We start from the raw sequence: 72,089 nt of genomic DNA, 5'->3' as shown, positions 1-72,089 counted from the left end.
TGGAAATATTTAAGCTGAATGGACGGTCTTCAGAATATCAAAGATTAGAGAGAGAGGATAGTTGTCCTTTTTTGTGATTCTGTTAAACACCGTAAACTCAAGGCATGGCCTCAATTCCGAGGCGTCTTTTTATGGTATAAGGAACAACAATGCACCTGCTGAGAATTTGGATTCAGTTATGAGGCTCTTAGCTACATTTTCCTGGAGATATTTCTGTAAAGGCTCTTTTTCGGCAGGGGACAGAATAAATATCTGGTTGAAGGGCACAATCTTCAGGCCTATGGGATGGAAGTGTATTTTCTTGTTCATTAGAGAACACCTGCTCAAATGAGTGGTACCTGACAGAAATCAAACATAACAGAGATACTGTGGCCAAGGCCTTCACTATAGGTATCATTTCTATCTTTAATCTCTGTTGTTATAAACAGTTGTGCTAGACTTCAAGGATGAGAGAGATGGAAATAAGGGTCACGTGCTCAAGATGGCATAATAGTCCTTTGGCAGGAAAATCAGGACATATCTGTGGTGGCCAGCGCTTATACCACTGTCTGTGTGCTCACTACAGTGGCCATGGTTCGAAGTCAGCAATTGGATGTCATCACACCTTTTTAATTAATATTCAGCCATTACCAAGATTTGCAGTTGGTCACATCTATTATTTCTTGGAAGATGTGCTCATCTTTCAGCCCAGTGAGGGAAGGAGTCTTAAAATGACAGGTTTTTAAAAGCAATGTTCTATGTTCAAGTAAGGCCTATTGTCTGAAGAGCATCCTGGGGATTTGCCTGGGGTGAGGGTCAGCAGCTTGGAGGATAGTACCAGTGCCAACAGAAAGACAGGACCAGGGAGGGGATTTATGGACTTTACCTTGTAGGAGTCATGTTCTCTTCTTTGTAGAAGTGAAGGCATTTTGTCAGCTTTACATTTGTCATTCCAGGAAGCAATTTATGAACAGTTTACTTAATTATCCAAGAAGACTTTTCCAGAAGGCCGCCAGTGCCTCTTCTGTGAGCTTATTTGCCTGGAGCCAAAAATGGATGAAATGAAAAGATGATTTACTTTCAAGCCCTGTAAACATGACCACAGGGCTTCTTTACAGATGGTTTTCAGGTGTCCTGTGTGTGTTTACGTTCTTGATACAGAATACAATGTATGTATATATTTATTTATAAAAGAAACACAAATAAAACATAAACAGTTGGAGACCCAGTGCTCCAAGCCCAATGATAATGTATGAGCCATCCAATTTACGTAGGGGTTATGTATAACCAACCATGGTATGCCCAGGATAACCTAAAAAACACCACCAAGTCCCTACTATTGGGTGACCTTAACCTTGGCCTCAATGAACCAAAGGACAAACAAGCTAAATCTTTGGCCAAAGCTCTTTTAGACTTGGGATTCGTACAACAAGTATCTAGCCCCACTCATTCCAATGGACACACCCTAGACTGGGCAGCAAACTATAATTGCAACGCTGACATCAGTTCTAACACCCCCTGTCCTTGGACGGACCACCACCTCATCCACTTCTCCATACCTACCACTTTCATAACCACTACACCAATCACTCCTTCTCCACCTGCCTTTGCTAGAAGCACATGTAAACTAAGAACAATATCCTGCCCTTCCTAGAGAACTATGCCTTCAAGCCTCTCCTCTCCAAGCACCCTACTGTCCTATCAGATCTGTACAATCAGAGAATGAAAGAAGCAATAGATGCTATTGCCCCTCTTGAAAAAAGGAAAGCAAAAAGAAAATGAGATGCCAATTCCTGGTTCACAGAGGAACTTAAAGAACTACGTTCCCTCAGACACATTGCACTCAGGAATTGGCAATCCAGTCCAGAGGATACCACCCTACTGGCCTATAGGAAACATGCTGCCCAATACAAAAAAGCATTACAGCAGCCAACTCTGCCTCTTACAATTCCAGAATCACAAATGCCAAATCTGAAGCAAAAGAACTATTTGCCATTTTTAAGGAGCTAGACACCAGCACCCAAGATCTCATGAAAGATGAATCCTGGTGCTCGAGCATCCAGTCTGCCATGCTAAAAAAAATAAGGAGAAGATCAAATCTCAAGTCGCTACCCTACCCAAATCTGACATGCCAACTCTATCACCTGGTAATCCCCACTCCACACTCTTCACCTTCAGAGACGTGTCTGAAGCAGAGGTACTAGCCATCCTAAAAAACTTAAAACCCTCTAATTGTAAGGGTGATATTTGCCCGGCTAAGCTCATCAAAGAATGCGCTGACACCCTAACACCCTTCTTGACAGCATTTATAAATGCCTCTTTCACATCTAGTTCTGTCCCATCATGCCTGAAGGAGGCATGGGTTTGCCCTCTCCTAAAGAAACCATCCTTAGACCCAGTGTCATCGATCAAATACAGATCCATTACCACTGTGCCCTTTCTCTAGAAAATTCTGGACAAAGTGGCATACAACCAGATCCAACACTTCCTAGAATCAAATAATGTCTTTGGAAAGAGGCAATCAGGTTTCCGCCCTGGTCATGGGACCGAAATGGCCCTTCTGGACCATAAGAACCAACTAGGTGAAGTAGCGGATGCAGGAAAGCCTGCACTTCACCTTCTCGACTTGTCAGCAGCATTTGACTTGGTGGATCATTCAACACTCTGCAGACAACTCATTAACTCTGCCCACTTCTCCCAGGAAGCTACTGCCTGGGTTACCTCCTTCCTAGAAGGGAGAGCCATGAAGGTATTCTCAGAGCAGGCATGCGCTGATCCTACCAACATATATTGAGGCATCCAACAGGGCTCATGCACATCCCTGACAATACCCACGTGCCCCTTCATCTCCCTGGCTCTTATGAAACAGATGCTGAAGCACTATATAAAATCTACACCACCATTCAAGCCTGGATGGCAGCCAATGGTTTATGCCTCAATGCAGGTCAAGATAGTCAATAGACATTTATTTGCTAGGTAACAAGCAACTGTCTCATCGGTGCCAAAAGGCTTTGCCTGTTACCTAGCAAATAGGTGGAAAACAGGCTGAACTACAGCCCCCCTCTCACTGTGCACACAGCTGTGGCCATTTACTTTGAAGAAATAGGCAGAAGGAGGGCAGCTGTGTGCACCTCGAGACAAGGGTCAGCAGCTCATCCTTGTCAGAGCACTTCCGGGCTTATTTATTTATTTATTTATTTATTTATTTGCATTTATAAAGCGCACACGCTGCCCTCGGGCATAGTGGCGCTGTTAGGAATACTTAGTTACATAAGTGCAAGAGTTCAGAAAATGGTAGCATAAAACATGAGAGCCAGCCCCACCTTGAATGGGTGGCAACAACAGGTAATGCGGGTGACAAAATCGGTGGCATAAAACATGAGAGCCAACCCCATCTTGAAGGGTGGCAACCACAGGTAATGCGGGTGACAAAATCGGTGGCATAAGACATGAGAGCCAACCCCGTCTTGAAGGGTGGCAACAACAGGTCATGCAGGTGACAAAGTCGGTGGCATAAGACATGAGAGCCAACCCCGTCTTGAAGGGTGGCAACAACAGGTAATGCAGGTGACAAAATCGGTGGCATAAGACATGAGGGCCAGCCCAGTCTTGAAGGGTGGCAGCAACAGGTAATGCAAGTGACTAATTAGGTGGCATAAGACATGAGAGCCAACCCATCTTGAAGGGTGGCAGCAGCAGGTAATGCGGGTGACAGAATCGGTGGCATAAGACATGAGAGCGAACCCAGTCTTGAGGGGTGGCAGCAACAGGTAATGCAAGTGACTAATTAGGTGGCATAAGACATGAGAGCCAACCCATCTTGAAGGGTGGCAGCAGCAGGTAATGCGGGTGACAGAATCGGTGGCATAAGACATGAGAGCGAACCCAGTCTTGAGGGGTGGCAGCAACAGGTAATGCAGGTGACTAATTATGTATGCTGGTAATGCTGGAGGCAAACGCTACACAGGCGACCAAGGGGGGTCTGGGGGAGACACACGCTACACAGGTGACCAAGGGGGGGCAGGGGGAGACACACGCTACACAGGCGACCAGGGGGGGCTGGGGGAGACACACGCTACACAGGCTACCAAGGGGGGTGGCTGGGGGAGACACACGCTACACAGGCGACCAAGGGGGGGGCAGGGGAGACAGGGCCTTAGGAGTGGGCCTTGGAGGGAGGGCCGGCCAAGCCTGCCGGCTTTCCCATAGGCCAGGTCATAGAAAGCATAGCCCAATCAGGGCAAAGTAGCAGCAGAGAGCAGCCCAAGCACTCCAGTGCCTGCGGGTCGGCCATCTTGGAATGGCGATGCGGGACCCCAAGATCATCAGGAAAAGCACAAAAGGTGCTTTAAATCCAGCAACAAATATTCCTTAACAGCACGGATCCGCTGCACAGAGCAGGCTTCAGGCATTGGTAGAATATGGAGGACATTATAGTTAAAATCACGCACGAGCGCAGATTTAGTTTCTGTAAGCCATGTGACTTACCTTGCATCCAGATGGTATTCAGCGCAGCATTCCATCTCCCGATAGGCAGTGGGAGTGAGGGAGTGAGGCAGGGGCTCCAGCGCCCTGCAGCTTCACCCGATGTGTAGATAAGTGCTCTGGCCGTGGATGGTGACCAGGGCCAGGCGTGGACCTTGGAGGGAGGGCCGGCCAAGCCTGCCGGCTTTCCCATAGGCCAGGTCATAGAAAGCATAGCCCAATCAGGGCAAAGTAGCAGCAGAGAGCAGCCCAAGCACTCCAGTGCCTGCGGGTCGGCCATCTTGGAATGGCGATGCGGGACCCCAAGATCATCAGGAAAAGCACAAAAGGTGCTTTAAATCCAGCAACAAATATTCCTTAACAGCACGGATCCGCTGCACAGAGCAGGCTTCAGGCATTGGTAGAATACGGAGGACATTATAGTTAAAATCACGCACAAGCGCAGATTTAGTTTCTGTAAGCCATGTGGCATACCTTGCATCTAGATGGTATTCGGCGCAGCGTTCCATCTCCCGATGGCAGTGGGAGTGAGGGAGTGAGGCAGGGGCTCCAGCGCCCTGCTGCTTCACCCGATGTGTAGATAAGTGCTCTGGCCGTGGATGTTGACCAGGGCCAGGGGTGGGCCTTGGAGGGAGGGCCGGCCAAGCCTGCCGGCTTTCCCATAGGCCAGGTCATAGAAAGCATAGCCCAATCAGGGCAAAGTATGTCATGACCGCAGCCTCCAAAGAGTCAGGTTTAGCCCAACTGCCTCGGAAGCTGGGTCACAACTTCATTTCCAGGCACCCATCGGCTCCCATAGGGGCCTTATGGACCTTGTCCTGGCGCCAGTGGCGCCAGGCTCATAAGGGGACTCAGTCCCGGCACAGGACGTGCCGGGCTCATGATGTAAGGAATGGTGCTTGGGTGGACCTACCTGCTGCAGACCATGCTGCTCACTCACCTGCAGGATGAAATCCTCATCCATCCATGGCTGGAACTACTTTACCTCTGGGTGTGGCCAGCACCACTCCCTGGGACTGGATACTGGAACTATTCTGGAAGCAGGGACTTCTTACCTGGGCGAGGCTGCTGTGGAAGGAGACACCTAAGCACTCCAGTAAGCTATTTAAACCACGCCCGATCAGAGCAACGTGCTTCGCGTTATTCTGCAATAGCAGCAGGACGCTCACCGTGTCAGCTCCAGAGAATCTTCAACTTCTGCATCTGGGGAAGAGAAATCCGCAATCTTACCTTCCGAAATACCATCTTCGTCTTCAGCAGCATCTGAAAAGGGAAAAGAACACCAGGTTAGCACGAGATAAAAACCAGCGCAGCACTTACCCAGTCCATCGGTGCATCTCAAGCCACGGGCTGCAGCTTTCCATTTTTTCCGGCACCCTGTGGAAGCAAAGACATTGGTTAGTAAACCTCCGTGAAACTTTCCTTACCTGCGCTGCATTCTTCTCGCCTCCGCCGACGCTGCTACTCGCATCTGCAAAACAAAAGGACATCATTAAGAAATACAAAACTCCATCTATACGCACGTGTTTTGGGCAGCGCTCATCTTTCTCACTCCTCGGTGCATTCCTCGTCATCCATTTTTCTACCCAGCTGCTTCTGCGACCTGAAAAAGGAACAGAGACATTAAGAAGTGCTTTTAACTTCGAATTGACATTTTCTACTTACTTGCCTGCAATACCCTCGCCATTCCATCGCTCTCCGGACCTCCATATTCAAGCAACCGCCGTTCGTGCTGCTAACAACGGCCTAGCTCCAAATCTTCATCCTCTGCAACCAAGAGGCTGGACAATTAACCAGTGAAGTAACTGGCTTTGGCGCCCCTGCACTGACGCAGGATGGAGAGCTCCGCTTTCACCTACATAAGGTGAGCACATTTAGCCTACGAACTACTTGGGAGTACCAGGAAGGGGAGGCAGCTTACCCAGTCAGGCTTATATATTCATATTAACCCCTTGCTCTCATAATTGCAGACACCTCACCCTTCAGATCAAGATCTCCGTGAGGAAAGGGCCTTTCCAGGGTGGCATTCGAGGCCTGCGCGTGACCCTAGAAGACTCCGAGAACCCCCAGCCCAGACCTGCGCCTCCGAGGGATTCAGGTGAGCGTTACAGAACGCGAAGCCTACCGCAATTTTCCCACCCAGGCGCAATGGAAACTTCGGACACAGATCAACTGGCTCAATTGCTTGGGGAACTAAGGGCAGAAGTACACGCATCTCGCCAAGAAACAAACGCTTTACGAAGGGAGTTGATCATTGCCAAGGAACGGACGGATGATCTGGCCAGACAGTTGCTACAGGCTCAAGCGGGACAGACGCCACTGCCTCCCTATGGAGGGGTCGGCACTCCTACAACCTCAAGTAATCCGGTGCAAATTAATCTGCCAGGGAATGTGCCTTTGGCCCCGCCCGAACGTTTTTCCAGTGATCCAAAGCGATATGCAGTATTCATCAATCAATGCCGCTTGCACTTTCTGTGTAGACCCGCCGCATTCCCAACGGACCAAGCCAAGGTAGCGTTTGTACTTTCCTATCTTAGCGGTAGTGCTGCAGATTGGTCCATTCCTCTCGTGACACAGGATGACCCGCTCCTCTATAACTTTCAAGACTTTCAGACCAGTATGGAAAAGTTGTTCGCAAGACATTCACAGGGGCAGGCCTTGGACAATGAACTCCTGTCACTCAGACAAGGTAATCAGGATCTCCTGGCTTACATAGCATCCTTTAATAGACTGGTGGTTGAGACCAGGTGGCCTGAAGATAAGAGAATCACGCTCTTCTACAGAGGTCTACGTGGGGAACTTAAAGACGTTTTAGCACAGGTGGTTAATCCGCCGCAAGACTGTTCAGATTATATCGACCTAGTAGTCCAATTAGATCATCGGCTACAGAACAGGAAGACCGATCGATCCAGATTTGAAACCCGGGTACTTTCAAGACCTCAGAGCTCCGCTAAAGGGAATGACTCCGTGGAACCAATGCAAATAGGAGTAGTAAAAGGACCATTAACTCAGAAAGAACGGGAAAGAAGAAGGCAATTACAGCTGTGCCTATACTGTGGGAATTCTGGACATTTCCTTCGTGATTGCTCAGTGAAACCGGTCAAGAAGACCGTAGGAGTTTCTGATAAAAATGCTGAGAAACTGGAATCGGGAAACGACCTCGCCCGACAAGCGTAGAGGTCCGCTTGCCGAGCGTTAAAACCAGTTCCTTGACCTCGCATTTGGTAATGCCTATGGTCCTCATAAGTCCCAATAGACCAGATCGCATGCATGCTATCAAAGTATACATTGATAGCGGAGCAATCGGTAATTATGTGGACCAAGACTTGGCTATCAGGATGGATCTTCCCCTACGTCCCAAGATGGTAAAGGACGTAATCACTACAGTGGATGGTACTGAAATAGCTTCCGGACCAGTTTCTCATACCACCATGGAGGTAACGTTGTTATGTCAAGACGGACATCGGGAGAAGATCGTGTTTGATGTAATCAAGGCCCCGCAGTTTCAGGCGATTCTGGGAATGCCTTGGTTGGAAAAGCACAATCCTCAGATAGACTGGCGAGCCAAGGTAATCCGGTTTCCAGAATGCGCTTCAACCTGTTATCCTCAGCCCGAAATCAAGCTAGCAGCCATCACTTCTGAGGACCCCCGATTACCTCTGGAGTACCAAGAGTTCAGCAACGTCTTTCAGAAAGATCAAGCCAACACCCTGCCTCCGCATCGGTCATACGACTGCCAGATAGACCTAATACCTGGGTCCACCCCTCCGTGCAGTAGAATATATGCCCTCACTGAACCAGAAAACCTCCATCTCAGGCAATACTTGGACCAGTACTTGGCTAACGGATTCATCCGCCCCTCGAAATCCCCGGCTTCCTCAGCTTTGTTCTTCGTCCCGAAAAAGGAAGGTGACCTAAGAACTTGTATCGATTATCGCGCCCTGAACCAGATTACAGTCAAAAACTGATACCCGTTGCCCTTGATTCCTGAATTATTGGACCAGGTAAAAGGCGCCTGCATATACACAAAGTTAGACCTCAGAGGAGCTTACCATTTGGTACGCATTAAGGAGGGCGACGAATGGAAGACGGCCTTTCGCACTAAATATGGATTATTTGAGTATCAAGTAATGCCCTTCGGACTATGTAACGCACCGGCCGCTTTCCAGTTTTTCATGAATGATGTCCTCAGAGAACTTATTGATGTGTGCGTAGTCGTTTATATTGACGACATCCTGGTATACTCAGCCTCAGAAACTGATCATCGTAGACACGTCACAGCGGTTTTACAGAGACTTCGCCAACACCGCTTGTTTGCTAAACTGGAGAAATGCACCTTTCACGCAAAGGAAGTGGAATTTTTAGGGTTCATCTTGTCACCCAACGGAGTTCACATGGACTCAAGAAAAGTGGATGCTATCACCAAATGGCCTTCCCCAACTTCCGTGAAAGGTGTACAGAGCATGCTGGGCTTCGCTAATTTTTACCGAAGGTTCATTCCTGAATTCTCTCGGGTAGTCCAACCTATCACGGCTCTTCTGAAAAAGAATAAAAAATTCCAGTGGACTCCAGAAGCCGAACAAGCCTTCCAAGAATTAAAAGCCAAATTTATCTCTGCTCCAGTCTTAAGGCATCCCCGTCCAGAACTTCCATACATCGTCGAGACAGACGCTTCCAGTCTTGCAATGGGGGCGGTGCTGTCACAAAGAGACCCTGAAACGCACCAGTTACACCCTGTAGCCTTCTGGTCTCGCAAATTTTCGGCTCCTGAGATCAACTACACAATTACGGACAAAGAACTCTTGGCAATTAAGTCCGCCTTTAAGGCCTGGCGGCATTATCTTTTGGGAGCCCGGCACACAGTAACTGTAATCACGGATCACCGTAACCTCCAGTACCTGAAGTCAGCTAAAGCTCAATCTTCGAGGCAACTACGCTGGGCTCTATTCTTCGCAGAATTCGATTTTGTAATCACATATCGACCAGGCGTCAGGAACGGAAAAGCAGACGCCCTTTCCCGGATAGGGGTAGACGAACTTACAGCTAATCCAGAGCCGGTGCCAATAATTCCTGAACAAAAGATACTATGAGCAATCAACACACTATCCCTCGAAGAGATTAAAGCAAGGGTCAATCAACTCATAACTCCCGAAGATTCATCGAATTGGCAATTGAAAGGAAAGGATTTTACAATAGATCAGAACCTATTGTATTTCCAAGGAAGACTATTCTTACCCTGCGTTGACTTACAAAAACAGGTCATCACCTGCTACCATGATTCTCTAATGGAAGGACATCCTGGAGTTGCCAAAACCTCAGAGAAAATTAAAAGGCATTTTTGGTGGCCATCTTGGAGGAAAGATGTTAAAAAGTTTGTGGCTTCTTGTGGTATCTGCGCACAAAACAAGAGTCAGAAGGAAAAGCCAGCAGGATTACTACGTCCAATAGACATTCCACCAGGCCCTTGGCACACGCTCTCGATGGATTTTATCACGGATTTACCCCCTTGCTCCGGATACAACACAATTCTAGTGATCGTGGACCTTTTTTCAAAAATGGCTCATTTTATCCCCCTGAAGGGTTTACCTACAGCTTCCATTCTAGCCCGAGAATTTCTTGAAAACATTGTCCGGTTGCACGGTTTCCCTTCAGTACTAATCTCTGACGGAGGGAGCCAATTTATTTCCCATTTTTGGCGGAGTTGTTGTCGTTTAGCACAAATAGATTTACGACTTTCCACCAGCCATCACCCTCAAACTGACGGGCAGACTGAGAGAACTAACCAAACTTTAGAACAATATCTGCGCTGCATGTTGCATCAATCCGAGGTTACTTGGAAGGATGTCCTTTGGATTGCTGAATACGCTTACAATAATTCAATCCATTCTGGGACGGGAAAAACCCCTTTTTTCCTGCTGTATGGAAGTCATCCTCGAACCTCAAATCTGGACCCACCTCAAGCTCTCGGAACACCTGCTGTTGACCATCTGCATTTGACAATAACTCAAGCATTTAAAGAAGCCACAGCTCATCTTCAACGAGCTAAAGAATCATACAAAAAAGGAGCAGACCAACATCGAAAAGAGGCTCCTCAATATCAAAAAGGAGATCAAGTCTGGCTGTCCACTAAACATTTATCTTTAAAAGGGCCACGCACCTTCAACCCAAGATATTTAGGACCCTACTCGATCACGGCCGTGATTAACCCAGTGGCTGTCAAACTAGAATTACCTACTCGAATGAAGATACATCCTGTCTTCCATGTTTCTCTCCTGAAACCTGTGCAACCCGGAACCCGTTTGACTAAACCTCCTGAGCCAATCCAAGTTGACGGAGAATCCGAATTTGAAATTCGAGACATCTTGGACTCCAAAATGTCCAAATCAAAACTATACTACTTGATTGATTGGAAGGGATATGGACCCCAGGAGAGATCTTGGGAACCCTCAGAATATGTACATGCACCTCGTCTAGTCCGAAAATTTCCTCGGGCTTTTCCCAACAAGCCAAAACCTCCGGAAAAGACAAGCTTGGGAGGGGCCTTGAGGGGGGGTGCTGTCATGACCGCAGCCTCCAAGGAGTCAGGTTTAGCCCAACTGCCTCGGAAGCTGGGTCACAACTTAATTTCCAGGCACCCATCGGCTCCCATAGGGGCCTTATGGACCTTGTCCTGGCGCCAGTGGCGCCAGGCTCATAAGGGGACTCAGTCCCGGCACAGGGCGTGCCGGGCTCATGATGTAAGGAATGGTGCTTGGGTGGACCTACCTGCTGCAGACCATGCTGCTCACTCACCTGCAGGATGAAATCCTCATCCATCCATGGCTGGAACTACTTTACCTCTGGGTGTGGCCAGCACCACTCCCTGGGACTGGATACTGGAACTATTCTGGAAGCAGGGACTTCTTACCTGGGCGAGGCTGCTGTGGAAGGAGACACCTAAGCACTCCAGTAAGCTATTTAAACCACGCCCGATCAGAGCAACGTGCTTCGCGTTATTCTGCAATAGCAGCAGGACGCTCACCGTGTCAGCTCCAGAGAATCTTCAACTTCTGCATCTGGGGAAGAGAAATCCGCAATCTTACCTTCCGAAATACCATCTTCGTCTTCAGCAGCATCTGAAAAGGGAAAAGAACACCAGGTTAGCACGAGATAAAAACCAGCGCAGCACTTACCCAGTCCATCGGTGCATCTCAAGCCACGGGCTGCAGCTTTCCATTTTTTCCGGCACCCTGTGGAAGCAAAGACATTGGTTAGTAAACCTCCGTGAAACTTTCCTTACCTGCGCTGCATTCTTCTCGCCTCCGCCGACGCTGCTACTCGCATCTGCAAAACAAAAGGACATCATTAAGAAATACAAAACTCCATCTATACGCACGTGTTTTGGGCAGCGCTCATCTTTCTCACTCCTCGGTGCATTCCTCGACATCCATTTTTCTACCCAGCTGCTTCTGCGACCTGAAAAAGGAACAGAGACATTAAGAAGTGCTTTTAACTTCGAATTGACATTTTCTACTTACTTGCCTGCAATACCTTCGCCATTCCATCGCTCTCCGGACCTCCATATTCAAGCAACCGCCGTTCGTGCTGCTAACAACGGCCTAGCTCCAAATCTTCATCCTCTGCAACCAAGAGGCTGGACAATTAACCAGTGAAGTAACTGGCTTCGGCGCCCCTGCACTGACGCAGGATGGAGAGCTCCGCTTTCACCTACATAAGGTGAGCACATTTAGCCTACGAACTACTTGGGAGTACCAGGAAGGGGAGGCAGCTTACCCAGTCAGGCTTATATATCCATATTAACCCCTTGCTCTCATAATTGCAGACACCTCACCCTTCAGATCAAGATCTCCGTGAGGAAAGGGCCTTTCCAGGGTGGCATTCGAGGCCTGCGCGTGACCCTAGAAGACTCCGAGAACCCCCAGCCCAGACCTGCGCCTCCGAGGGATTCAGGTGAGCGTTACAAGTAGCAGCAGAGAGCAGCCCAAGCACTCCAGTGCCTGAGGGTCGGCCATCTTGGAATGGCGATGCAGGACCCCAAGATCATCAGGAAAAGCACAAAAGGTGCTTTAAATCCAGCAACAAATATTCCTTAACAGCACGGATCCGCTGCACAGAGCAGGCTTCAGGCATTGGTAGAATATGGAGGACATTATAGTTAAAATCACGCACGAGCGCAGATTTAGTTTCTGTAAGCCATGTGGCTTACCTTGCATCCAGATGGTATTCGGAGCAGCATTCCATCTCCCGATGGCAGTGGGAGTGAGGGAGTGAGGCAGGGGCTCCAGCGCCCTGCTGCTTCACCCGATGTGTAGATAAGTGCTCTGGCCGTGGATGGTGACCAGGGCCAGGAGTGGGCCTTGGAGGGAGGGCCGGCCAAGCCTGCCGGCTTTCCCATAGGCCAGGTCATAGAAAGCATAGCCCATTCAGGGCAAAGTAGCAGCAGAGAGCAGCCCAAGCACTCCAGTGCCTGGAGGGTCGGCCATCTTGGAATGGCGATGCGGGACCCCAAGAGAGGCTTACGTGTCAGCGACTGGGAAGCCTCAGGCACTTTACCAAGTGCTTGCAATCGACGGGCCAGATCAACCATGACTGTTTTGAAAAATGCTACAAAATGTGTTTATGAAAATTTGCCAACAAAGCCTACATTAACTACTAGTTATACAGGTTCTTAAAGTTGATATTGGCTGTTAAAAAGTTATAAAAATAAACATTTTCTTCTATTCAAAGTTAGCTTCGATTGGCTAGTAAAATGTATGCAATGCGTCATAAATGATGTCAGCTGGCAAATTTTTAAAGTATTGGGCTGTAAATGTTTACCTGAATTGGGGCAAGTGAGCTTGAACCTACTCAAAGTTTGGGGGGTTCTTCCACACAAGGTTCTTTAAATAAATGAACTGAATATTATTATTATTATTATTTTTATTATTAATAGTGCATTTTAAAGGTAAGTTGTTGAGTGAAATTTGATATACAAGCCATACAATTTACAAGCAACTGTGACATATTGCAATACTTCAGATGGTAGGCCATGAACAGTGTACAGTTGGCACTCACAGCTTAAAATAAGTGAAACACCTATACATTATTATGCCAGAAAAATGATATAGTGTTAAGAACCAAGTAGAGGGGTGGCTCTGCGGGTAACAGGTGATGAATACTGAAAGATGTAATGATTGTATCTTTGTTTTGCAATCTCCCTTTTCCTTTTTTCTTTATTTTTAAACTCTTTTTAAACTTGACTTTTTAGCGAATATGGTTTGTATATATATAGTTGATATGGTTATTCACTGATTTGTTTAACTTTGTGTAAGGTTGAGTATGAACAACCAGTAGCCCGATAAATAAATAAATAAATACATAAATAAATAAATAGCCGGCAGTGGTATGATTTTATATTTTATATGTCATTTGTAATGATACTGAACACAGGTGTTTCTAGGCGCCGGAACATTTTCTGAGTGCAAGTTCAAACCAAGGTCAAGGGGGGTTAGTGAACCAGCAAGTGAAGCAAATCAGAATACTAGTGTCGTCCAAGCCAATTGTAGTGGGGTTTACTCTCGATACATTTTTTTTTAAAACTTTGGTTTTTATTAGCATTTTGTTAATGTACAAACAAAGAAAAACTAAATAACTCCTTCCCCGCCTCCCCTCTAATCCCCCCACCCCAACAGGAACCCTTCCCCCTTTCCCCGTGTCCAGTCTGGCGCATTCCACTCGGGAGGCTCTGGTTAATCTTTCAGTATTTCATGCATAGAAGATGATGCGATTAGAGACCATATCTCCGTTTGGCTGAAGGCCACCATTCCCCCGGGTCGTGGGTCCCCAGGATGATGGTCACACATGAAAAGGCTAGTCCCGCCCTGTTACGGCCGGAATCTTGGCTCAGAGTCAGTGCACGTCCCAACCCCACGACTGTTGCACTCCATACCAGTTTGCCAGGAATGAGCTAGTGTCGTTATTTACCATGGCTTTTAGTTTGTCCATCAAGAACATGTTTTTCACCTTTCTCAGCCAGTCCTCCTTGGAGGGGGCCTCCGGGCTCTGCCACCGCTGGGTGAGAGCTACTCTGCCCGCCCTCAGCATGGTTTCCCACATCCTTGGGTATCGGTATAGTTCTGAGTCCTCCGGGGGAGACCCAGCAACATCGTTAGGGGATTTAGCGGTAGAAGTTCCTCCGTTACTTCCGCTATCCAGCCCCTCACTGCCTCCTAGTAGGCCCGGACTTTCGGGCAATGCCACCACATGTGGCCCCTGGAGCCTGTCTGCCCGCATCCCCTCGGGCACCTTGGCAACACTCCCGTGAACATCTTCGAGAGTTTTACCGGGTCCCTGTGCCACCCCTGTAGGATCTTAAAGTTGTGTCCCATGTCTGAGGTAAATAAGTTCCCATGGAATGCTATTTTGAATATTCTGGCCCAGGCGTCCTCTGAGATCTCTTCTCCTGCCAGGTCATTCCAAAACGTGCGGAAGCTCCTCCTGCCCTGTAGATTATAAGTATTCAGGATTTTGTACATACTGGATACTGCACCCTTTCTTGAGGTCGCCGAGTCGAGGAGCTTCTCAAAGGGGGTCAATTGTCTCCTCAGGTCCGTGCCCCATGATTGGTCACAGAGGATGCCCTTAAGACGGAGATACTCAAAAATTGAGAGAGACTCTCTCCCGAGAGCATCCCTCATGTCCTCGTAGGTTAAGAATTCACCCTCTCTGAACATCTGCCCGGCCCATTCCATGCCCGTGTCTGACCAGGCCTGGGAGTGTCGAAATCCTTTGCTATCCAGTTTGAGGGGGTGGCCTCAGAGAGAGGTCATCGGGGAAGGCCATGTAGTAAGGTAAGAAGTCCGCTGGCCCTCCCTCCAGATATCCCAGAGGAGTCCCAGGGTCGGGTGAGTTTTCAGGTGTTTAGGGATTGACTAGCGCGGGGCCCACAACAGGTCGCGGACCTTTAGAGGGTGGGCATCCATATCTTCCAAGTATGACCAGTACGTTCCCAGACCTTCTTTCATGTGCTCCAGGAGGACACGCAGCTGGGCGGCGCAGAAGTAAAGGTGAAAATCCGGCAACCCAAAGCCCCCCTCTTCCCTCGGCAGGGTCAGGATGGCCCTCCCCGTCCTTGGTGTCCTCCCCTGCCATACAAAGTCTTGAACCGTCTTCTGTAGGGCTCTAAAAGTGTGTTCTGGAACGCTGGTTGGGAGCGCCGTGAATAGGTACAGGAGCCGTGGTAATACGTTCATCTTTACTGCAGTCATGCGGCCATACCACGAAAGGATCATTTTCCCCCATCTCCTCAAGTCTGATGTGATCGCTGCCATTATGGGGTCGTAGTTTGAGCTGCTCAGTTTTGATAAGTCCCTGGTGAGAACCACGCGCAGGTAGCGTAAAGCGTCCTTCCCCACTGCGATCCCATGAAACCATTCCAGGGGGTCTAGCTCAGGATCCAGTGATCTCATTGGGAGCATGACAGATTTTGGAGTGTTAATTTTCAGGCCCGAAAAGCGCCCAAACGCGGCCACCAGGGCCAAGAATGGGGGAGTGAAGAGCCCAGGTTCACTAGGTAGGCTAAAATGTCATCCGCGAACAGGGAAAGCTTAAATTCAACCTCACCCCTTCTAATTCCCTTGAAGTTCAGGTGGGCTCCGATTGCTATGGCCAATGCCTCCATCGTAAGTACATATAACAGGGGAGAGAGTGGACAGCCCTGTCTCGTCCCTCTGGTGAGGGGGAATGGATCGGACAGCTTCCCATTCACCTGGACCCCAGCCGTGGGGGCTCTGTAGAGGGATGATACCCAACTCAACATGTGTGCTCCGAAGCCCATTCTCTGGAGGAGGAGTTCCATATATCTCCACTCGATGTGCTCCAGGAGGACACGCAGCTGGGCGGCGCAGAAGTAAAGGTGAAAATCCGGCAACCCAAAGCCCCCCTCTTCCCTCGGCAGGGTCAGGATGGCCCTCCCCGTCCTTGGTGTCCTCCCCTGCCATACAAAGTCTTGAACCGTCTTCTGTAGGGCTCTAAAAGTGTGTTCTGGAACGCTGGTTGGGAGCGCCGTGAATAGGTACAGGAGCCGTGGTAATACGTTCATCTTTACTGCAGTCATGCGGCCATACCACGAAAGGATCATTTTCCCCCATCTCCTCAAGTCTGATGTGATCGCTGCCATTATGGGGTCGTAGTTTGAGCTGCTCAGTTTCGATAAGTCCCTGGTGAGAACCACGCGCAGGTAGCGTAAAGCGTCCTTCCCCACTGCGATCCCATGAAACCATTCCAGGGGGTCTAGCTCAGGATCCAGTGATCTCATTGGGAGCATGACAGATTTTGGAGTGTTAATTTTCAGGCCCGAAAAGCGCCCAAACGCGGCCACCAGGGCCAAGAATGGGGGAGTGAAGAGCCCAGGTTCACTAGGTAGGCTAAAATGTCATCCGCGAACAGGGAAAGCTTAAATTCAACCTCACCCCTTCTAATTCCCTTGAAGTTCGGGTGGGCTCCGATTGCTATGGCCAATGCCTCCATCGTAAGTACATATAACAGGGGAGAGAGTGGACAGCCCTGTCTCGTCCCTCTGGTGAGGGGGAATGGATCGGACAGCTTCCCATTCACCTGGACCCCAGCCGTGGGGGCTCTGTAGAGGGATGATACCCAACTCAACATGTGTGCTCCGAAGCCCATTCTCTGGAGGAGGAGTTCCATATATCTCCACTCGACCCTGTCGAAGGCTTTCTCTGAGTCTAGGGAGAGGGCGCATGCATCGAGCTCTGTTTTTTGGGCAAAATGAAGCAGATCTATCGTTTTGCAAATATTATCTGACCCTTGCCTTCCCCTAATGAAGCCCACCTGGTCCCCGTGTACAAGCTTCGGCATTATCCCCTCCATCCACCTCCCCACCACCTTGGCCAGGATCTTCACATCAATGTTTAACAACGATATGGGGCGGTAAGAGGAGCATTCCGCGGGGTCCTTCCCTTCCTTGGGCAAAACTGCTGTTTTGGCCCCCATCATAGTTTTGGGGAGGATGCTCCCTTCCAGCACGGCATTGAAAACCCTTACTAGGTATGGGGCCAGGGAGGAACGGAATCTTTTGTAAAAGTAGACGGTAAAGCCATCATCCCCGGGGGAGGGTCCGACCTTCATCCCACTAATCACCTTGTCCACCTCATCCTCGGTTACCGGGCTCTCCAACCCCTCAGCCATATCCCTCGACAGGGACGGAATCTGGATGGAATTCAAGAAGGCCTCTATCTGGGTATCGTCCCCGTCATACTCTGAGGAGTATAGTGTCTTGTAATACTGGCAAAAGGCCTCTCCAATGTAGGTAGAATCGCAGCCGAGGGTCCCCTGGGCGTCCCTCACCTCCTTCACTCTTCTACTCCTCTGGACCTCCCTCAGCTTCCAGGCTAGGATCTTATCCGCCTTGTCCCCTTTCTCGTAGTATTTTTGCTTAACCATCTGGAGACTCCTCTCCGTTTTGTGTAGGAGGAGGTCCTTTAGCTGGAGCCTGTAGTCCTCGGGCTATTTTTTCCCGCCGGGCTTTCTCCTGTGCCTCTCTCTTCATTTTCTTCTGTGATCCTAGCTTTATGAGAACACCTCGTAGGGTTGCCTTGAAGGCGTCCCAAAGTGTGTGCATGCCCACCTCCCCGTTGTTGTTGAGCTCAAAGAACTCTGTAATGGCATCCAAGACTTCCTGGGCATGAGCCTCATCTTTTAATAGGGCGTCATTTCATTTCCAGCGACCTCTGCGTTCGCTACACCAACCCACCGATAGGGCGACTCGGACCAGGTTGTGGTCCGACCAGGGGACTGGGTCTGTCCTGTATCCTGAAACATACGGACGGAGGATCTCATCCACAAAGATGTAGTCTATTCTAGAGAATGATTTATGGATGGTAGAGTAATAAGTAAAGGAAGGAACCTCTATTCTGGGTGTCGGGATAGTATCAACCAAACCCAAATCATCGTTCACTCTCCGGAAGTTATGCGCCATGGCTTCGTCCGCAGGTCTGAGGTTCTGGGGACCTATCTACTTTCTGTCAACAGTTGGATCTAGCACCATATTAAAATCCCCCCCTACCACCACCGGGCCGTGTACGAACAGCTTGAGCCTGTCCCTTACTTCTTCCCAGAATTGGGCCTGACCTTTGTTCGGGCCATACACTACACCCAGGGTTAGGGGAGAGCCCTGTAAGGAGCCCCGAACCAACAGGGAGCGGTCCTCGGGGTCTTTCAGGATGGCTTCTTTCTCGAAGCCAACGTCCCTTGCTACCAGTATGGCCACCCCTCTTTTTTTTACCTTGTGGGAGGCGTGGAAGACTTCTCCGATCCCCCCCCTCGCATTTTGGGATCTTTCCCTCGCGCCCAGTGTGTCTCTTGTAGGAAAAGCAGGTCCAGTTTCGCCCTCCTAAATTCCCGACAAATCAGAGACCTTTTTTCGTGGGGGTGTTCAGCCCCCACACGTTCAGGGTACCCACTCCCAGGGCCGGTCAACAAACCCCAACTAGGTCGTAGCCCCCCAAACCCCTCCCCGGCGTCTAGCCGGTAAATTCTGCCATTTCTGGCACTTCGGCCGGACCACCAGCCTGCCCTCCTTGGCCAGGCGATCCTTGCAATGCTCCTTGCTGTGAGCCCCCCCCCGGTTAAGACCCCTTGGTAGGATCCGTTTTACGTCGCTCACCAAGGGATCTCTTGTTCCGGAGTGGCCTCCAGGTTAACCCCTGACTATCCCTCGGGGTCATGCCACTCTCCATCCTTTGCTGGAGAGGGTGTGTTCATCTTTCTGCATTTCCTTGCACCCATTCTCTTTTTTCTTCCACCCAATGGGCCCGAGCCATCTGCATTTCCTAGAGCCGGGCCAGTGGGACCCCTACGAGGGGTTGGTTCCGACACATAATCCCGGATGGCCTCCTTAATGTCCTCCTCTGTGATCAACATCGATCGTTGGCCCAGGTATTCAAAGGCTAGAGAAAAGGGGTAGCCCCATCTGTAGCGCACCCCTTTTTCCTTCAACAGCTGGGTGAGGGGCAGCACATCCTGCGTTTGGCCAACGTACATGTGGAGAGGTCCTGAAAAATGGATAAGTGGAAATTATTGTATGTAATCTCCTGAGCTTTTCTGGCGGCTTCCAGCACCCTTGTCTTTTCCGAGTAGTAGTGGAACCGGACCAAGATAGATCGGGGCCCCCCAGCCCGTCCCCCCGCTCTGTGGACCCGGTCAAAGGTGAGCTCTGTGGTAATTTCCTCTTCAAAGAGGAGGGCAATAATGTCTCGCACCACTCTGATGACCTCCCTTTCCGTTTCCCCCTCCGCCTCGGGGACCCCGAGGAATCTAAGGTTGTTCCTCCGCTCTCTATTTTCGAAATCATCCATTTGTCTCGATCTCTCCTCTTCCCTCTTCTCTAGGGCTGATAGCCTCAAGTTCATCTCTACCTCTTATGTTGCTGAGGAGGACTGGTTGGTCTCCACTTGGAGGAGTCTGTCTTCGACTTTGCCCACCCTTTGGTCCATTTTCTCAAATTTCTGCGCAATGTCGGAGCGCATATCCCTGATCTCTTGTATGATTGAGGCAAAGCCTCTTTCCATGGTCCGCATCGAAGGTTCAGAGGCTTCCGAGCGGGCCATTTCTCTGTCGTGGGACGGACTGGCGGCACGGAGACTTGTTTCTTGGAAACTGAAGCGTTGCAGGCTCCTCTGCCAATTCATTAGGTGCCCCCCTTTCCGGTAGTTGTACCCCGGTGCTGAGGGGGACCCGGGATCGACCGGCGGGCCAGCAGGTGCCTCACTTATGGGGACCCCCTCGGGGGGGAGGATGGGCTGGAACTCCCCGCCCTCCGCTTTGGTAATCCGTTGCTGCTCCTGGGGGTCCGCTGATGGGCGGGCACATGCCCCGCCTCCCTCTGGTGGGGGCCTCGCACCCAGCGCGGGATTCCCCGGGTTCTGCGGTGTCCAATTGGTTGTTCGGGGGGGGAGCACTCTCCACCCACCTCCGTGATCCTTCGTCGATCTATGGGGGGGACGTCACCAGGCGGGCACATGCCCCGCCTCCCTCTGGTGGAGGCCTCGCACACGGCACGGTAGTCCCTGGATCCTCCAGTGTCTTTCGTGCGTTACACTGGGGGGGATCCCTCTCCACCCACCTCTGTGATCCTTTGTCGATCTATGGGGGGGTGTCACCGGGCGGGCACACGCCCCGCCTCCCTCTGGCGGGGGCCTCACACCCGGCCCGGTAGTCCCCGGATCCTGCGGTGTCTTTTGTGTGTTGCACGGGGGGGCACTCTCCACCCACCTCACCCACCTTCGTGATCCTTTGTTGTTCCTCATTTTTTTTTTTTTTATATTATTTATTTTTGGTGGGGTGCTGCAATTGGTCAGGCACATACCCTGCCCACCTCTGGCGGGGGCATCGCACCCGGCGCGGGAGGCCCCGGGGCCCCCGGTGACTGTCCTGCTCTCTGTTGTGGGGGGGGCGTGGACCACGGCCCCACCTCGATCGTAGTTCTGGAAAAGGTGGAGGCCAAGGAAGGCTTTGCGGCCCCCGTGCTGCAGCCCCACCCCCTGACCGGTGCCTGGGGCGGGCGGAAGTTCTCCTGCTGTCCCTGGGCCCGGGCCGCCGGCACCGTTGTCTGGCTGCCTGGACGAGGCGCCGGGAGGCTTCCGCTCGAGCTCGGTGGCTCCACTTCGTGGACCGCTCACCTGGTGATCGAGGGTCCTGCTCCGAGAGAGGACCCGGCCGGCTCCTCCTCAATTCCCGGGGTCGGCGGTCCACCTCTTCTCTCCCAGCCCACAGCCGTTCGGGGCGTTTGTGGCGCTCGCGCCGCCGAGGCCGCAGGGCTGGATCTTTGCTTGTCCGGGGTCTCCGGACTCCGCTGTTTCTTCCGGGGGAGTCCCCGGGGGCTCACCGCCAGTACGGGCTGCTTTTTTCCCCTGGAGGGTCTGGGGGGGCTCAATCCCCGTTTTGACCTGGCGCCGGCGGGAGCTCAGGATTTAGGCAGCCATTGCCTATGTGCCCCCTGGTGGCCAATCTCGATACATTTTAATAAAATGGGCTTCAATGGTGTATTTTATCCTTTAAAGTTCCAACCCTTGGGGATCCTATTGTCAAGTGTGAAATAAATGAAAGCGCAGACATCTCCAGGACTTGAGTAAAGGCACATATCTTTTTGCCCCTGACTCTAAGATTAAGGCCGATATAAGTTTCCTTAGCGCAAAAAAACTAGTGGGGTCTGAAGCTAATGTCGTTGGGCCCACCGCAGTGACATTAACATCTGAAAATGCCCAAACTGCAGTGCTGAGTAGGCATTTCTAGATTTTGGGTGGGTCTTGCCCTCAAAGGCCCTAGTCTGTCTACTCCTCTGCAAAAAAGCCCACTTTATTAGAACTTATATAAACACACACATGAGGTTACACTCAAGAGTGCCAAACGTGATCAAAATGTGACATGGTAGGCTATTGTTATTTATACTAGAGAAATAGCCTCTTACTGCTGAGAAGTCATCAGAAAGAAACTCTGATAGGACCCACACACAGTACCATCATGCCATACTATTTCTACCATCATGCCATACTATTTCATCACAATAAGAACCAAATACAGTGCCCAAATGATGCAATAATATGTCATGAAGTCACATATGTTTCAATGATTTTTCAATGGAAGCATGTGTTTCAGCAGTGTGCATACAGCCCAGTCCAGAAGGGAAAGGGATAATCACCTTACAATGATCTGTTTGCATTTGTATTGTGTTGATATTTATATAGCATTTTCGCCAAAGCGCTGTACACAAGTATTTACAAAAAACGGTGCACAGTTAATGATTTGATAAAAATATATTGATCAAAAAAGACAGGAAGAAGAAGCAGGTTAGGAAAAACTGGAGGGAAGATGGGGTTTGAGGCGGAGATGAAAGATATTGCGAGAGGGGGAGGAGCAAACCTCAAGTGGAAGAGAGTTCCACAGCTTAGACGCAAGAAGAGAACATGATCCAAAGAGGGAAGCAGCACAGGGGGATTTGGGAGAGGTTAACAAAAACTGATGTTGAGGACAAAGGAGTAGTGGATAAGAATAGGGAGTGATCAAGGTAGAAAGATAAGGGGGGCCAGACCATGATAGGATTTAAAGACAATACAGAGAAAATGGAAAAGAAGATGAGAATCATAAGGAAGAAGAAAAAGAGAGGGTGTAATAGAGGATCGAGGAGGAAGCATAAAGAGCCGATGAATACCAGAGTTAAAGACCAAGCGGAGTTGGGTAAGATGAGAGGCGGGTAAGCCAACAAGGAGAGCAGAACAGTAATCAAGGCATGACAAGATAGAGGATGTTATGACAGGTTTAGCAGTATGGAAGGACAGGAAAGGACGTATGCGGCAAATGCGGAAACAGCAGATGCAAGTAGATTGTGAAATATGGGAAGCTAACGAAGGTGAGGAATCAAATATGATGCCCAAGATACGAATGGAGGCAAAAAAAGTTATCAAAAAAGGGGACAAGTGAAGACCAGGAGGAGTAGCGAGAGGCAAGGGGACGATGAAGGAAAAACAGAGAACGTGGGTTTTAGAGGGATCGAGGTATAGGAATCGAGTCGACATCCAAGATGTCAGTAATAAAGTAAGATCTGGAAGGGACCTCGCAAATTCAGTGACTGCTGGCCAATTTATCAAATGCCTCATTTGCATTAGCAAAATGCTGTTTCAAAAATGTTTGCATTGTCATCTGAAATAATTTTGCTCAGTTGGAACCCTGGGTGCATGCACACTCTCAGATGCACTGTCCAGATGAAACTCAACTGCCCCGGAGGCAATACCAACTATAAAACAGTGTCATAAGAAGCAGTGTGCACAAGCAATTCCATACACCTTTAAAAAAGATAAAAGTAATCCTGTGGCAGTAAAACACTCCAATGGAAAGTAATGTGCTCTCATTACAATACTGCATCTTAGAAGAACTGTGCATTAGAGTAAAGTATGACTGTAAAACTCTCCTCAGGATATCAGGCCCAGACAATGGAGAAAGTTTATTGTGCCAGAGAATAAAGCTTTAGTATATGGTGGAGTAGAACAAAGTATTCATAGATTTCTCCTGAAACAGCATTTGTTTGACTCTTCAAGAAAGGCTTTTTCCTAAGCCATTCAATATTGTAATGTACAGCAATGGGGGCAACATTCGCCCCAAGTCTAGCCTTTATATAAATGAATTCGAAGAGGCAAGAATGTATCCACCTACGAACCCTCATTTGCAACAAATCAAGATTTGGCGTTGATATAGCAACAATGTCTTTCTCATTTTTGATGGTACATTGGAAGAGCTACAGCTTTTTGTATTTGGATTAATGAGAAGAATCAATTTTTGAAGTTTACCCACAAGTACAGTAAGGAGCAGATTGATTTCCTAGCATAAAGACAGAGCAGCTGACTTGGCACTAACCTGCTCCGTCTTTCGAACACATACAGACCGTAATGTATTGCTCCATTACAGAAGCTATCATGCCCAGGCTCTATGAGACAACCTTCAATTTGGCCAATTTATACGGGTTAGATGGACATGTTCAGAGGTGAATGAATATAAACAGCAATATCAGGTACTAATAGTACGTCTTGTACAAAGAAGTTAGCCACGAAAGTTGACAAAACGAGCTGCCAAAAAGGGCACAACACATTCCAAGGGACATTACTTTGTAGCAGAGACCTTAGGATAAGGGGGAGGAAATGATCACAGCAGTCTTCAGTTATTCACCCTTGTTTGGACAAATAAAGAGAACAATCCTATGCTTGTGGTTAATACTAAACACTGGCAAGACCATATTATCCAAAGCCTGTTTTGCAATTAAGCGAAGACAAAATATCAGGGATAGATTGGTACACATAGCTGATTTGGAACATCCCAACTCATCGACACAAAGAGAACTGTGGAATGAGAAGGGATTCACAGGACGTGCCCTGTGTGGTTCTTGTGCAGGATGCCCACAAACCAGTAGATCAGAAATGCTGGACACAGCATGGAAAACTCCTTGGGTTCAAAGACATTCACTAATTGTAACGCGACAGAGGTCATATATATGATCACATGCCCATGCCAGCTACGGGATGTGGGCATGACAATGAGACCAGCAAAAAAGAGGATTTTGAAAAATAAATCCTGTATTAGGATGGAGAATGTAGCTGCTCCTCTTGTCGTCCGTTTTTTGGCAGCAAACCATACAGCCGAATCATTACAGTGGACCATCTTGGAGAAGCCTCATGCCCCCAGGAGAGGTGGGAATTTTGCACCAACATTTCTAAAATGAGAAAAATGTTGGATTTTGACATTTTAGGTATGAACGAGAATATTCAATGGCATGACCTAGCAACTTTGGCTAGATAAATTCCAAGATGTGCTAGGGCCTATTGAATTCCACTGGCCTCAGCCTCAGGTACATGCATGAGCTAACACCCCAATCTTGAGTAATTTGACCTTAACATTTGGTGAAGCCCACTATGGAGAATTCTGGGTGTGATATCTTATTGAGAAGTCTGGTTTAGTTTAGTTTAGTTTAGTTTATTATTTGATAATGCGCTCCAAACCCAGGGGTAGACGGGCGCAGCAGTCACAAGAATACTTAAGCTTAGGTTACATACATAGGATACATACAGAAGATACAAGAGATACATTACATGTGTTATTAATGTATTTGCAATACAGGTATACAAAATATACAAGCTGTGAATACAAAATAGGAGATACGGGTCCCTATATGAAATGGTCAGTTGTCAGGTTTCAGAAGTATCATGGTCATTAAATGAGATAATAAATCCGGGCCTAGCACAAAGGCACAGATTGTAAATCATCATTAGTCCAGAGCCAACGTTTCACATTACATCTAAATCTAGTGTAGGGTAGGTTGTCTCTCAGGGCGGTGGGGAGTGCATTCCATGCACAGGCAGCTCTGACAGGGAAACTTGCTCCACCCGCTTTCGTCTAAATCTGGGTATTTCAAGTAGGAGGTGGTTAGAGGCTCTAGTGTGGTGAGTAGAGGATTTTCTAGTCAGTCTGGCCAAGATATAGGGGGGTGCAGTATTGTTAAGACCTTTATAGGTATTCTAGCAGAGTTCAGCCTCATGTGTAACAGTGCTCCCAATGTGTTGTATATACCCAGTTACAGCAGGTAACGTTAAGTAACCTTGCTGGTCTCTCTTTCCGTGTGTACTGACATGCCTTACTAACAGTAGAAGTTACTTTATTGTGATGCATAGTTTGAAAATGTAGCTTAATGATACTGGATAGCTGAATGTAGCACATTGGGAATGGGTGCACTTATTAACAGCTATACCCTGTTCACTGACATGCGCTTTTGCGACTCTGAGAACAAGAGCATCGCTCTAGCTGTCAGTTCGTTAATAACAACATACGACGATGGCAGCATTGTCCACATAGAACCATGCCCACACTTCAGGTGTGCTGAAGGATATGGCACATGGCATACAGTAAGGCGGAGTACAAAGGAGGGGCGCAGCATCTGCTCTGATTAGAATGTGAGCCATTTATTGGCTTCGTAGTAATGAAGTTCAGAGTTTGAATAACTGTCTCTCACATATGTTTACAAGTAACCCTCTAAGGGCCTAGTAAAACGATTCAACTGAGACAGTACAAGACTTCACTCTTAGTATAAGGCTGTACCACCTCAGTATATGTTAGCATAGAAAGAGCAGCCAGGCTTATTTTAGGAGGGAGAGTGGGCTGTAGGAAATTACATAAAACCTGTACTACAACAAGGATTCAATCGAAACACTGACAACCAGACATATTGCACAAAATATAGGTGTATTTTAAATGCAATTAGGCCAAGTTAAGTCTTGGAGTAAGTACTGGTCATAGAGTCATAAACACATTTATAAAAACACATCCATATGCTTGAAGATACACAGACCAAAGCATAAGACCTTGACTAGAATACCTAGGTAAGTCAAGACAATAGTTACTTTTAGATTACTTTCTTTAATACAAGGGTAGTAGACCCTAGCAGTTGTATTGTGAGCTCAGCAAGAAATCACTAAGTAAACCAACTTGACAATATGCTTTTAAAAATATTGGAACACTTATTCTGCGAACAGCAAAAATCTATAACTCTGTTTTGGACACCTGAGCCAGGAGTGGCAGAGATGGGTGACCTTGTGCCATACAGTACCGTTGAGAGGTAGATGAATACATCATCCATAGCTACTGCCCCTCCCTGCCCCAATATCACAAAGGTGTGAAATGTTATTCACTGATGCAACCAGGCTAGGCACCATTAGCACCCATGAGGAAAACGCCATTCAAAAATGGCCGACCAGAAAATCAGAGTGCCTACCCACACCACCAGGCTCTGAGGAGGAACAACAGACCCTTCGCCTTGCCTCATTGGCTCCCTGCTTTCATTTGAGCAGCCAATTGTGAGCCGGCAGGCTTAAGCCGGCTCCACATGAAGCCACCCATACAAAGGCATGTCACCTGTCGTGTGCCTGTCTGGGGCCGTATGGGCTCTGGGCTTTCAGCGTTGCCGCCGCAATACCGGTAAAGCCTACCTACCCCATTCCGCCTCCGACCAGTTCATTTGTGCCTGTACTTCTAAACATCACAGCTATCCCTCCCCCGCAATGCTATAACGCATTAATCCCTCTGGCTAAGACTGCAGAGTGCCCGACATATGCGTCCGGATCACTGAGTCAACATTGCCTAACGATCTAACACTTCGCTATTGCACGTGTTGCTTTCACCCTGGATCTTGACCCTCCAACTACTACTGTGGCTACTGCCCATCTGAAGTTCGCTAAACTATTACTGCCTTGTGTCTGTGTCTGTAACATATCACGTGTCTGCATAGTGCCGCTCATGACCGCCTTTACTTGCGAGATGACAAACATGCCACTGTTCTTCATGTGCTATATCTACCGATTCACTGTCAAACTGTTACCTTTGAACCTTACACTGATGAAACTAACTGCCACCCTTACTACTGCGGTGAAATTAACCCTCACAGGTGACTACAGCATTTAGCTGATCCCTCACTGCTCTAACAGTCACATGCATCCATAGCCTTGCAGTGTCTGCCACACTTAGAGATACCCTTATTGTTTTAAATAAGCACATGTACATTAATCCATTACTGTTACCAGGCTACACTGCCTTGCCTAAAAGCGCCTGTGCCTATAATTGCATTTAGCCCATCTGTGTTTCTGCATTGACTAGCCTTCATGCACCCTGCGCCCTCTATTGCGTATAGCCTAACTGTGTTTTTGCAGACTAGCCTCATGTGCCCTGCGCCCTCTATTGCATTTAGCCCAACTGTGTTTCTGCATTGACTATCCTTCATGTGCCCTGCGCCCTATATTGCATTTAGCCCAACTGTGTTTTTGCATTGACTAGCCTTCATGTGCACTGCGCCCTCTATTGCACTTAGCCCAACTGTGTTTCTGCATTGACTAGCCAAATGTGTTTCAGAAATCTAGGTGTAGTCTGACCCGACGTGCCATTTCGAATCTAGATGTTTGTGCAGCCAAAGTTATTACAGTGCTTTAAGGACAACTCAGACCAATTGTACCTTGAATTTGGTTGTTTTTCTAGCTAAATGTGTCATCTTGAAGTTAAAGGCTGCCCTTTCGCTCTTTAGCTTAAATTACCACGCCCTGACTGAAAAGCTGCTGCACTTTAGCTCGAGTGCAATTACTCTCAAACCAGTTACTGATTACCCTCTAGCCTATGCTACCCAGTTCAAACCAGCCTATAACAGCCTTAGTTTGGCCCGTGCCCTAACTAGTGCCATCAGCCTCCAGCACTATGCACCGCTGTCACAGACCATGATCTTCTGGCTTGCCCTAATCATGTTCCCTTTCTGCATAATGCTGGACAATGTACCCTGTAGCAGTAACAGCTACATAGCCTACCAGGATGGCCTGGCTAAACTACGGTGCCCTAGACACCACCCCATCCCCTGCCCCACACCGTTCCTACCCTCCGCATCCCCCTTCCCTCCCACTCACCACCACCCCATGCTTCCCGTGTGGACCTAGGCCCCCCAGCCAACACAACCCACAGCCACCCCAGCCATATCACTATGTCCAACAAAACTAAACTGAATCCCAAACATCCCGCCCATTCCAGGCCCCCCAGCCTAACCCCCCCTCCCTCACTCCCAACCTCATAACCCGCAACAACAGACTAGGCACCAGGCTCCCCACTACAACTACTAGGCCCAACCCCAAACCTAACACCAAAACCACTACGAAGCACAATGTGCCAAATAAACCCATACCTCTCCCATTAAAAGGTGCCCTACTCAATGTCAGATCCCTGGCTGCCCACCCCACAGAAATTGCAGACATCATCCTTACCAACGACCTGGACTTCCTAGCCCTAACAGAAACTTGGCTTCATGAGGCGTCAGGACCTCATTTATCGTTAGCCATCCAGGACAAATACTCTATCCTCAGAGCTGATAGACCTAACTCTAGAGGTGGATGTGTAGCAATCATTTCCAAAGCCTCCCTAGACCTCAGACTAGCTTCTACAGTCTCACTCACATCCTGCGAGATACTCACAGCCAAACTACAAACATCCCCCACAACCACAATCACCCTCCACCTCATATACAGACCCCCAGACCGCCCCCGGGGTCTTTGAAGAAGACATCACATCTATCATCACTGAAAATTCCAAACCATCAGCACAAATCATGATCTTCGGGGACTTCAACCTCAGTTACCAGGACCCACACGATGCACATGCTGCATCCTTAGCCAATTTCCTAACAGATCATGGCTTCACACAACTCATTGTACTCCCCACCCACCTAAAGGGCAGAACCCTCGACTGGGTAGCAACTTGCAATTGCAATACAACCTGCAAGGAGCCCCACCTTTGGCATGGACTGATCACTACATGATTCCTCTTGAGATCAACACTAAGCAGATGCTGCCCAATAAATACCCCCTGGCACCAGCCTGTCCCACTAGGAATAAACGCAACATCACTGCTGAAGCCCTACTACTACTGGTTCTACCCACCCTCAATGCTCTCCCAGCCAACGCTGACTTAAACCTGCTGGTCGACACCTTCAATAACTCCATGGCTAGAGCAGTGGATACCAATGCCCTCCTGAAGCTACGAAAAGACAAACCCAAAGCTCATCTGAACTTGTGGTACACCCCTGAGCTCAAATCACTCAGAAAAAAGAAAGCCAAGGCACAACACACCTGGAAAACTAACCCCACTGCAGAAAACTAAATCCAACCTCACAAACCTATCCTCACTTTACAAAAACGAGATAATTTGCACCAAAAAAGATGTATACAACACCAGGATTGCCCAGGCAGGATCCTCCACCAAAGAATTATTTCAAATTCTGAAGGAACTAGAAAACCCTATTTCACCTCCAGACACCTGTTTGAAAGACAAATCCTGGTGCACCACCATCCAAAACGCCCTCAACAACAAAATCTCAGGACTCCAAACCAAAATTGAGGACAAGTGCCAACAACTCTCCAATAACAGGATCACCAACTCCAGCCCACCCACGCCCAACCACACCAGTTTGCCCTTCACGTTTAAGAAAGTTACCACTACGGAAGTTCAACAAATCATCGCCTCCTTAAAACATTCAAACTGCAAAGGAGACAGCTGCCCGGCCCAGATCATAAAAGATGCAGCTAGAGAGCTTTCCCCCTTCATCACCAAACTTATTAACCTATCCTTCACCAATAATTCCATACCCAGAAACCTAAAACAATCATGGGTTCTCCCACTCTTGAAAAAACAATCCCTTGATACAGCCATACCCACCAACTACAGGCCCATCACCACAGTCCCATTCCTCCTAAAAAGACAGAGTCGCCTACATCCAAATTCAGGAATACCTGGAATCCAACCAATTACTAGGAATATGTCAATCTGGCTTCAGACCTCAACACGGAACAGAAACTGCCCTTGTTGATCTTAAAAGCCAGATTGCTGAAATTAAAGATAAAGGCAATGCCGCAATTCTACTCCTCTTAGACCTCTCAGCGGCCTTTGACCTGGTCAGCCACGAAATCCTTTGCAGTCACCTAGCCACCGCAGCCCACTTCTCCTCTTCTGCCATCACATGGATACAATCCTTCCTGGCAAACAGAACCATGCGGGTGTTCTCAACAACATCTGCAGCAGATCCCATCCCCATCACATGCGGAGTCCCACAGGAATCCTGTGTATCCCACACTTTGTACAATATATTTACAAAGCCTCTATTTGACCAACTGGACCATCTGGGTGTCACCTACACAAACTACGCAGATGACACCCAGATACTCCTCACCATCACAGGCGATTACCAAGCAGACGTCGCCCGGATCAACGAAATATTCTCCATCATTCAGGCATGGATGGCCTCGCATGGCCTCTTCCTGAACAATGAGAAGACAGAGCTCCTTATCGTTGGCTCCCCTAACACCCTAACCAAACTCAATCCCAGCTACAATATTATCACGATCGATGGTCAGACCATCCCTATTGCCAAAAGCGTAAAAACCCTCGGCTTCTATCTGGATGCCAACACCAGGCTTTCCAAACAAACCAATATGATCGTCTCAGCCTCTACCTACACCGGAAAGCTCATTAGGGCCAGTAGACCCTTCCTATCACCCAACAGCTGCCTCACCCTCGCCAGAGCCCTCATACAATCCAGACTGGACTACTGCAACAGCCTGTACCTAGGTGCCAACCAATTTGTACTCAACAAACTACAAGTACTACAGAATAACGCTCTGCTCGCAGCCCTCAACCTTCCCAGACGAGAGCATATTTCCACTACCAGGAAAGCCTGCAAATGGCTCTCCATACGCCAGAAAATCGACTTAAAAACCATCTGCCTCACGTACAAGTCCCTCAATCACCTAGCACCACCATACCTAGCCAAGAAATTTACCATGAAAACTGCTACCAGAACCACCAGATCCTCCAACACTCTATGCTTGACAGTGCCCAAATTCCACCTAAAAAGAGCTGGAGGGGCCAGCTTCACAGTAATTGCCTCCCAACTCTGGAACACCCTACCTCTCAACATGAAAACTATCGAGTCCTTCCAGATCTTCAGGAAGCAGGTCATCAGTTGGCTCCTAAACAAAGAGTAGCTCCACTAACACCCGACCTCACACCCCTGCTCGGAAATTGGTTCATGTATTGTATATGACTGTACATGGAAACTGTATATTGATAATTGTATTCTATTCAAACTGTAAACTGTACTCCATTTTATTATATATGTATTATAAGTATGTATGTACGAAGTATGCAACTCCAAGATACTTCTCAATGTTGTAACCATCTTCTTAAGCGCCCTTCTACCCCTCGGTCTGGAGCGCTATACAAATAAAATAAACAAACAAACAAACAAACAAACCATACCACCCATATCCAGAGAAGTTGCAGCAAATAATGAACAGAACATGAGCTAAAGATGGCGAGAATGGCCAGAAAGGGGATGCAAACATACATATGCATCCAAAAGACATGAAGTACATGTGCACTCAACATGAAAATAACTCACCGGGTTAAATATGATAGGAACACTTGAAAAATGTCACCTCTAAATGATTGCGCAGCCCTAAGCGAATGGTAAACGTCCTATTCAAATTGAATGTGTAACTGGACAACAAATACAGTGAAACAAAGAGTCCAAAACAATAGATTCTTCAGTCAAAAAAACGCTGGTGAAACAGATTTTATGAGTTGATGCAAAAACAAGACCGCGACACGTGTTTCGACCCAAAACAACGGGTCCTTTTCAAGGCAAGACCTATGTTATTCAAACTGAGTTGGAAAACCCAAGCCCTCCTTAGGGGCAGATATATGGGCCAATTCTAAAGTAGTTGATTCTCCTCAAGAATATAAACGGCAAATAACTGTTCCTGTGTTCCTTGGAATGAACTGCACAGCACTGATTTCGTGAAGCGTTTGGACTCTGGCCACAGTGGGGAACCAGCCCCTGAATTTACAGTTGCAACGTTTGAACAAACTCCCATGCTCTGGGAATGTACCACAATGAATCAGTAACAGAGACTGCTTCAGTTATTTGTACTGCGGAAAGTCAGGGCATTTCCTGAAGGACTGCCCCGTGAAACCTCCAAGGAAGGTCGTTGGAGCCATGGAAAAAGATGAAGAGAAGGAGTGTCAGTCGGGAAACTACCCAGCTCGGCAAACGTAGAGGTCAGTTTGTCGAGTGAGGAAAAAGAGCCACCAACCTCACACTTTGCAATTCCGGTGATCTTAATTAATAACCAACGGTCGTCAAGAATGCATGCCATTGAAGCATACATCGACAGCGGAGCAGTTGGGAATTATATAGATCAGGACCTGGCTGCAGAGATGGGGCTTCCCCTGTGTTCCAAGCCGACTACAGACAAGGCGACCACGGTGGATGGGACAGAAATCGCTTCCGGACCCGTAACCGAGCGCACAGCCGAGATAACCTTGCTGTGCCAGGACGGACATCAGGAACTTATTTTGTTCGATCTCATCAAGGCCCCTCAATTCCGGCTCATACTAGGAATGCCATGGTTAGTTGCTCATAACCCTTTGATTGACTGGCGGGCAAGAAAATTAACCTTTCCCAGCGACTGCTCTCCAGCCTGCTATTACCAAGAACAGAAACCTGCTTCAGTATCTCTACGACTCCTGAAGTGGCAACTTTGGGAGTGACTAGTACCTTGCCTGAGGAATACCACGATTTCCAGGATGTATTCCAGAAGGACCAAGTAAACACGCTGCCGCCGCACAGGCCCTATGACTGCCAGATTGACCATGTTCCCGGTGCTCAAGTTCCTTGCGGCAGAATCTAAGCTCTCACGGAACCCGAAAACCTTCATCTGAAGGCTTATTTAGACCCGTACCTAGGAAATGGATTCATCCTCCCATCCAAGTCCCCTACAGCTAGTCCTTTGTTCTTCGTACCAAAAAAACAAGGGGACTTAAGAACCTGTATTGACTACCGCGCATTAAACCAGATCACTGTAAAGAACCGTTACCCCTTGCCCCTCATCCCAGAAATGCTGGACCAGATCAAAGATGCCCAAATTTACACCAAACTGGACCTTCGAGGAGCATACCACCTGGTACGGGTCAGAAGTGGAGACGAATGGAAAACTGCTTTCCGTACCAAATATGGTTCGTTCGAATATCAAGTCATGCCCTTTGGGTTATGCAACGCTCCAGCAGCATTTCAGTATTTTATGAAAGACGTTCTGAGAGAGTTAATTGATCTCTGCGCCCTGGTGTACATAGATGATATTTTAGTGCACTCAACTTCAAAACAGGATCATATCAAGCACGTGTGTTCAGTCCACTCCAAGCTCCGGGAACATCGTTTATATGCAAAGCTGGAGAAGTGCTTTTTCCACGCCACCGAAGTTGAGTTTCTGGGTTTTATTCTTACTCCAGGAGGCATCAGAATGGACCTGCATAAAGTGGACGCCGTTTTGAAATGGCCATCACCAACGTCAGTAAAAGGGGTACAGAGCATGTTGGGCTTTGCAAACTTCTATCACCAGTTCATACCAGACTTCTCATAGGTCGTACACCCGATCACCATATTGCTAAGAGAAAATAACAAAAAATGTGCCTGGACCGATGAAGCAGAGAAGGCTTTTCAGGAACTCAAGAAAAGGTTCAGCTCCGTGCCAATCGTGCAACATCCTCGCCCAGATCTTCCTTATATCGTGGAAACAGACACTTCCAGCATAGCGATGGGAGCTGTCCTCTCACAAAGAGACCCAGTAACAGGCCAGCTACATCCAGTGGCCTTTTGGTCGAAGAAATTCTCTCCCCCGGAGATTAATTATGCCATTACGGACAAAGAACTCTTGGTGATCAAATCCGCCGTTAAGGCCTGGCAGCACTACCTTCTGGGGGCCAGACACACCATTACAGTTATCACAGACCACCGAAACCTGCAATACCTTAAGACAGCTAAAGCCCAGTCTTCACGCCAATTGCAGTGGGCCCTTTTCTTTGCTGAATATGACTATGTCATCACTTTTCGACCAGGGGCCAAGAATGGAAAAGCTGACGCACTCTCTCATACAGGCACTGATGACTTGGTTTATACGCCCCCAGATCCAGTCCCCATCATACCGGAAGACAAGCTCTTGGGCCTCACTACGGCCTTAACCCAAGTTGAACTGAGGGATAAGATTCAACGAACCATGAACCCAGATGCCTTCCTCGCATGGCAAGCGCAAGGAGAACAATATTCCATTAAAGATCACTTACCCTTTTTTAAGGATCGGTTGTATGTACCCACCAAAGACTTACAACAACAAATTATTTCAGGTTATCATGATTCCCTGATCGAAGGGCACCCTGGAATCACCAAGACTCTAGCCAAGGTAAAACAGAACTTCTGGTGGACTGCCTGGTGTAAGGATGTCATCCAATATGTTCAGTCCTGCGGAGTCTGTGCGCAAAACAAGTCCCAAAAACAAAAACCATCCGGTCTTCTGCAACCTTTGGACATTCCTCCCACTCCCTGGCATACTCTTTCCCTCAACTTCACCACTGACCTACCTCCCAGTAAAGGGTTTAACACCATCCTGGTAGTCATGGACTTGTTCTCAAAGATGGTGCACTTTATTCCGCTCAAAGGCCTCCCTGACGCACCCACTCTAGCCAAAGTTTTCCTCGATGGTATTGTAAAACTGCATGGCAGTCCTGATCTCCGATCGAGGTAGCCAGTTCATCTCCAACTTCTGGAAAAAATGTTGTGCAGTGGCACAAATTGATGTCCGGCTATCCACTAGCCTTCACCCCCAAATGGACGGTCAGACCGAGAGGACCAACCAGACCCTTGAACAATACCTACGGTGCATGTTACACCATGAACTAAGAGACTGGAAAGATTTGTTATGGATAGCCGAGTACGCATATAACAACTTCTTGCACTCCACTACCGGACAAAACCACTTTTATACCCTTTATGGTACACACCCACGTACCTCAGAACTAGATGTCCCAACAAGTTTGGAAATGCCAGCAGTAAAAACTCTTCACACCAACAGCTTTCAAAAAGGCCAAAGAACATCTTATTTTCGCCAAAGAAAAACAAAAGCAATTTGCCGACCAACACCGGAAAAAGGCCCCAAACTATCAAGTAGGAGACAAGGTTTGGCTGGCTGCCAAGTTTGTACCCATCAAGGGAACCCAGACTTTTCAACCCAGGTACTTAGGACCTTACACCATCAAGGCAATTATCAATCCAGCGGCCGTCAAACTAGATTTACCACCTAACCTACAGATTCACCCAGTATTTCATGTGTCCCTATTAAAACCAATGCAGCTCGGTACACGGATTAGGACACCACCAAAACCCATACTTATTGACAGAGAACCAGAATTCGAAGTCAGAAGCATCTCGGATTCCAAGTATTCGAGGGGAAGGCTATACTACCTAGTTGATTGGAAAGGATTTCTACCCCAAGACAGATCCTGGGAACCTTGTGAAAACATTCATGCACCACGTCTGATCAGAACATTTCATCGCAACTTTCCAACTAAACAAGGGCCGGACAGAAGGAACACCTTGAGAGGGGCCTTGGGGGGAGTGCTGTCACGATCCACTTCCTGAAACCCCCCCGGCAGTTCCATGGGCCAGGAGGAGTCTCGGCTCGGGCCCCCAACAAGCTTAGGAATTCTTTGCCTAGGCCCTCTTGAGGCCAGTCCTGGCGCTTTTGGCGCCAGGCTCATACTTAATGAAGACTTGTGCTTGGGAACTACTTTATTTCAGTGCCAGTCAACATGGAAGCATCCACATAGCTTGGCTCCTTGGAACCAAGCTATGTGGTATAGTGTTTTGGGTGTTGTAGCCTAGGGACTATTTTACCTGGACTACTTTCTTGATGCTATTTAAACCACAACGACTTGGATATCACGCCTTGCATTACTTTGCAATCCTGCAACGTGACGCTCATCGTGTTCAGCTGCATCTGCGAACCTCGGAAGAACAGCATCTGAAAAACAAAGGACATTGTTAATAGCAGCAGCTTACCTGTGATTCCACCGCTAGCTGCCCTTCGCTCCTGCAAACAGCATCCAAGGAACAGCGAGCCTCCCGGACCGTCGGATCTGCAAAAGGAGAGAAACAGGACATTAGACATTTTACAATTGTGCCGGCAGCTTACCTCACGAGTCTTGCTCCGGGTGAGCACCGCAACCTACGGGAACAAAAGACAAAAGGTTAGCATAGGCAAGGCATCATAGCGCTGCGCATAGCACCTACTTACCACATCAAGGTGCTCTCGAAGCACCATAACCTGCCGGCGAGTCCCAATTCAGCCAACGTTCCACAGCGAACTTCCGTGCACCTAAGGAGAGAGAAAAGACATTATTTAAGTCCAAGAAAGGCATACAGCAGTATAACAGTAATAAGACCTACCTCAAAGACTCTAAAGGGCCTGCATCGGTGAAGTAACTAGATTGCACTCGCCCACAAAGGACAACGCGCCCCTGCCAAGAAGGCAGGATGGAGAGCACGCCAAAACCCATAACAAGGTGAGGAAAGGTCCGGGGAGGGGCTGCGGGCATATGGGGTGTTGGGAGACTCTTACCTCAGTTGCCCAGTCTTGTACATTGCCCACCTGATTTCCAGGCAGAACTTCTCCGCTGATTATACCTGGGAGCGGCTGAGAAGGGTACCAGAGTCCCCACAGCTGGGTGGCGTCCCCGTGGATACCAGGTGATCGTAACACGAGGGCAACTGGACATGCAGGAGCCTGGGCCTGAGTTCAGAGGGTGACCAGGTGACCGGTGCACAGAGCAGTCATGTGCATCAGCAGGGGAGAGGAAGGGAGAAAGTAAAAGCAAAAAGGAAGGTCTTGAGTTGCTTCCGGAACCAGTTCTGCTCAAGTTTGAGAGAGGCATGGAGGCTGTTCCAGAGGAAGGCCACAGTTGAGGAGATAGATCTGCCCCCATCTCTCTGCTTGGAGAAGCCTCTGATCCTCAGAGAGTTGGAGGTGGATGAGCGGAGAGCAAGAGAAGGAAGATGTTTTGGAAGAGAGGGTTGGAGGTAGAGCAGTCCCCGGCCCCAGAAAGCTTTGTGGATGATACAGAGGGTCTTGAACTTTATCCTTGCAGCCACAGGGAGCCAGTGAAGAGATTTCAGAGTGGGAGAGATATGATCCCTGGGCTTGAGGCCAAGGACAAGTCTTGCAGTCCTGTTCTGGATAAGTTGTAAAGGTCGAAGAGTAGAGGCAGGAAGATTTAGCCTAGAGAGGACCAGAGCTCTGGAGACAGTAAGCTTCTGGAGGAAAGTGAGAAAAGGAAGAATACCTCTGAGGAATTTCAGCTGATAGTTTGACTTCTTAGAGACGGCAGAGATGTGAGGAGAGAATTAGAGGGTGGAGTCAAAGATGACACCTAGGTTCTTAGCCTCACAGGAAGGAGAAGGAAGAGGGCCCAGAGTGGGCGGCCAGAGAGAGAGAGGGGAAAGGAGGGAGCGGGAGTCCCAGTGAGGGGGATCCCAGTCTTACTAGCATTAAGGCAGAGATTGTTGGTGGCACACCATTCCTGAATTGCAGCCAGACAGTCTGGTATGAGAGAAGAAGCGGAGGTGGCTGAGGGGAGCATGAAAGAGAGCCGAGAGTCATCCGCATAACATTGAAAATTGGAGCAGAAAGTAGCGATGCGGTGCCAGGTAGTGGTTGAAGAGCCAGGGAGGGAGGTTAGGCCCCTGGGGAACACCACAAGTAGAGAGAGAGAGATAGAAGAGAGGAAATATACAGGTTGTACTCCAGAGGGTCGGTCGGTGAGGTGAGAAAGGAGGACAACCAGGCCAGGGTCTGATCTGTAATGCCCTGGGTGTCACGGAGGCGATTGAGCAGGATGGCATTGTTGACTGTGTGAAAAGCAGAGGATAGATCAAGGAATATGAGGACAGAAGGGAGATTAGAGTCAGGATTGGAGAAGAAGTCTTCACAGGTGTTCATGAGAGCAGGTTTTTGTGCTTCTGGCAGCTCTGAAGCCAGACTGGTGGTCATGGAGGCAACCAACAAATTCAGTATGTTGCTGGGAGATGGCTTAATCTACATACTGCTATGTGTAATCTACATGCATGCAATTATACGTGAAGACTACTAAGATTACAACTATAAAGACATGAAGAATCTAACATTAGCAATGTATAGGCTGAATACAACACTAATGATATGCGAATATAGCTCACTAACATATAAATGCAAGAGTAACAGGCAGGCATCTTTTCCAAAATGGAAGTCACAGCAAACCTTTGCCTTTCAGAGAGCACAAAATGCTGAAATTGGAGAAATAGCAGGTCTGTGCAGCGCCCAGACAGTACCTCGTAGTATAAGCCAAGGTTACGAATAACATAAGGAGGGTCTGCTCGTTGCAGAGAAGGCACCAAATAAGGATTCCCAGAATGAAAGAACTATACTCCTAACTCAATTAAAGTGTCGAATAATACAATCGACTGTTGTGAGCCATGTGCAGGATAATTATAAGTTAGAAGACTTTAAAAAGAAGAAGCTCAAGCGCGCCCCCAGCGGTAAAAGAAACCATAACGCTCATACCAATGTTAGCTAAAATAGTTATAAATGCAGGGTGAAACAAATCCAAAAGCTGTCCACTCACATGTGACCCACAATTCAAGAACACTGTCTATTCATAAGTACAGATAAGAGACCTGTTTTTACTCCTTACGCATATCCCCAGACATGAGGTGCCTTACAAGGTTAACTACAAAGCTGGTCACCCTTGCTCATTGCCTAGGAGATGAGGGATGGTATTTTTCTTGAAATTAAACAAGCTGCCCTTGGACCTCTTGTCCACTAATCCCATTTGGCTCAGGTTTTGATGACTGATCAGTTGCCCAAGATTGGTCAGTGTAATGTCACCCAATTAAAAATCTTGATGGCATGCCGCCTAGTCTGTATTGTGCTAACCAATGGTTAATCATATAAATTATGTCTTTTTGTTGTCATCAATTTAGAGCTGGTCTCAGGAGGAGCATCAGTTAAGAACCATCCAAATAAAGGTTTAATACTTATATAATGTATACCTAGTTACTAAAATTATCTAATCCCCCAACCCCATAGGTTTTGCAGTACAATGTTGTCATTATGACATGTTTTTGGTATAAAATATGTTATTTTGTATGAAGAGATGCGAGAGTCACAATATTTGATGTTTATAAACTGTACCTGGTTTATTTTGGATGTTAATAAAGCTGGGTTTTGCCTTTCACTTTGTCTCTGTCTGTTATTGAGTGGGATTTCCCAGCCTCTCATTCTCTGCATAAACTGGGGTTTCCCAGAACATCTTAACATATGGTAGTAGATCTGATGGTTGGCTACGGCACTCGGATTGTCAAAGTTTCCCTGCCCTGACCCAAAGACTGTGAGGTTACCTGTGGAGACTGATATCACGTGTGAATAGAGAGAGGATGACAGGAGCCCCCTTGGAGAAAATTCCTGTCCGATGCCCATGGGATGCCCCGTAGGGCAGAGGGCGGTTGGCTGATTGGGTGAGATTCGATACCTAAGGCCCTCAGCTGATCCACGGAAAGTAAGTATAGCATTGGCCTGGCCAAACGAGAATGGGGAGGGGACTTTTGTATATTGAGGTAATTGAGATAAAATGAAAACAGTGATAATGATTATGTAGTACGCCTTGCATGAGGTAATAATGATGGTGAGATAACCCTTGACAAGGTTGAGAAAGATTACATAATACACCTCTTTATGTGGTGATATTGATAAGAGAAGAAAACCTCACCAGGAGTTGGGAAGACAGCCATATTGTATTCATTTGTGTAGTGATTGCTGGCATCAGCCATTGGTTGTAAGGCAGTTTATATTTTGTGAACAGTGCATTTTTGTGTATATTGGTGTATATTGCGGAGGACATGAAGTTGTGGTGTGGATCTAAGGGTGGGCGGGTTGTGTGGTGTCACTCATGAATATTGCGCCATGTAGAAGGCATGGTTTTGTGGAGAGACATGGAAGTGTTGAAGGGGGGGAAATTATTGTAGGGAGGATTGTTCACAGACAGTGGAAAAGAGAGTACGTTGGGATTGAAATTGAGGTTATGTTATTATCAACAGTCTAAATTGTAATGTGTTGTCATGGGAGAAACTCCCCTTATTCATTTATGTAATTTATTGCCGAGGTATAAGGACAACATTGTAACATATCATGCCCAATGAGTTTGGGACCCTGCAGGCGAAATGTTTATGCCTTGGCACCTTTTGGAAATCAGTACTGCAACACATGACGACATATTTACATGCCGCATACAGGGGGAAAAAGTTACAGAAATGGTTAGCCATTGTGGGACTGTGGAAAATGTTTGGGGAAGAGACGGGAGAACCACCTGTGAAAGAGTGAATGCGCACAGCACCCTCGGCTCCTCCTCCTCTGACAAGTAATCCAACCTCACAAAAGCATTGAATATGCTCATTGTGAGAATCAAAAGCAACTGCAGGATATACTAACCCCACATATGTGCCCCCCATGTATAGCAGTGAAGAGTCTGTCAATAAAGAGAAAATAAGGAGGCCAAATCCAGGGTCCACACATGATGAATATAAAGAACTGTTTGGGAGTACATCCAACGCCCCCAACATGCATGTTAATACATGCTTCAAAAGTCGCTTTGAAGTGGAGCAGAGACATAAAGAAAACACCTCAGTTCATGTGGAACTCCCTAGATACAAAAGCAGACCAGCAACAGTACAGAAGCTAGACATGTCCCCACCGAGAGGTACGTTATAAGGTACAGATTGTACACATCAGCATATACACCAATTCCTAATGATATAGCAACATTTAGCACTAATCAGAAAACCATTGGAGGCACTAATAATGAAAGTAAGCTTTTGTACTAATTGAATAAATGGCACATAAGTAGGCCTCAAGGCAAAATGTATCCATCCCTGAAGCCTCAGAAGCATTATGAATGAGCAGAAAATACCAGTCAGGCCTTTACAAAAAAGCACAAACACACAAAGACATAGCATCCAGCAGCAAGGCTGAATGCCACACATTGATTGGTTAAGGCAGGTGGGAAAACTCATTATCAACCACTGAATTCTGTCAGTGAGGTCATGCAAAGGCAACACAGGTGTAACAGACCCTTGAACTAAGAGAAAGACACTGCACCCGTTTTGGTTCGGACACTTCAGCTCAGCTGAGTTCCCAAAATTGTGTTCAAAAGACATATAACAAATTATGTTCCCAACCAGTACATCAGATTTTAACACAGTGAAGGTCATATTTTGGTAGGAATAAAGCAATCAGCAGTGTAAAAACATGTGTGTTAAGGAAGTACAATTCAGGAGCAACACTGCCCTCTGTAGGAAAAACCTAACTGAACGAGATCCAACCATCCAGAAAGGAGCCATATAAAACACCATTATAAAAATAATAGAATCGATTAGGTACCCTTTATGAGTTATGAATGGTTCTCCCAAAAGGTACATAGGTCTATTTAGAATTATATTCATACTGTTTTGATTTAAGAGACCAGAGCCCAGTCAATATCTTAAATGCCCAAAAATGTGATGACGCGGTTCAGAGAATAGAGCACCATATGTAAACAGGTTAAGGAGTTTACCGGGACAAAAAAGAATTAGTATGACAGATGAAGTGACAAAGATGAAGGGCACGGCTGCGCTTGGACAGAGTGCTGCGGTTGCACCGTTCCCATTATTAGTGAAAGGGGAAGGAGATGCTGCAATATGTACCATGGCCAAACATGGACAAAAATAATTTGGTTTATAAACTTCCCACATTAACCTCAGGTGTGGGAGAATTGATTTATGAATTGGTGAGAATGACAGCTGGGATGACTTTCGCAGTAGGTGAAATAAAAAGCTTACTCGCTGACACAAGAGGGGAGAGGTTAGATGACATTTGGACACGAGCGGGCTTCCATGGAGTGACTGCACAAAATACTGACCATGACGGAGCGCCTTTTAATAATTGTTGAGCTAACGTGCGGAGGTCTCTTTGGGTTCAGTATCCAGACTTTTCCCCAACCTACCATGTAGGATACACAAGCAATTTACCCATGTCCTTTTTCCGACATGAACACTTTCGCACATTACGAAGGATGATAGACTAACACTCTAGCTATTTACCTGACATGTCCCAACACCAGGGTCAGGCAAAGTCAGGTAATTGACCCAAACAAAACACACCTGGAGTCCCTTCCCTTGCCCACAAGGATAAAAGGTGGAGCACAAGAGCACAATACGAGCAAAGCAGACCGCACAACGTGAGGGCTAACTCAGCAGTTCCAGAGGAGGAGAAAGACGGCACAAACCAAAAGGGTAACAAGGAGAGAAGCAACCTTACCCTTTCCGACCAAGGCCTGTGAGATCTCAGCAGAAGGAACCGTAAGACCGTAAACAATAGCCAGCGTGTGTTGCAGCAGATGTCAACGGTACACAAGACGCTCCTCTGCTCATAACCAAGCCAGGGAGAGACACTTGTCTCTGTGGTACCAACCTTGACTCCGAGGAGAATGAAAGACAAGCAGTACATCACAGCTGGTGCGTTGAGGGGAGAGTCGATAAGAAACTGAACTGTGTTGAACGAAAAGTAGAAAATACATAAAACTGATGTATAATGGGGAAAACCAGCAACAGAGGAGTCCGGCACCATGTGGATGCTCACTCAAGAAAACTCTGGGCGATTACCCGATTGTTAAAACTACCAGTACTAGAAGATCTTGGGAAAGGAAAGGAAAAGGTTCAAAGTGGTCATACAGGGCTCTTGTAAAATCATCTGTACAGTCGAAAGTCTTTAACCAATAGATGATTCTGAAGCTAAGGGAAGTGATTCCCGCATCTTAAGAGTTGAATGGAAAAGACAAGATTTCAAGAATGAACCCGAACAAGGGATGCCGATAAAAGTGGCGTGAAGTCTAAAGTCCCAAAATACAGTGTTTTGACAAGAGTGAACCCAGCAGAGGGATGCCCAAAGGGAACTGTTTACAAAGACATTGAGATTTGTGAAAGTCACAAAGAAGATTGTGTTGAAAGCCATATTGAACCTGGCAAGGAGGCTAATAATTGAGAAGGGTCCGAGCATGGAGGAGGCCAACTAAGGGGTGAAAAAGCCTCAGCCAAAGTTTATGTGAAAAGGAACTCTTTGTTTATTTGAATAAAAACAGGCCCACAGCGGCAAGAGACTTTTTGATAGCAAAGAGACTTAACCACTTGGGGGCCGATTCATGGAACAAACGTGCGCCGAAAATCTTCGCGCAAGCAGGCGCAAGCAGGCGCAAGCGGAAAAAAACAGGCGCACGCGCACACGTGCGATTCATGGAAGTCCCTGCGCGTGTACACCTCGGGATGTGCGCCAAACCCGTGCATGGCGCACAAGTCACTGCAACATCCCGAAAGGCGTGCGCGACGCGCACAGTGAAAGCGCACAACCTCGGCGCATACACCAGAAAGTGGGCGGGACACGGGGCGTAACGTGCGGAATGGGGAACAACGCGCGAAAATAAGGGCGTAACTGGGGATGTACTGCAGGGAAGCAGACGGAACGCCCACACGCACTCGAACCACACGTATTCATGGAATCGAATAGGGCAAAGCCACGCACAGCCAAAGACACGCACAAGCTGAAACACGTCCGCCACACGAAGGCAGGCGATAGAGTCCCAGCGCATCACAAAAGTGGCAACATACAGCAATTGGGCCTGTGCGAGCGGGGTACGTGTATTTCGGGGGTACGCGGGAAGTTACACACGCGATTGAGCGGGGTATGTGTATTTCGGGGGCGCGCGGGAAGTTACACACGCGATTGAGCGGGGTACGTGTATTTCGGGGGCTCGCGGGAAGTTACACACGCGATTGAGCGGGGTACGTGTATTTCGGGGGCGCGCGGGAAGTTACACACGCGATTGAGCGGGGTACGTGTATTTCGGGGGCGCGCGGGAAGTTACACACGCGATTGAGCGGGGTACGTGTATTTCGGGGGTGCGCGGGAAGTTACACACGCGATTGAGCGGGGTACGTGTATTCAGGGGTGCGTGGGAAGTTCCACACACGATCTCATCAGGGTACGTGTATTACAGGGGTGCGCCGGGAGCAGCACACGTGAATTGCACCCCCCCAGTCACCAGGGGCAGCCTCCACCAGGCCCCCACCCATGTCTCCCACCACCCCCACCCCCCCAGTCACCAGGGGCAGCCTCTACCAGGCCCCCACCCATGTCTCCCAGCACCCCCACCCCCCAGCCACCAGGGGCAGCCTCCACCAGGCCCGCACCCATGTCTCCCACCACCCCCACCCCCCAGTCACCAGGGGCAGCCTCCACCAGGCCCCCACCCATGTCTCCCACCACCCCCACACCCCAGCAGTGCAGGGGCAGCCTCCACCAGGCCCCCACCCATGTCTCCCAGCACCCCCACCCCCCAGCCACCAGGGGCAGCCTCCACCAGGCCCCCACCCATGTCTCCCACCACCCCCACCCCCCAGCAGTGCAGGGGCACCCACCACCAGGCCCCCACCCATGTCTCCCACCACCCCCACCCCCCCAGCACTGTGGGGCACCCGCCACCAGGGCCCCACCCACGTCTCCCAGCACCCCCTCCCCCCAGCAGTGCAGGGGCAGCCTCCACCAGGCCCCCACCCATGTCTCCCAGCACCCCCACCCCCCAGCACTGTGGGGCACCTGCCAGCAGGCTCCCACCCATGTCCAACTCATGTTCCCCACCACCCCCACCCCCCAGCACTGTGGGGCACCTGCAAGCAGGCCCCCACCCATGTCTCCCACCGCCCCCACCCCCCAGCAGTGCAGGGGCAGCCTCCACCAGGCCCCCACCCATGTCTCCCAGCATCCCCACCCCCCAGCCACCAGGGGCAGCCTCCACCAGGCCCCCACCCATGTCTCCCACCACCCCCACCCCCCCAGCACTGTGGGGCAGCCTCCACCAGGCCCCCACCCATGTCTCCCAGCACCCCCACCCCCCAGCCACCAGGGGCAGCCTCCACCAGGCCCCCACCCATGTCTCCCACCACCCCCACCCCCAGTCACCAGGGGCAGCCTCCACCAGGCCCCCACCCATGTCTCCCAGCACCCCCACCCCCCAGCCACCAGGGGCAGCCTCCACCAGGCCCCCACCCATGTCTCCCACGACCCCCACCCCCAGTCACCAGGGGCAGCCTCCACCAGGCCCCCACCCATGTCTCCCAGCATCCCCACCCCCCAGCCACCAGGGGCAGCCTCCACCAGCCCCCCACCCATGTCTCCCACCACCCCCACCCCCCAGAAGTGCAGGGGCAGCCTCCACCAGGCCCCCACCCATGTCTCCCAGCACCCCCACGCCCCAGCCACCAGGGGCAGCCTCCACCAGGCCCCCACCCATGTCTCCCACCACCCCCACCCCCCAGGAGTGCAGGGGCAGCCTCCACCAGGCCCCCACCCATGTCTCCCAGCACCCCCACCCCCCAGCCACCGGGGGCAGCCTCCACCAGGCCCCCACCCATGTCTCCCACCACCCCCACCCCCCTGCCACCAGGGGCAGCCCCCACCAGGCCCCCACCCATGTCTCCCAGCACCCCCACCCCCCAGCCACCAGGGGCAGCCTCCACCAGGCCCCCACCCATGTCTCCCACCACACCCACCCCCCAGTCACCAGGGGCAGCCTCCACCAGGCCCCCACCCATGTCTCCCACCGCCCCCACCCCCCAACCACCAGGGGCAGCCTCCACCAGGCCCCCACCCATGTCTCCCACCACCCCCACCCCCCCAGCACTGTGGGGCAGCCTCCACCAGGCCCCCACCCATGTCTCCCAGCACCCCCACCCCCCAGCACTGTGGGGCACCTGCCAGCAGGCCCCCACCCATGTCCAACTCATGTTCCCCACCACCCCCACCCCCCAGCACTGTTGGGCACCTGCCAGCAGGCCCCACCGATGTCCAACTCATGTTCCCCACCACCCCCACCCCCCAGCACTGTGGGGCACCTGCCAGCAGGCCCCCACCCATGTCTCCCAGCACCCCCACCCCCCAGCAGTGCAGGGGCACCCACCACCAGGCCCCCACCCATGTCTCCCACCAACCCCACCCCCCCAGTCACCAGGGGCAGCCTCCACCAGGCCCCCACCCATGTCTCCCAGCACCCCCAACCCCCAGCACTGTGGGGCACCCTCCACCAGGCCCCCACCCATGTCTCCCACCACCCCCACCCCCCAGCAGTGCAGGGGCAGCCTCCACCAGGCCCCCACCCATGTCTCCCACCACCCCCACCCCCCAGCACTGTAGGGCACCTGCCAGCAGGCCCCCACCCATGTCAAACTCATGTTCCCCATCACCCCCACCCCCCAGCACTGTGGGGCACCTGCCAGCAGGCCCCCACCCATGTCCAACTCATGTTCCCCACCACCCCCACCCCCATGAAGTGCAGGGGCACCCGCCACCAGGCCCCCACCCATGTCGCCCACCACCCCCACCCCCCAGCAGTGCAGGGGCAGCCTCCACCAGGCCCCCACCCATGTCTCCCAGCACCCCCACCCCCCAGCTACCAGGGGCAGCCTCCACCAGGCTCCCACCCATGTCTCCCACCAACCCCACCCCCCTAGTCACCAGGGGCAGCCTCCACCAGGCCCCCACCCATGTCTCCCACCACCCCCACCCCCCAGCCACCAGGGGCAGCCTCCACCAGGCCCCCACCCATGTCTCCCACCACCCCCACCCCCCAGCAGTGCAGGGGCAGCCTCCACCAGCCCCCCACCCATGTCTCCCAGCACCCCCACCCCCCAGCCACCAGGGGCAGCCTCCACCAGGCCCCCACCCATGTCTCCCACCACCCCCACCCCCCCAGCACTGTGGGGCACCTGCCAGCAGGCCCCCACCCATGTCCAACACATGTTCCCCACCACCCCCACCCCCCAGCACTGTGGGGCACCTGCCAGCCGGCCCCCACCCATGTCCAACTCATGTTCCCCACCACCCCCACCCCCCAGCACTGTGGGGCACCTGCCAGCAGGCCCCCACCCATGTCTCCCAGCACCCCCACCCCCCAGCAGTGCAGGGGCACCCACCACCAGGCCCCCACCCATGTCTCCCACCACCCCCACCCCCCCAGTCACCAGGGGCAGCCTCCACCAGGCCCCCACCCATGTCTCCCAGCACCCCCACCCCCCAGCCACCAGGGGCAGCCTCCACCAGGCCCCCACCCATGTCTCCCACCACCCCCACCCCCCAGTTACCAGGGGCAGCCTCCACCAGCCCCCCACCCATGTCTCCCACCACCCCCACCCCCCAGCCACCAGGGGAAGCCTCCACCAGGCCCCCACCCATGTCTCCCACCCCCCACCCCCCCCAGCACTGTGGGGCAGCCTCCACCAGGCCCCCACCCATGTCTCCCAGCACCCCACCCCCCAGCACTGTGGGGCACCTGCCAGCAGGCCCCCACCGATGTCCAACTCATGTTCCCCACCACCCCCACCCCCCAGCACTGTGGGGCACCTGCCAGCAGGCCCCCACCCAGGTCCAACTCATGTTCCCCACCCCCCCACCCCCCAGCACTGTGGGGCACCTGCCAGCAGGCCCCCACCCATGTCTCCCAGCACCCCCACCCCCCAGCAGTGCAGGGGCACCCACCACCAGGCCCCCACCCATGTCTCCCACCATCCCCACCCCCCCAGTCACCAGGGGCAGCCTCCACCAGGCCCCCACCCATGTCTCCCACCACCCCCCCAGTCACCAGGGGCAGCCTCCACCAGGCCCCCACCCATGTCTCCCAGCACCCCCACCCCCCAGCACTGTGGGGCACCCTCCACCAGGCCGCCACCCATGTCTCCCACCACCCCCACCCCCCAGCAGTGCAGGGGCAGCCTCCACCAGGCCCCCACCCATGTCTCCCACCACCCCCACCCCCCAGCACTGTGGGGCACCTGCCAGCAGGCCCCCACCCATGTCCAACTCATGTTCCCCACCACCCCACCCCCCAGCACTGTGGGGCACCTGCCAGCAGGCCCCCACCCATGTCCAACTCATGTTCCCCACCACCCCCACCCCCCAGCAGTGCAGGGGCACCCGCCACCAGGCCCCCACCCATGTCTCCCACCACCCCCACCCCCCAGCGGTGCAGGGGCAGCCTCCACCAGGCCCCCACCCATGTCTCCCAGCACCCCCACCCCCCAGCACTGTGGGGCACCTGCCAGCAGGCCTCCACCCATGTCCAACTCATGTTCCCCAGCACTGTGGGGCACCTGCCAGCAGGCCCCCACCCATGTCCAACTCATGTTCCCCACCACCCCCACCCCCCAGCACTGTGGGGCACCTGCCAGCAGGCCCCCACCCATGTGCAACTCATGTTCCCGAGCCAACATGTCATCACAATCTAGATCCCTGGTCCCTATGGTCAGCCTCCAAATGCAAAACACCCACCCGAGTATTGCATCCACCCACTCATAATTTGCAATTACATCACAGAACACCAATTGCAAGTTCCTAAACAAACACATTTCCCTCACATACACCCAATGGGTGTCAGTGAATCTCAAAACACATATCATGAAATGCATGAAACCAATGAGATACCACACATTGAAGTTCACCAAAAAAAATATGTATTAAAGGAAACATAAATAGAATAAAAAATGAAGAAACAGAAATGTGAATGTAAAAAATGAAAAGAAGCATGTCCGTGAAAAAAAGCAAAACCAAAAATAAAATTCCAAAGTAATGTTGTCCAAAGTCAATGTCCACAAAACAAAATCCAATGGGAAATAAAAAAGAAAGCCATTGCTCCATGGTTAAAAAGTGAAAAAAAATACAATCCAACTGTGAACTATGTACATGGGAACAAGCCAGGGTCCATTATCCCAACAAAATAAAGGAAACCTATCTAACTACACTAACTAATAAAATAAACTATATACAAAAATGTGGCCAATGTCCGAAAGGTCCAAATAAAATCAAAACAAAAATGAAACCTAAAACTACCTACATAACTATGTACAAGGGCAGCGGGCTAGTTTCACGGCTCACTTGTGGATGTCCCGGGCCAGGGCATCATCGAACTCCTCCTCAATGTCCCGGAGGCGGTCCTCATCCATGGCCCCGAGGGTCCGCAGGGCCGTCGACGTCTCCACCTCCAAACCCCTGCGGATTGCCTCGAGGCACTCGGCCCGCCTCAGGGCCCTCCGCATGGAGTTCTCCGCCCTGACCATTGTGAGCCGTGCCTCTTCCGCCCGAGTCCGCTCCGCATCTATGGCGTGGCCCAACCGCTGCCACACGGAAGACACTCTCTGTCCTGGGTCCTCCTGCCCTCCGGCCGATGCCTGCCCCTCCGATGTTGAAGCCCCGAGCCTTCATGGCTCCCACCACGTTGCTGCTGCTGCTGTGCCTCTGCCCGTGCACTGCCTCCTGCTGCCTGCACATCCTCCGCCGGCTGGGGTGCAGTCGTAGATGTGGCCACCCCTGCTGGACGTCCGACTCCCGACTGTGGCAGGGATGCCTCCTCCACCAGCCTGGCCGCACCGTCAGCGGCAGCTCCACAGGGCACCCAGGTGACTGATGGGTGGGAAGATGGCACAGAGGATGACTGGCGCGTAGGGGGTCCAGTTGAGGAGGGGGTCGTAGCAAGCCCTATCAGACGGAGGAATCCGGCCTGGGTGACCTGTCCCAGCAGGCTGACGTGGTCAACGAGCCATTCGAGATGATGTGCAGTCTTTTCATGAAAAGACTGCAGGCCACCTCGCATGGCCCGTTGACGCAATGCCACACCAGCCAGGACAGGCTCAACCCGGACCTGGATAGCCACATCCGCAGGCAGAGGAAGGCCAATTGACGTGAGCTCCTCCCCTGCCTGAAAACGGGTCTGGACGTAGGCATCCCTGCTGGTGCAAGATGATGCAGGGACAGGATCAGGGACAGGATTGCACACAGGCACCTCCGCGGCGGCCTGTGCTGCCTCCTGTCCCTGGTCCTGCACTGCACCACTAGCACCAGTGGGATCCCCACCTCCAGACCCCGTCTCTGGTGCTTGCACGGACTCCTCCTCCACCAAACCCCCCACCAACCTGGATGACTCCGTGCCATCTTCCCCTGTTGGGCCCTGTGGGGTCCCAGCTGCCCCTTCTGCTGCCGAGGAGTCCACCTCCAACCTCCGCCTCTTGGACCACCCCCCGGCAGCTGCGGCCTGGGACGCGGCACCGGACTCCTCACTCCCCGACGAGATCATAACATGGGAGGGGAGCCGGGCCTTGCGTCTCCGGCTGGCGGTGGGATCCCCGCCGCTGTGCTCCACAGCACCTTCTCCGCCCTCTTCATAAGTTGACGCTGCAGACAGGGAGAAACAAAACACAGGCATCAGGGCACTGTACAATGGACACATACACACATGACAGTTGTACATGAGTGGCATTGGCAAACCTCAGACATGTCATCACAATCCCCAACATCCATGTCACATCTGCCAATCAGGCTTCCACATACCGCTGTCACATGCATTCATGTTGCATCACTGTTGCACCCTTGTCAAATACACACACATGCACATGTACACAGTGCTGATACATGCAGCCAAAAACAACATACATGCGTGACATCACGGACATGTCTACTTACATACACATTCATCCAAACATGTGTGCCCACACAACTGCATTTAGCATGCAAGCCTACACACACAAGCACCATCCATGTCTCACACATTACAGCCCTCGCATGTGTCAGCCCCACGGCCCTGTACACCCCCACCCATACTCAACCCCATACAAACAGATGTGCAACCTGCACACTACTGAATAATTGTAACGCTCACCTGATTCCCACGGAGGCGCAGGTCTGGCTTCGAGTGCTGATGCTTCTTCAATGGTGAAGCGCAGGACTCTGAAGATGGACAGGAAGGGCCCTCTACTCTGGCTTCTCCGGCTCGCAGGAATATTCCCCTGTGCGTGAAAAGGGAGTATTACCTACTGACTGAGTTATGCTCAAGCCTCCCACTCTCTTCCAACCCTCCACGATACCCTTCCACGATTCCCCGTGAAGTCTCACCTTAGGGTCTGAAAGGACGAGCTCTCCATCCTGCTTCTGACGCAGGGGCGCGTTGAACCCAGTTACTTCACTGGATTGAGGTTGGATGGGAGTTCAGGTAAGCTTGATTATACTGGTAAGGCGCTGTAAAAGTTCTGTTGCAAGTTCAAAAGTTCAAGCTTTAAATAATAATGTTCATTGTCTTTTTTCAGGTGATGAATGAAGATTCCTTTGGAGACTTCTTGCAACAAAGCGCTGATGTTGATGTCTTTTCCCCATAGGGGCCGGGGTTCGGAATGCCGGAGATATGGCGCCGACCCGAAGTGAAACGTGCAGTTCCAGTAAAGATCTGGTAAGTCCTAGATGAGTGCTCAGGTATTGTTTTTGCATTCGCTCATCTAATGTCTTTGTCTTTTTTCCCCATAGGGGCCGGGGTCCTGCTTGGAAGCAGCAAGACCCGAAATGAAATGGGAATGACCCAACAGGTAAGTCTTAGAAGGAAACTGAGCTTTTCCTATTCCCTTCCTTATCTCACCTCTTATTCTTGTCTTTTTCTCTAGGCTCTGGGAAGTGGCTGTGTATCCGGATGATCGCTGCTGAAGATGGAGGAACCCAGGAAAGGTGAGTGAAATGCAGCGCTGCAGCGATCGTAACGAAACGCTTTTAAAAATGATGTCTTCCCTTTCAGGATCGTCGGTGATGTCTCCGTGGTGCAGATTAGCTGGTAGGTCTCTTGTCTCCCTTTGCAGGTGACCCCGGATGCTGACAGGCGTGGCTGAAGTCCAGATGCAGGAGCTGACACGGTGAGCGTCCAGCTGCGAGGAGCAGAACAACGCGAAGCGTGAGTTGCTGATCGGGTGTGGTTTAAATAGCTTTGGAAGAAGTTCCAAGTGTGTATCCTTCCTCCGATCAGGTATGTATCCTTCCCCGACCACACCCGGGTGGAAAGGAGTCCCACAGGTAAAGTACTTCCTATTCAGGCCTCAAGAGGGCCTGGATGTGGCAGCATGGTCTGCATCAGGTAAGTGCACATTAAAACACTTGAACACATGTCTAGCTTTATGAACCTGGCGCCTAAGGCGCCAGGACAGAGGTCCAACATGAGCCTGGCGCCTAAGGCGCCAGGACTGAGTCCAAAGGGCCCCAGCTTGGGCCCGCTGGCACTCCCCTGGGGGAAATGATGCCTGCCTCTGGGGTTGCTGGGTCGGACCTGGCTCCTAGGAGGTAGGCATCATGACAATAATCACCACACGCACTGCTCACAATCAGGATGCATGTACACTCACCGCTCGACTCCAGACGGGTCTGCTTCTCAAGGACCTGGACGTGGAGCGCTGGGTATATGCGTTCCAGGACCCTCATCTGTTCTTCCGACAAGTGGCCCCGGCGCCCCTTGGCATCCGCTGCCTTCAAGAGGCGCCAGGCCTTGTTCAGGGTCCTGGACCTGAAGTCCTCCCAGTGCTTCTTGACATGTTGTAAGTCGCGGACTGCCACCCCCTCCGCGTTGATGGCAGTCACGATGTCAGTCCAGATCCGAGTCCGTCCTTCCTTGTCGGCGCGGGAACTTCCGAAGAGGGCATCATACTGCCCCAGGACTTGCTCCACCAGGACACCAACTTCGGTGGCAATGAAGCTGGTGCCCCTCTGCCTCTCTGGCCGGGGGTTGTCAGTGGTCCCAGATGGTGTTTGTCCCGACATGACAACCCCAGAGGCAGGAGTGGGTGGGCAACTGGGTCCTGGGGCTGGGCTTTGGAGCGATGGAATCCCAGTCGGGAGTCTTCGGTTCCAGCAGGGGTGGTCACAGCAACAGCACCCCTGGCTGATGTGCAGGCAGCAAATGGCGGGGCACGTGGGCAGCAGGCAGTCAGGCAGCAGCAGATGGCAGGTGGGAGCGTGCTCGGGGCTCTGGGGGGCAGTAGTTCAGCCTTCTGGGCAGGAGCGTGGTCTTCCGTGTGCTTACGCGTGGCCAGCTTGATACGGAGTGATTTGGCACGTGAAAAATCTGCATGTCAGCGTGTAATTCGAGGAAAGGCCCTTAGCGCATAAGCGCGTCTGCACGCATACGCATTTTCATTGGACAGAAGGCCCCTCAAGCGCAAGCGCCCCTGTGACGTGACGCGTACAGACGTGCATGGGCATTTCAGCGCGCGTGAAAAACTGCACGTCCGCGTGTAATACGAGGAAAGGGCCCATGCGCGTAAGCGCGCGTGGAAAAATGCACGTCCGCGTGTAATACGAGGAAAGGCCCTTAGCGCGTATGCACGGCAGCACGCATATGCGATTTCATTGGACCAAAGGCCCTTAGCGCGTGAGCGCGTCTGTGACGTGACGCGCGCAGGTGTTTCCCTCATTGCACGTGATGACAGAACACACGTGGATTTCCACCAATCGCGTGTGAAAGTTCCCGGCACCCCGGAACACACGTACCCAGGCTAATCGCGTGTGGAACTTCCCGCGCACCCCGAAACACACGTACCCAGGCCAATTGCGTGTACGCTCACTCCCCTCCGATCACACGCGATGACACTCGGACCGTATCCGAATACGGGAAACCCGCGCACGGCAAAAGACGTGCACAGGCGTCAACTCATAAAAGTGCGCGCAAACAACAAACGCGTATATACAGCTACGATGAATGCCCCATTTGTCGCTGCACTGATCGTGGGACACCGCAGGAGGAGGAGAATAGCCAGGGCACGCATTTTAGCACCACGGACAAGCCTTTTTGGGATGCCTGACGACCAGGTCTACGGCAGGTATAGGTTTCCACCCCATATCATCCTAGACCTGGTCAGGGAGTGGGAAGATGACCTCACATCCCCCACCCTTTGCTCCCAAGCATTGAGCCCCTTGGAGAAGCTGCTCAATGTCCTGCATTTTTTGGCCACTGGGTCATTTCAGCAGACCACTGCCATAGTGGGGGGGGTCTCACAGGCCACGCAGTCACGCTGCCTACACCAGGTACTGGCAATCATGACAGCGCGCCCCTCAGTCCGCAGGCACATATACATGCCCAGAACATCCGCAGAAAGGCAGGCCGTTGTCCTGGATTTTTTCAGGGTGGCACACTTTCCGAAAGTGCTCGGTGCCATAGATTGCACCCATGTGGCCCTACGTCCACTTAGGGCCATTGAGCGCATCTACCGAAACCGCAAGCACTGGCATTCCATCAATGTACAGGTGGTGTGTGATGCAAAGGGAATCATCACCTCTGTCTATGCAAACTACCCTGGCTCCACCCATGACAGTTTCATATACAGAATGTCCGCCCTGAGCTGGGCCCTGGAAGCTGGGCAGCATGGCGACACATGGCTCCTAGGTCAGTACAAATGCCCTTGCACATGCATGCAAGTCACACACAGACAAATATCCAAACCCTAATAATCTCAACTATTATCACCTCCCCAGGGGACAGTGCCTACCCTCTGAGCAACCACATGATGACGCCAATCCGGAACCCCACCACACCACCCCAGGTAAGATACAACGCCGCCCATATTGCAACCATTGGCATAGTGGAGCGCACATTCGGAGTGCTCAAGTCACGTTTCCGCTCCCTTGACCGCTCTGGTGGGCAACTACTCTATGCACCACCAGTAGTGTGCAGGATCATTGTGGCAGCATGTGTCCTGCACAATGTTGCAACACGGCAGGGCGTCCCGGTGGACATGGTGGTGCCCCCACATCCCCAACCACAGGCACAGGCGCTGCCCATGGGAGGGGACAGGGCACGTGGTGAGGAAGCCCGGACCCAGCTTGTGGCCACATTTTTCACCTAAACTCCCACCCCTGCGGAGTGCACACAGGCCTGGCACATACCAGGTGACAATCGATGATGACAAAGAGACAGTCAACTGTCACAACCCTACCACCCTGAGATAGTTGCCATGGAAGTGCCACATCGTCTGCATCCCTACACAAGTATTCCAAGGCGCAATGAGGCAGGGAGGGGGGAACAAGGGAACACAGAGAACGGTACTACTAGGCCAGGTGTCATTGAGATCGTGCAAGTGCAGGGGTAGGGGGAATGGGAAAAGTGCAAGGGGAAGGGTGGGGGGGAGTCCAGTACAGGGTAGCCCAAAAAATAATACATAGGTCGCCTGGTGGCAACTACAAAGGTAAGTGCAGACAAGTGCTGGGAAGGGAGGGCTGTAGGGATAGAGAGACAGTACTGCAGTGCAGGGGTTGCCAGGGAGGCAGTGCAAGTGGAGAGTGGCTGGGCCAGGGACCGAGGTCGGTGAGAGTGGCCCAGTTGCAGCTCCTGTGCAGTTCCAGTGAAGAATTCTGCAAGGGAGAGGCAGAGAGTAAGCAGAAGCAAAGAGGAAGGTCTTGAGGTGCTTCCAGAACTGGAGATGGTTCCCCTCAAGTTTAAGTCAGGCCGGAAGTCTGTTCCAGGGGGAGGGCCCTGCTGCAGAGAGAAATCTACCCCCAGCTAGTTGCTCTGAGAAGCGGATGACCCGGACATGCAAGGTGTGCATCACACACACCTGCAAAACAGGCCATGGCCATCACTGTCATGTCACTCAAACCCTCCCAAACATCAACATGACATGGCAAGCAATACCCATACACCAACGCAGTAACGATAAGGTACACATTGCCATGTCCTAAATGTACAGTGGCATCAGACACTGCTGCCTGACCCGGAATCAGATGAAATGACAGACCAACAAAATCTCCCACCCAAAATAAGTCATTTCCAAATGCATTACAACAGTCGTAGACGTAACATCACAATGAATGCCTGTCTACATGCACATTATGCATTGCAAAATCAACACTGCAGCTCATGTGTGCAGTGTCCTACTCCTGCATCACACTGCTCAGCGCACAGCACAGTGAACAGCCATTGTGTGTGATGCACACCCTGAGCATCACATCTAAGTGACAGACCACGTCAAACATCAAATTAGGCATGTACTGGATCCATGATCGGTCACAGAACATGTGCTGCCGGGACACAGTGGGCACCAGAAGGCAAACAGTGTACACGTGGATATGCAAGGGTGGGAGTACATGTAGTGCATCAGAGTGCAAGTGTGTGGTTCTGCAAGGACATGCACTCCACATATGCATGTGCACTCAAGTGACCATCAGTGTTCCCTACACATCACATGTGAACATCCACCATGTGTACACCCCAGCATGTCAAACCACAACTATCCCCTCGCACCTGAAAGGAAAACACAACACATGAAAAGGCATTGATCAGCAGAACACAACATGCACATAGGATACCACCATTACTATGTCAGAGTTCCCATCACACTGCAGGGCAAGGCAACTACCAACAACAACCCCCCCCCTCCCTCACAAATGACCATGACCCACCGAACAACTGCACCTGGGTCATGGAGCCTCCAAACCTCAATTCCACCTGGCCACAGGATCACTTTTACCCTTCGTCACCATCTCCCACCTTGTGTGTAAAAAGATGCCTGAACCCTCAGAATCCACACTCATTTCCAAAATAACAAAATCCAAGGCATAAAAACGAACCCGAACACCCTCCAGTAGATGACTTGACGTAGCAGTACCTCACAAAGGCCAAGTACTACCACAATGATGCAACAACCAAGGTAGCACAGCAAAACAATGTCACAACAGGATCTGAGACATGTGTGGTACATGACATAGGATGATGCACCATGAATGGATGTGTACTGTCACAGGTCCCCTGTACAGGCGCGGGAGTGTCACGAAACAACCACCCCCACCATGTCCCGGGTGCCTGCAAGGTCAAACTCACACAGGCCCCTGAGACCCTGGTGGGGAATGAGGTTCAGGGATATGCAGTCGGGACAGGTGTTGACACACTGGATGACTGGAATGAGTGGCAGGAGAGGGGAGGAGGAATGACACATGAAACTAGGGAATGCACGAAAATGTACAACCTGCATGAACACATACACAATCCAAACAATCCTGGACATCATTGTCATGGCCTTCTGTAGTCCAGGCTCAGGAGTGGTACGAACCAACCACCCCCTCTAGGGTTTTGGCGCCTGCAAGTTCGGGGCTTACACAGGCATCCGCAACCCCAGTGGGGAAAGAGGGTCAGGGAACGTTGCTTGGATAGGCACGGGAAGCAGGAACACCGGGTAGAGGGTACAGGTTTCAAAATTGCATAGGATCACGGGTGATTAGGGAGAAAAAAACATACCAAATTGAACCACACATACATCCATGCATCAGTACACTCCCCAGCAAGCCTATGCAGAGCAGTTCGTAAGAAAAACAACAAGACACTTAGCTCTGGTTTTGAGTGCTGGCCTCCTGCCTGCGCACTCTCAGGTCCGGTTATAGGAGCACTGCAATGCTGCAAAGAGAGCCACAGTCAACAACCTGTACATGCCAATTACACAATAACACAACACCAAACATGCCCCATAGCAACAAACTACTCTACAAACAGACAATCTGTGGTCGATGCTTCGTACCCATATATAACATCACCCCTGTGACGGGTCATACACAGTCAATGCAGTAAGTCAGCCGCTGGTGGGTGCGTGGCAAATGGAACACCAATGTGTCACAATTCACACAACATGCAATGTTCCCTGGGTAAGCAGACAGACCCATATAGCAAGCCATGACTACAGAGCAAGTTGCGTACCACCATGACCGAAACAAAGTTGGCAGTGCATTTATCATGACGTACGTGGAAAAGACATGCACTGCACCCGAGTATGTCCCTTGCTGTATGTCCCTGTGATCTGCCCCTTTCCATGTATCGGAAGGCTACATGGTTGATACAAGTGGACCTTGGTGTACCGGAGGGTATGTGCCACTGCCCCTGCATGTGTCCCAGACAACCCTACTATCAACAGCCATCAGTCCACAAACACATCTGAGCTGCATTGTGTGCTTCAACACCAATATTCGTCTAAGCTCACCCTCAGTGCTGTGACTAAGCCTGCATGTGCAACTCTCCTGGTGCAAGCTTTGCTGTGTCGTGGCCCCCCTGTGATGCTCACCTTGCCTGGAGTTCCTTGGAACATGTCAGCAGTTGTAGGATGTGGGTCTGCAATCACTGTGCCTCTGCTTGTGCACACATGTGCATGTGGGCACCAACAAACGGGTCCAGAATTCCGTCGTCCAATGGGCCATGTCTGCTGGCAAAGGTGCTCTGGAGGCTCATCCCCCTGCAGAAAGGGCATGAAACACATGATTAATGCTTCAAAGTCATCTGTGTGTGTCTCATCAGGCATCTCATTACTTGACCATGTCAGAGAGTCACATCACAAATCACACCATCAGTCCGTCTTTCACCTCCAAAGTGTGGAACACTATCTACAGCATGAATTGCAAAAGCACATGTACAGGAAAGATATGAAACATACTACACAATGCATATCAATCAATGTCCACATTAATCATGACACACCCCATCTAGCAAAAGCTGAACAGTGGACAATGACACCTAAATCATCCCCACTAGGGGTGTCAACACAAGTCACACAGCACCAGACATGCCACAGATATGACAGTCCAAAGCCCTTGTGTAAAATGCTGTAACACCGAACCATCCTTGCGAGCCCATGGATAAGGGAGGCAGGAGTGGCATATGTGAGTCAAGGAACCCAAGCAGCAAACACATACACAAGACAACCATGAAGGGCCCAGCTGGAACAGACAGTGGATGCCTTCAAAAGCCACAAAGCACCGCACCGTCACATGAAAGCACAATAGACTAGCAATTTTAAACTAACTCAACTAATAACTAATTACACTAACTATGGAAAACCTACATTACCTATTTAAACTAACTATCAAACAGAAACTTAACTAACTAAACTAAAAGAAAAATCAAAAATTGCCACATACGACCCGGGGGGGGGGGCACCCAGGAGGGGGGAGGTACAGGGTGCTGCTCAACATCCACATGCGATGATGCTGAGCCAAAAAAAAAATCCTCCATGGGCTCAACGCCTGCACAGCACGACCTATGTGGGAGATAGATGGTCGTCCGAGTCTGGCTCATCCTGGAAAGGAGGACGTGGCACAGTAGCCTGGCCACGCCTAGCCGCAGCTTGCCCCTCGTCGGCAGCAAGTCTGCCGGACGGGTGAGCTTGGTTCTGTGTGGCGATGTGACGTAGGTCTGCATGCAGAACCTCACGTGATACACGTGCTTCCTCTTGCAAGGTAGCACGTGTAACATGGAGTTCCTCCTGCAAGGCCTGGCTGGACAACCGCTGCACCTCCCGGCAAGCCTGTAGCTCAGCCGAGATGGTACGCTCAAGCTGTGCAAACCTCTCCTCTGCCTGCTGCCTCTGGGACATCATAAGGACACCCAGAGTGGATCTGAGGGAAGCATACTCCTCCCTCAGGGCATCCATGTGCGCCTCTGCGTGAGCGGCAATTGCTTGACGCAGAGATGACATTTCAGCCTGGCGTGCCCTGTCTGAGGCCGCCATGCCCAGCCTGAGCGAGCGGGCCGTGGACCGTGCCGCCTGCTGCTGGAGAAGCACCTGCCTAGCAGGGGGGAGCACAGATCGGGCCACACGCTCCATGCTCTCAGCGATGTTCTCCATTGCTGCCCCCTGCCGTTCGGAATTGGCAGTCATGTCTTGCTCCCACTCAGTATACAGCGGTTGCGCGCGGCGACCGCATTGCCGGGCTTGACCCCTGCGGGACCCAAGGACCGGGGGTCCTCGCTGTGTTGACACCGCCTGCGGCTGCACGACTACATGCCCCTGTCGACGTGATGTCCCAGGCACATCAGTGACAGGTGTGGAGGGTGACCCTGCATCCCGATCCACCACGGGCGGAGGAACCAAGACTGTCTGATCCCTCAGTCCAGGTGTCGCAGACAGAGGAGTGTCCACATCAGAATCACTCACCCCTGACACATGGACTTGATGCTCATCCAACTCAACATGGACGTCAGAGTCGTCATCAAGGCTGGACTCATAGGCAGCCAGAGACAGGATGGACTGCAGCACTTGGGGGTTTTCGTGGCCTACCACCCCACGACCCTCACTAGTGCCGGGTTGATGTGGTGTTACCAACCCTGTGTCTGGCATGACAACACCATCCTCCGTCTCCATTGCATCATCACCTGAAAAATAGAGAGAAAAAGGTCAATACACATGTCAGAAGCACACGACACACACACCAACAGCAAAGGCATCCGGCAGACATGTGACACACAACATATGACCTGGCATGCATGCTGGGTCTACTTTGAATAGCTTCTGTGATCAGACCTGTTGAAAGGTGGCAGTTTCCATGGAAGTGGGTCTATGCAGTGCAGAAAATGTGTACGCCACTCACTACCTACATGTACAAGCACTACATGGTGTGTGCCAGGAAATGTGAAGGCAGTACAATGTCAAATTCAGACATCACGTGCATTGTGCATTCAATGTGTACCATGTCTAGAAGCCAAGCACCCCTCCACCCCAGTACCAAAGCAGGGATGCCTAGCATGGTATCAAAAGGCTGACCATACACCTGTGTATTGACAGGCAGTGTTGACTGGCATCAACAGCTTAATGTGATTCAAATTACAACACTGCAAATGATGCTGGGACAGTGGGCAGGACACATGATGGAAACTCCGGAGGCCGCCCACGTGTGAAGAAGACACAAGAGTTGGACAGAGTCATTGGCCATTGAACAGGCTGAGGCCTGTGAGCCACACAGATTGTCAGGGCCTAAACATGTGTGCAACGCAGGACTGAGCCACAGTTGACATGGGGAGGCCGATGAGATGGTAGGCAATGTATGTAACCAAGGACTCATATTACAGTGATCATCCAGTCAAGGACACATAGGGGCATGCGTGCAATGCACATGGAGCATGAATGGGCACTCATGTCCCTGCGGGACATCTGACCCATGCACAGTAAAAGTGAGATACCCTGCATCGAGTACTATGGCTGTACCACACGGCATATGTCTGGCAGTTTGTACGCTGGAAGTTAGCATCTACACAGGACACATGAACAAGAAACTACACATTGGCAAGATTGGAGCAGACCAGTGCAAAGGTGGAACTGGAGTGCAGAGTGGCGGAGGAGGGGCAAGGGAGCATGCCCACATGGAGTCCCGCATGCAGGCAGAGGAGACATGCATGACGGTAGCATTGTATTACTTACACATCAGAACCATGTACACGTCACATGTAGCAGCAATCATGCACAACACATCCCACAAGTGAAACACACACGTCCTCAACAAACACGCATCAACACTCACTGGACTGGGCATCAAAGTCCAGCATCTCTCCCACTCCTTCGACCAATTCAGGTGGTATGAACTCCGCAACGAGAGCCTCAGCCCGACCTGCCCCTATGGTTTCCCCCCTGGCCTGTTGGAGATCTACAAAGGGCTCTTCAAGTGCCAACGCAGCCTGCGCTGGCAGACCCTGAGCCTGGGTGGCGGTGTCCACAGCTGCACCTGCAGCTACCACTACCCTTGGGCCCGTGGCAGTCGATGGAACGGACTGCCGGGTCATATGGGTGCCAGTGCCAGATGCAGGAGCTGCATCCCCCGGAACCACAGGGGGTGGTGGCATGGCTGCACCGACACATGGCACAACATTGTGCTCAAGTGGCGCACGCCTGCCTCTTCCCCCTCTGTGGCTGCCCTGGACACCCTGGAGTCCCCCTACTCCCTGGTCACCACGGCCACGTCCCCGACCATGCCTGCCACGAGGAGTACACCCAGCTGAGGCGCCCCTCACCTTTGGTGGCCTCCCAACCATGGCACAGATGTAGTAGTGCTGGCACAGATGGAGTGGTGCCAATGGGAGGTGTACACCACAATTGACCTGGGCAATTGGGGTGAAGGGGGTGGGAAGCAAGATGTTAACAGCCCCCCTGCACCTGCAAGGCTGTATGTGATCCCGGTGATGTGGTGACGGGTCACGCAACGCTCAGGCACCCCAAAACTGCAGTAAAACCGTGCACGCAACCCTGCAGCCTACGTGCGTGGATTCAACCTCCCGCAGTACGCGGTGGTACCCAGTAACACGAATAACGCGTACGCGTGGGACACGCAGGCTACTATGACATCGAAAATGGGTGCGATACACAGGGGCACCCGCAGTGGGAAAAAGAGCGTGTGCGACTCACCGTCTGACTAGCGCGATGCAGAAAAACACGCGTAGCCAATACCCCCGCCAAAAGAAGAGATACATCCTTGATAGCTGTGAAGTTGTGATGGCGTGCGAAACAACAGGAAGCAGCAACACACGTCGGTCTCCACGAAAGGCACGTACAGCGAACTGCTGGGCCCGCTCACCTTTAACTCGTGCTGAGGGAAACGCACACGCGCGTCACGTCACTTACGCGCATGGGCCCTTTCCTCGTATTACATGCGGACGTGCAGTTTTTCACGCGCGCTTACGCGCATGGGCCCTTTCCTCGCATTACACGCAGATGTGCATTTTTCCACGCGCGCTTACGCGCATGGGCCCTTTCCTCGTATTACACGCGGACGTGCAGTTTTTCACGTGCGCTGAAATGCCCATGCACATCTGTACGCGTCACGTCACAGAGGCGCTTGCGCTTGAGGGGCCTTCTGTCCAATGAAAATGCGTATGCATGCAGACGTGCTTACGCGCAAAGGGCCTTTCCTCGAATTACACGCTGACGTGCAGATTTTTCACGTGCCAAATCACTCCATATCAAGCTGGCCACGTGTAAGCACACGGAAGATCACGCTCCTGCCCAGAAGGCCGAACTACTGCCCCCCAGAGCCCCGAGCACGCTCCCACCTGCCATCTGCTGCTGCCTGACTGCCTGCTGCCCACGTGCCCTGCCATTTGCTGCCTGCACATCAGCCAGGGGTGCTGTTGCTGTGACCACCCCTGCTGGAACCGAAGACTCCCGACTGGGATTCCATCGCTCCACAGCCCAGCCCCAGGACCCAGTTGCCCACCCACTCCTGCCTCTGGCGTTGTCATGTCAGGGCAAACACCATCTGGGACCACTGACAACCCCCGGCCAGAGAGGCAAAGGGGCACCAGCTTCAGTGCCACCGAAGTTGGTGTCCTGGTGGAGCAAGTCCTGGGGCAGTATGATGCCCTCTTCGGAAGTTCCCGCGCCGACAAGGAAGGACGGACTCGGATGTGGACTGACATTGTGACTGCCATCAACGCGGAGGGGGTGGCAGTCCGCGACTTGCAACATGTCAAGAAGCGCTGGGAGGACTTCAGGTCCAGGACCCTGAACAAGGCCCGGCACCTCTTGAAGGCAGCGGATGCCAAGGGGCGCCGGGGCCACTTGTCGGAAGAACAGATGAGGGTCCTGGAACGCATATCCCCAGCGCTCCACGTCCAGGTCCTTGAGAAGCAGACCCGTCTGGAGTCGAGCAGTGAGTGTACATGCATCCTGATTGTGAGCAGTGCGTGTGGTGATTATTCAGTAGTGTGCAGGTTGCACATCTGTTTGTATGGGGTCGAGTATGGGTGGGGGTGTACAGGGCCGTGGGGCTGACACATGCGAGGGCTGTAATGTGTGAGACATGGATGGTGCTTGTGTGTGTAGGCCTGCATGCCAAATGCAGTTGTGTGGGCACACATGTTTGGATGAATGTGTATGTAAGTAGACATGTCCGTGATGTCACGCATGTATGTTGTTTTTGGCTGCATGTATCAGCACTGTGTACATGTGCATGTGTGTGTATTTGACAAGGGTGCAACAGTGATGCAACATGGATGCATGTGACAGCGGTTTGTGGAAGCCTGATTGGCAGATGTGACATGGAGGTCCGTCTGAACACTGTGACAATTGGCAGAGGTGTACACATGCATGCAAGTGTGGTGGTGTGTGTACATGTGTGGTGCACTTCCTGTGTTGCATGTGATGTCTGGCTCACCTTTGGCTGCTCATCCTGTTGTATGTGTATGGATGGTGGTGGCAGTTGCGATATGGCTGTGGTATGGCTCATGTGTGCGAGTTGTAATGACATGTGTGTTGGGGATTGTGATGACATGTCTGAGGTTTGCCAATGCCACTCATGTACAACTGTCATGTGTGTATGTGTCCATTCTACAGTGCCCTGATGCCTGTGTTTTGTTTCTCCCTGTCTGCAGCGTCAACTGATGAAGAGGGCGGAGAAGGTGCTGTGGAGCACAGCGGCGGGGATCCCACCGCCAGCCGGAGACGCAAGGCCCGGCTCCCCTCCCATGTTGTGATCTCGTCGGGGAGTGAGGAGTCTGGTGCCGCGTCCAAGGCCGCAGCTGCCGGGGGGAGGTCCAAGAGGCGGAGGTTGGAGTTGGACTCCTCGGCAGCAGAAGGGGCAGCTGGGAAGCCACGGGGCCCAACAGGGGAAAATGGCACGGAGTCATCCAGGTTTGTGGGGGGTTTGGTGGAGGAGGAGGCTGTGCAAGCACCAGAGACGGGGTCTGGAGGTGGGGATCCCACTGGTGCTAGTGGTGCAGTGCAGGACCAGGGACAGGAGGCAGCACAGGCTGCCGCGGAGGTGCCTGTGTGCAATCCTGTCCCTGATCCTGTCCCTGCATCATCTTGCACCATCAGGGATGCCTACGTCCAGACCCGTTTTCAGGCAGGGGATGAGCTCACGTCAACTGGTCTTCCTCTGCCTGCGGACGTGACTATCCAGGTCCAGGTTGAGCCTGTCCTGGCTGGTGTGGCGTTGCGTCAACGGGCCATGCGAGGTGACCTGCAGTCTTTTCATGAAGAGACTGCACGTCATCTCGAATGGCTCGTTGACCACGTCAGCCTGCTGGGACAGGTCACCCAGGCTGGATTCCTCCGTCTGATGGGGCTTGCTATGACCCCCTCCTCAACTGGACCCCCTACGCGCCAGTCGTCCTCTGTGCCATCTTCCCACCCATCAGTCACCTGGGTGCCCTGTGGAGCTGCCTCTGACGGTGCAGCCAGGCTGGTGGAGGAGGCATCCCTGCCACAGTCGGGAGTCGGACATCCAGCGGGGTGGCCACATCTACGACTGCACCCCAGCCGGCGGAGGAAGTGCAGGCAGCAGGAGGCAGTGCACGGGCAGAGGCACAGCAGCAGCAGCAACGTGGTGGGAGCCATGAAGGCTCGGGGCCTTCAACATCGGAGGGGCAGGCATCGGCTGGAGGGTAGGAGGACCCAGGACAGAGAGTGTCTTCCGTGTGGCAGCGGTTGGGCCACGCCATAGATGCGGAGCGGCAGCGGGTGGAAGAGGCACGGCTCACAATGGTCAGGGCGGAGAACTCCATGCGGAGGGCCCTGAGGCGGGCCGAGTGTCTCGAGGCAATCCGCAGGGGTTTGGAGGTGGAGACGTCGACGGCCCTGCGGACCCTCGGGGCCATGGATGAGGACCGCCTCCGGGACATTGAGGAGGAGTTTGATGATGCCCTGTCCCGGGACATCCACAAGTGAGCCATGAAACTAGCCCGCTGCCCTTGTACATAGTTATGTAGGTAGTGTTAGGTTTCATTTTTGTTTTGATTTTATTTGGACCTTTCGGACATTGGTCACATTTTTGTATATAGTTTATTTTATTAGTTAGTGTAGTTAGATAGGTTTCCTTTATTTTGTTGGGATAATGGATCCTGGCTTGTTCCCATGTACATAGTTCACAGTTGGATTGTATTTTTTTTTCACTTTTTAACCATGGAGCAATGGCTTTCTTTTTTATTTCCCATTGGATTTTGTTTTGTGGACATTGACTTTGGACAACATTACTTTGGAATTTTATTTTTGATTTTGCTTTTTTTCACGGACATGCTTCTTTTCATTTGTGTACATTCACATTTCTGTTTCTTCATTTTTTATTCTATTTATGTTTCCTTTAATACATATTTTTTTTGGTGAACTTCAATGTGTGGTATCTCATTGGTTTCATGCATTTCATGATATGTGTTTTGAGATTCACTGACACCCATTGGGTGTATGTGAGGGAAATGTGTTTGTTTCGGAACTTGCAATTGGTGTTCTGTGATGTAATTGCAAATTATGAGTGGGTGGATGCAATATTCGGGTGGGTGTTTTGCATTAGGAGGCTGACCATAGGGACCAGGGATCTAGATTGTGATGACATGTTGGCTGGGGAACATGAGTTGCACATGGGTGGGGGCCTGCAGGTGCCCCAAAGTGCTGGGGGGTGGGGGTGGTGGGGAACATGAGTTGGACATGGGTGGGGGCCTGCTGGCAGGTGCCCCACAGTGCTGGGGGGTGGGGGTGGTGGGGAACATGAGTTGGACATGGGTGGGGGCCTGCTGGCAGGTGCCCCACAGTGCTGGGGGGTGGGGGTGCTGGGGAACATGGGTGGGGGCCTGGTGGAGGCTGCCCCTGCACTGCTGGGGGGTGGGGGTGGTGGGGAACATGAGTTGGACATGGGTGGGAGCCTGCTGGCAGGTGCCCCACAGTGCTGGGGGGTGGGGGTGGTGGGGAACATGAGTTGGACATGGGTGGGGTCCTGCTGGCAAGTGCCCCACAGTGCTGGGGGGTGGGGGTGGTGGGAGACATGGGTGGGGGCCTGCCTGGTGGAGGGTGCCCCACCGTGCTGGGGGGTGGGGGTGCTGGGAGACATGGGTGGGGGCCTGGTGGAGGCTGCCCCTGGTGACTGGAGGGGTGGGGGTGGTGGGAGAAATGGGTGGGGGCCTGGTGGAAGCTGCCCCTGGTGGCTGAGGGGTGGGGGTGCTGGGAGACATGGGTGGGGTCCTGGTGGAGGCTGCCCCTGGTGACTGTGGGGGTGGGGGTGGTGGGAGACATGGGTGGGGGCCTGGTGGAGGCTGCCCCTGGTGACTGGGGGGGGTGGGGGTGGTGGGAGACATGGGTGGGGGCCTGGTGGAGGCTGCCCCTGGTGGCTGGGGGGTGGGGGTGGTGTGAGACATGGGTGGGGGCCTGGTGGAGGCTGCCCCTGCACTGCTGGGGGGTGGGGGTGGTGGGAGACATGGGTGGGGGCCTGGTGGAAGCTGCCCCTGGTGACTGGGGGGTTGGGGGTGGTGGGAGACATGGGTGGGGGCCTGGTGGAGGCTGCCCCTGGTGGCTGGGGGGTGGGTGTGCTGGGGGACATGGGTGGGGGCCTGGTGGAGGCTGCCCCTGGTGACTGGGGGGGTGGGGGTGGTGGGAGACATGGGTGGGGGCCTGGTGGAGGCTGCCCCTGGTGACTGGGGGGGTGAGGGTGGTGGGAGACGTGGGTGGGGGCCTGGTGGGGGCCTGGTGAAGGCTGCCCCTGGTGGCTGGGGGGTGGGGGTGGTGTGAGACATGGGTGGGGGCCTGGTGGAGGCTGCCCCTGGTGGCTGGGGGGTGGGGGTGGGGGTGGTGTGAGACATGGGTGGGGGCCTGGTGGAGGATGCCCCTGCACTGCTGGGGGGTGGGGGTGGTGGTGGTGGTGGTGAGACATGGGTGGGGCCTGCTGGCAGGTGCCCCAAAGTGCTGGGGGGTGGGGGTGGTGGGGAACATGAGTTGGACATGGGTGGGGGCCTGCTGGCAGGTACCCCACAGTGCTGGGGGGTGGGGGTGGTAGGGAACATGAGTTGGACATGGGTGGGGGCCTGGTGGTGGGTGCCCCTGCACTGCTGGGGGGTGGGGGTGCTGGGAGACATGGGTGGGGGCCTGGTGGAGGGTGCCCCTGGTGACTGGGGGTGAAGGGGGACATGCGTTGGTGGGCAGTAGTGCAAGTTGACATGTGGGTTGGCTGGGGGTCATGGCCATGGTGGATGGTGTGCCTGCAGGACATGTGCAGGGTAGGCCCCTGTGGTGTGTGAGCCACCTGCAGGGGCCGTGGAGGGTGTAGAGGGAACACATGGGAGGACCCACACGTGCAATTCACGTGTGGTGCTCCATGCGCACCCCTGAAATACACATGCCCTGCTGATGTCGCGTATGAAACTTCCCCCGCACCCCAAAATACACGTACCATGATGAAATCGCGTGTGGAATTTCCCGCGCACCCCTGAAATACACGTACCCTGCTGAAATCGCGTGCAGCACTTCCCGCGCACCCCTGAGATACGCGTACACCCAATCGCGTGTGGAAATTCCCACGCACCCCTGAAATACACGTACCCTGCTGAAATCGCGTGTGGCACTTCCTGCGCACACCTGAGATACGCGTACCCTGCTCGCACGGGCACAATCGCGTGTGGAAATTCCCGCGCACCCCTGAGATACGCGTACCCTGCGGAAATCATGTGTGGAACTTCCTGCGCACCCCTGAAATACGCGTACCCTGTTCGCACGGGGCCAATCGCGTGAGGTACTTCCTGCGCACCCCAGTGATACACGTAGCACGCTTGCCGTGCTGGTACAGGGTTAGCGCAGCCCTTTGCGCTGGATTGGGTATATTGATGGCTTTTCCCTGCGCGAGAGGCGTTCTTGGGGGCGTAACTGGCGCTGCTGCAGGGTTGCTGCGCCACTGTGCGCCACGGCTGGTTTTGGTGGCTGGAATCCATGAATACGCTGTGCGCGGAAATGGATTTTACCGCACGCGGCTGGCGCAGGGATTCGCACGCGCACACTGTGCGCCAGCCGCGTGCGCCACTTGTGCGCTGAATTCTATGAATTACCCCCTAAATGTCCTGATTGCTGAAAGCAGAACTGTCAGCTCATGCTGGGAAAGCTGGAGCGTGTGCTTTGCTCCAAAGTCCATCCTTGTCCTGTGCTTAAAACCTCATTCTTTCTTAAGAACATTATCCCATAATTCTTTTTGTATTTAGCTTATGGATTGTCAATAGGTTGTTCTTAGTATAGGCCCTTTTATTTGACACAATGCCACTAGGACTGCCTTATTATTCAAAGCTTTCTCCCATCTTCGATTTAGGTTTAGATTAGGTGCATTTCCAATTTACCTTTGCAGTTTAAAAAACACCCTTGAACTGTGATCGCTTGTGTCTGTCTTTACTGTTGCCACCATGAGTTCCTTACACAGCGCCATATTGACGTGGAAATGAGAGCAAGCAAAGACATGACAATATATACATTCAAGACATTCAGGAAAAATGGCAGGCTAGAAACGAGAGAGCCATGGGACAAAAACATAACTATTTTGTATTACATATTATGTCAGATTATGCAAATGCAGTTGAAAAAGGTTATGGGAATGGAAGCAAGACCATGGGCAGAGATTCAGTTGACAATCATTTACCATTGTCGGTTACACCAAGAGAAAGACAGGAAGAAAGTTGAAGACAGGAAAATGGAGGAAGCAAAGTTAGTTCAGAACAAGTTCTCAGTCGAAGGGGCAGTATTGACAAGTGGAGTAGAAGGGTTTGTTATACAAAGTATACAGCAGAAACAAACTGCCAGATAATGGCAATTTTGCAGGAAGAGGAGTGTACAACTATTTCTCACAAGTGTGAGAGGGGCTGCCGAGAGGCAGAAGGTATGGGTTGCAGGCTCCACAGGGAGGAGTATTTAATGGAGGGCAACCCAGGTTTGGAGGACAGACAAACCAATGATGGACATTTGGTAAAACGGGGCACATTTCACACATATGCTGAAGCAGATTGGGGATGTAGCAGAATTAGTCGATGGCCGATACAAGAGGGGAGAACACATATCCCCACCACATAATACAGAACCACCTGATTATTATGCTAAAGATCAGGCTCATTATCCAACACATGCATTACAAATACAACCCAAACGTCAAGGAATGTTGACCCAAATGCAAGCACCCCAAGCACCTATGCAAACACAGCAAATATTAGTACAGGCACAGCAAGTACAGATATAGATGCAAGCAGTAGAATGCAACGGTACCATAGAAAACGTACATATTACTACAAGCACCCACACCTAGAATAGGGTGTGTGACAAAAGGGGGAGAGAATCCTTTCAACGGTACAGGATTAGACTTATATCTACAATAGGACAGTCCACAGAGGGACCTAATGTGTTCCAGCCTATCAGTTACACCAGACCCACAAGAGTAACTGAGAGTCAGAGTAACCGTCTGTCATGATGCCTGCTCCCGGGGAGCCGGTTCAAGCCCTGCGACCCGAAAGCGGACATCCAGTCCCCAAGGAAGGACCCAGCAACCCCATATAGGGGCCCTTTGGACAGTGTCCTGGGGCCTATGGTGCCAGGCTCATAAAAGACAACAGTCCTGGCGCCATAGGCGCCAGGCTCATTATGGAAGTGCTTGGGTGCACTTACCTGATGCAGACCATGCTGCAGGATCCCGGCCTCCTTGAGGCCTGAAAGGAACTACTTTACCTGTGGGACTAATTTACCATCCGGGCGTGGTCGGGGAAAGATACATACCTGATTGGAGGAAGGATACATACCTGGAACTTCTTCCAAGGCTATTTAAAACCCACCCGAATAGCCACACGTGCTTCGCGTTGTTCTGCATCTAGCAGCTGCACGCTCACCGTGTCTCCTCCTGCATCCTGACTTCTGCTACGCCTGCCAGCATCCTGGATCACCTGCAAAGGAAGAGAAGAAGAGAACAGAAGAAGGAAAAGTCCTTACCTGCTAAATCCGCATCCCGGAGACATCTCGCCGACAATCCTGAAAACGAAGACTTTTATTTAAAAGCTCATCGCGCCGATCGCTGCAGCGCCACATTCCACTCACCTTTACAGGGCGCCTCCATGTTCAGCAGCGATCATCCGGATTCGCAGTCACGCCCCAGCGCCTAGGGAGAAAAAGACCAGAACAAAAGGTGTGAGAGAGAAGGGAATAAGGAAAGCTAAATCTCCATGTTAAGACTTACCTGTTGATTCATTCCCTCTTCATTTCGGGTCCGCGCCGCATCCTGGCATTTCCGGACCCCGGCCCCTAAGGGGAAAAAGAGACATCAGCGTTAATGAGCGAATGAAAAGACATTACCAAAAAAAACGCTCATTAAAGACTTACCTGATTTCTACAAGGATTTCACCTCTCATCTCGGTTCAGTGCCTGTTCCCCGGCATTCCGTACCCCAGCCCCTATGGGGAAAAAGACACTAGCATTAGTACATTAATGCATGGACACAAGGGAAACCTCTTATCAAAAAAACTTACCTGGAAGCCAAGCAAGTTTGGTTCTCACCAATCCGAAAATCCAGTGAAGTAACTGGATACCAACGTGCTCCTGCATCAGAAGCAGGATGGATAGCTCGTCCTTCCAGACCCTAAGGTGAGACGCTACGAGGAATCACAGAAGGGTTTTGAGGAGGGTGAGAGGGGAAAGTGGGAGGCTGATTGCATTACCCCGCAGACAGTTAATCCCCTATTTTTGCCTACAGAAGGATACTTCTGCGAGCCAGACAAGCCAGATTTGGGGGCCCGGTCCAGTCTGTCTTCCGAACCCTGCGCATCACCTTAGAAGAGGTCACAGCAGCGCGAACCAGGCCAGCGCCTCCGTGGGAGTCAGGTGAGCGCTACAGAACGCGAAGCCTTCCTACAAATTCCCACCCAGGCGCTATGGAAAGTTCTGAGACTGATCAGTTGGCCCAATTACTGGGGGAATTACGGGCCAAAGTACATGCCACTCGTCAAGAGACTAATGCCCTCAGGAGGGAATTAATAATATCAAAGGAAAGAACTGATGACCTGGCCAGACAGCTTTTGCAAGGTCAAGCTGGGCAAACTCCTCTACCCGGTTCCGGAGGGAACCCCGCTCCTGTGGTTTCCAGTAACCCTGTGCAGATTAATCTACCTGGAAACATGCCGCTGGCCCCACCCGAACGCTTTGCTGGGGACCCCAAACGATTCGCCGTATTCATGAATCAGTGTCGTTTGCACTTCCTATGCAG

The sequence above is a fragment of the Ambystoma mexicanum genome, chromosome 7q (genome assembly GCF_040938575.1).
Source record: "Ambystoma mexicanum isolate Mex_15411 chromosome 7q, UKY_AmexF1_1, whole genome shotgun sequence".
NCBI lineage: Eukaryota > Metazoa > Chordata > Amphibia > Caudata > Ambystomatidae > Ambystoma > Ambystoma mexicanum.
Note: the sequence above shows the minus strand (reverse complement) of the source record.